General features: G+C 42.6%; 1 protein-coding gene across 1 annotated transcript; it reads right to left on the reverse strand.

The window, feature by feature from the left end:
• Positions 1–19,531: 19,531 nt before the first annotated feature.
• On the reverse strand, positions 19,532–33,560 carry cfap161 (cilia and flagella associated protein 161). Its single transcript, XM_028792465.2, has 7 exons — positions 33,381–33,560; positions 32,894–32,983; positions 31,493–31,731; positions 27,826–27,907; positions 26,764–26,922; positions 22,802–22,875; positions 19,532–19,847 (listed from the first exon to the last, which is right to left on the reverse strand). The coding sequence occupies exons 1-7, from the start codon at positions 33,447–33,449 to the stop codon at positions 19,676–19,678; spliced, it is 885 nt and encodes a 294-aa protein (XP_028648298.1). The 5' UTR covers positions 33,450–33,560; the 3' UTR covers positions 19,532–19,675.
• Positions 33,561–72,089: the final 38,529 nt, after the last annotated feature.

Genomic DNA, 72,089 nt, shown 5'->3' on the forward strand with positions numbered 1-72,089 from the left:
CACAAAAGGCGGCACAAATGTAACTAAAAAAAAAAAAAAGTTATTACAATTATTGCTTTTTTTATTCTCAGTGCTCTCGTATTTTACCGTAAATGAAATGAATAAGACCAAGGAGCCCTAAGAGAAACCCTGTAATTGTCATAAAATTTCCCTTGGGATTAATAAAATATCTATCTATCTATCTATCTATCTATCTATCTATCTATCTATCTATCTATCTATCTATCTATCTATCTATCTATCTATCTATCTATCTATCTATCTATCTATCTATCTATCTATCTATCTATCTATCTATCACAATTTTCAGTCTGAAGGGAGCTTTTCATTAAATGCCTGACTTATTATAGGCAGGGTGGCACTGATGACCCTCAAGGACCTGCCTGATTACATGAGCAAGCCAAATGTGTGTGTGTGTGTGTTCAATTCATTAGCATCTGCAAACTGAGAGCTGCTGTTCCAAGGCCAGGCCAGGCCAGGCCAGCCTGTCATGTGGACCACCTTGACATCAGGGGTGGACTGGCCATTAGGGCATTTGGGCAATGCCTGGTGGGCTGCAAACTCTATTCTGGTCATGGGCCAGCCGTTTCATGAAATAAATGTTATGTTCTGATTACTTTTTGACATTAAAATTAATTTTCTAAACTGCTGAACTACTAAACATTATCTGTCCGGTACTGCGACAGTCCTATATAATATACATAGTATATACATAGCTCCCGACATCTATGCAAAAGAACGAAAGTCCAAATCTTTAGAGTCCTGGTACTTCCTGCCTTGCTATATGGTTATATGACATGGACGCTATCCGGTGACCTGAGACGAAGACTGGACTCCTTTGGTACTGTGTCTCTCCGGAAAATCCTTGGGTACTGTTGGTTTGACTTTGTGTTGCTGATGGAGTCCCGAATGAGGCACATGACCTGCATTGTGAGGGAGCGTCAGTTACAGTACTACGGCCATGTGGCACGTTTCCCCGAGGGTGATCAGGCTCGTAGGATCCTCATTGTTGGGGACCCAAGTGGCTGGACCAGGCCAAGGGGGTGCCCACGTAACACCTGGCTACGGCAGATAGAGGGTCATTTCCGAAGGGTGGGACTGGAACGCGTGTCTGCCTGGGGGGACCCTGAGTTGTTTCGTCGTGTAGTGGGTGCGGCATTGCACTGTACCAGTGCATGCTCCCCAACTTGACTTGACTTGACTTATATATTACAGTATACTGTATTATGTCATCAAGTTGTTTTAGTTGTCAGTACACAACGTTGCAGTGAAAAATTTGGTCAAAACTGCCTTTTTCCGATTTCTGTTTCATTCTGTTCGGTTAGCATGTACATCACAAGGTGCTACTCCGGTTGAACTTCTTAACTGATTGCTTACAAGAGCATTGGGTTTGCCTACAAACTTCTGCCAATGCTGTCTGTGTCGTAAGTGCAGTGCGAAAGATCATTCTCTGCGTTGAAGAGAATCTAAAGCCACCTGAGAAGCACAATGACGCAAGAACATCTTGAGGCGTTCATGTTGATGTCGTTGGAGAAAAGCATCCTAGTCAGACTTGACGCTAACAGTATTGTTGATGATGTGGCTGCTAAAAGCAGCGAACCACGTAAGCTACTGGCCTACTAGGATACTGGCACTTGGACATGACATCGACATGTACTCTATTAACGTGTAAGCCGTGTTACAAAATGTTTATTTTTCGTTAAATTTTATTTCTAAGCATGTCGTCAAATTTTAAGTTGTGTATAAACAACAGTTTGGCAACAGTTTATTTAGATAGAGTTCATATCATAGGCTCATAGCAAGTAGCGAGCCGCGTACCCGTCACAAATTTTAAGAAAATTAAAATGAATAATGGGCCGAGTGGGTGGACCTTGTCGGATGCCCGGGCCATTTTGAGACCCCGTCCAATCCTGCTTGGCATCCACTCCCTAAATCGTGACCGGACATAGAGGCTTGCTGGTGTGGTGAAAGTCAATAACCAGTTTCTTAGTCAGGGTTGTCCAAGTTGACACCTCCCAAGAACTCGCTCCAAGTTCAGTTCACACAGATTCAAATGACTCAATTCACGTTCCTAGTGCCCCATTTCAGTTTCGAACTCGTTCATGTTCAGTTCATTTTGTATTTTTTAAGGAGTGAGAATAAATGATCCACAAGTTTACTTTTTTCAATTTTGCATGCCTTACATTAGGCTATTAGTGTTCTTAAATAAAAAGCAATAATTATGAAGACTTTTGTATTCGTGCCCTGCGGTGGGCTGGCGCCCTGCCCGGAGTTTGTTTCCTGCCTTGCACCCTGTGTTGGCTGGGATTGGCTCCAGCAGATCCCCGTGACTCTGTAGTTAGGATATAGCGGGTTGGATAATGGATGGATGGTATGGGATACGGCCCTGACACAGACAGGCGGACACCGTTGGTTCCAAAACCAGCACACGTTTATTATACATTATCAGTGAAACACAGCACACAACCCACTTTCATCCCCCAAAGTCCAGGCCTCTCTGCAATGCCTTTTCTCTCTGGGTCCACCTCCACTCCTCTCCTCCTGACTCCAGCCATCAAATGGAGGGAAGTGGCCCTTTTAAACCCACCCGGACGTGCTACAGGTGCCTCCCAATGAGGTACTGCCAGCACTCTCTGGTGTAGCAGAAGTGCCAGCTCTGCACCTGGAAGCACTCTGAGTGTCCCTGGTCTTCTTCCCCCCAGCACTTCCGAGTGTGGCGGAAGTGTTGAGGGCCAGGGCTCCTCAAGTATCGGGGTACCCCCTGGCCGTGACCATGGGCCCCTATAGGGTTGAGCTTCCAAGCTCCTTCTTTACCAGCCACCATGGTGGTTGGTCACCCCGACACGTGGTCTGGAGAAGGCGTAATCCCTCCTCTGGTCCTTCCAGGCATCCCGGTTGTATTTAACTACACTTTATTGAGTTATACCCAGCAACAATCACGTATAACCATATATGCTAATATCCTCCCGGTCAAAAAAGAAATTAAATAGATTCAAGTATACATTTAAATTACAATTACAATACAATACAATTTATTTTTGTATAGCCCAAAATCACACAAGAAGTGCCGCAATGGGCTTTAACAGGCCCTGCCGCTTGAGAGCCCCCCAGCCTTGACTCTCTAAGAAGACAAGGAACCCCCCCCCCCAAAAAAAAAACCTTGTAGGGAAAAAATGGAAGAAACCTTGGGAAAAGCAATTCAAAGAGAGACGCCTTTTTTGGCTCATACTTTGTAAGTTTGAGAGCGACACATGCAGCACTCAGGTCATCTGTTAGTCTGTTTCTAGTTTCAGAGTTGATAAAATCCAAAGCTGAAAACAGCTGCTCACAAGCATAAGAGGATCCAAGCAAAGTAAGGAAAGCAATCCCAAGAGCTTTCATTGTCTTAAAATGATTTGGCAGAGAATTCTACACTTTAAGGATTTCATTTCCAGAACTGACTGATAGATAGATAGATAGATAGATAGATAGATAGATAGATAGATAGATAGATAGATAGATAGATAGATAGATAGATAGATAGATAGATAGATAGATAGATAGATAGAAATTTTAGTATAGTAGGCAGGATACTACGAGCCTGATCCCCCTCGGGGAAATGCGCCACATGGCCGTAGTACTGTAACTGACGCTCCCTCACAATGCAGGTCATGTGCCTCATTCGGGACTCCATCAGCAACACAAAGTCAAACCCAAGGATTTTCCGGAGAGACACAGTACCAATGGAGTCCAGTCTTCGTCTCAGGTCACTGGATAGCGTCCATGTCATATAACCATATAGCAAGACAGGAAGCACCAGGACTCTAGTGACTTGGCCTTTCGTCCTTTTGCATAAATGTCGGGAGCTATGTATATACTGTGTATATTATATAGGACTGTCGCAGTACCAGACAGATAATGTTTAGTAGTTCAGCAGTTTAGAAAATTAATTTTAATGTCAAAAACTAACCAGAATATAACATTTATTTCATGAAATGGCCGGCCCATGACCAGAATAAAGTTTGCAGCCCACCAGGCATTGCCCAAATGCCCTAATGGCCAGTCCACCCCGATGTCAAGGTGGTCCACATGACAGGCTGGCCTGGCCTGGCCTGGCCTGGCCTTGGAACAGCAGCTCTCAGTTTGCAGATGCTAATGAATCGAACACACACACACATTTGGCTTGCTCATGTAATCAGGCAGGTCCTTGAGGGTCATCAGTGCCACCCTGCCTATAATAAGTCAAGCATTTAATGAAAAGCTCCCTTCAGACTGAAAATTGTGATAGATAGATAGATAGATAGATAGATAGATAGATAGATAGATAGATAGATAGATAGATAGATAGATAGATAGATAGATAGATAGATAGATAGATAGATAGATAGATAGATAGATAGATAGATAGATAGATAGATAGATAGATAGATACTTTATTAATCCCAAGAGGAAATTCACATACTCCAGCAGCAGCATACTGATAAAAACACTATTAAATTAACGAGTAATAACAATGCTGGTGTAACAGACAGTAACTTTGAATAATGTTAACGTTTACCCCCCCTGGTGGAATTGAAGAGTCACATAGTGTGATGGATGAACGATCTCCTCAGTCTGTCAGTGGAGCAGGACAGTGACAGCAGTCTGTCGCTGAAGCTGCTCCTCTCTCTGGAGATGATCCTGTTCAGTGGATGCAGTGGATTCTCCATGACTGAGAGGAGTCTGCTCAGCACCCATCGCTCTGCCACAGATGTCAAACTGTCCAGCTCCGTGCCTACAATAGAGCCTGCCTTCCTCAACAGTTTGTCCAGGCGTGAGGCGTCCTTCTTCTTTATGCTGCCTCCCCAGCACACCACCACATAGAAGAGGGCGCGCGCCACCACCATCTGATAGAACAACTGCAGCATCTTATTGCAGATGTTGAAGGACACCAGCCTTCTAAGGAAGTATAGTCGGCTCACCCTCCCGCCTTACCGGAGACAGGAGAGGGAGGAAGCGCTCCCATTGGGCTGCTGGGCAGAGGGGCGGGTGATGTGAGAAAGGTCCTCAGGCGCGTGTGGAGAGGGGGAGGGGAGCAGTCCGGCCCCGTGTCCCTCTGGCTTTCAGTAACAAACTCCATGCTGGGGCGACGGCCTGCGTGCCCACAGAGAGGGCTCTTAGTGCCCACTCTGGCACGCGTGCCATAGGTTTGCCACCACCTTAGAAGATGGATGGGCTCATAGATTGTTAATTTTCTAACTATGAGATGGGCTGGCATCTTCCTGGGTTGGTTCCTGCCTTATACCCGCTGTTGCTAGGAACAGTTCTTAATCTATCAGATAAAGTGTGTTTAGTAAGCGTGCTGACAGTTGCACAGGTTGAGGGCATATCTCTACATCACCAAGCTATGCGTGAGTGTGCTTCTTCTAAAGATGGGCATCACGTCTAGAGTTGGTTCCTGCCATATTTTTTATGCTCTCAGGATAGACAACCGATGCAGAGTGTACAGCTGGCTTCCAAAAATGTGCCAGCAAATGCACACATTGATAGCGTCTCTACAATCACCCCATTATGAGTGAGTGTGCCCCATGATAGACTGGCATTCCATATGGAGTTGGCTTCTGTCTTAATGCCAGATGCTGCCAGGGTAGACATCTGATGCTGAGGGTACAGCTGGCTAATAAAGTGTGTGGATGGGTCCCCAGATTGATAACATCTCCAAAATCACGTCATTATCAGTGAGTGGTGTGCCCCGTGGTCTACTGCCACATCATACGGAGTTTGTTCCTAACTCATCTTGCCACCTTAAGTGAAAGAGAACATGGACTTAGAACATGGGTGGTTGGATGCACAGATAAATAACATTTCTAAAAAAAATCCATAAAGACTGAGCACGCCCTGCATTGGAGTGGCATCCCTCACACAGATTAGTTCAACATTCCACATTATTACTGGTATGGATGCTGTCACAGATGCCAGCAACAAGGGGCAGCTGACACAGACAGGGAAGGATGTTGGTGAAACCCAGTCCGCTTAATGCCTCCACAGCTGGTTTCCAACACAGATGTCACTTCTGTCTTCTGGAAGGACGTTCTAGTTCTTCTGCCTTGGCCCGATATAAACCCAGGTGCCAGCATGGAATTGGCATTCGTTTCTGACCCCGATACACTTGAGGACAGAGCAATTCCAAGGCACCAGAAAGCCAAGCTGGAAATTCCCTTGTGGAATATGACCGGCAGCTTCTCCCGGCCAATACCCCCAAGCTGCCAGATGGAGCCCTCCCTGCAATATGGAGGTGCCCCAAATGCCAGCAGGGCATCATGGACATTGGAGTCTTTATTCACAGCCCTGCTGGATACCATGGGGGCCTCCAGAGGACGCTGCAGGGAGGCTCAAGGACTTGTATTTTCCCTATAACCCGGAAGTACTGTACATCCTAGTCACAGGGACAGAGGAATGACGTACTTCCGGGCTGAAGAGAAGGAGTTTCGACCCGACCCAGGAAGTGTTATAAAGTCACATGGACTGAGGGACAGAAACACTTCCGGGTCAAGGACTTTAAAAGGACTATGGGAAATCCCAGCAGAGAGCTGAGATGTTGGAAGGTGTGGAGGATTGTTGATTATTGAGAATTGTATTGATTTATTGAAGTATAGTGGAGGTGGAGGTCCTTGTGCACATTTATTATTATAATAAAGTCAACATTTGGACTTTCATCTGGTGTCTGGCGTCTGATCTGAGGGTTCAAGGGGACGACAGTGCCCCCTATCTGTCACACCCGCTTTATTTTCCGTCTTGGCGTCCCAACACCCTAACGCTTTCTCTGACCTCTTTGGTATGTTGAAGAGATGGTTACACTTCTGCCTGCTCCATAAGCAAATGCACTTTGGTACTGAAGGTTTAACGTCAGGATGACTAAAGCTCTTCAGATGGCGTCCGTCGACTAGAACCTTGGAGCGTTCTTCTGCGCATTGAGTGCCCCGTGACATACGTTGCACCATATCAGATTCGGACAGAAGCCTAACAACAAGACAAACATTTCCTCAGTGCTGGGGCGCCGCACAAAAAGCTCCTTGACGGGCCACCAAACACGACGCTGTAAACACGTAGGCGCGGCGAGGCTGGAGAGAAGCGCAGCTTTGTTCCCCGGAGATTCCCAAAGATTATGCAAAGCATGTGATTTGTTTTTATCATTCTTTCTGAATTTTTCGGCACAGTGAGGAGATTGTTACTATATTTTTTTTTTTCGAGAAGAACGTTTTGACAAACTGAAATTTTGTGCATTTTGAAAATAACTGGCATTTGTTTTTTCCCCCAACCTCTCATGCCGCGTGCTTCTGTTGACTTCTCATGAATCGTTGCAGGATTCCCTCCTGTTGAGCGCAAGCAGAGATGCCCATCCATTTATTCAGCCATTTTCTAAGCCTGCTGTGCCCATCTGCAGTATATAGCAGCACTGGGCAAAAGGTGGGAACTAATCCAGGATGGGATGCCAGGGCATCACACGATACACACATGCTCACATTACATTTTTTTTTTCATAAGCCCACTCTATCCATCATGTCTGGGGTCTAGTCCACAAGAAATGGGTGCAAAGCCACAAGCACCTCTAAATGGGGTGCCAGTCTGTCACAGGGTACACTCACTGTTAATTAGGGTGGTTTCAGAGATGCTATCAATCTGTGCAACTGTTCTGTATATTTTGTAAGCCAGCTGTACCCTCAACCCTGATGGCATAATAAATAAGGCAGGAACCATCTGGAAAAGGAGGTGGGGTGGGGATGCCAGTCTTTCACAGGGCACCCTCACTCATAACAATATATGGAGCTGTCCTCCCATTTTCTAAGTCCACTTCACCCAGCACTTCCAGAACTGTTCCTAGCAGCATCAGGCACAACACAGGGCACAACACTGGGAGATGCCAGTCTATCTCATAATGGCACGATTTAGATATATCATTTATCAAAGCACCTGTCTGCCCATTTTTTAAGCCAGATGTACCCAGCGCATCAGGTGTCTGTTTTCAAAGCATAACTCTAGACAGGATGCTGATTCAAAATGGAGGTGATTTCAAACGGTGATATCAATCTGTGCGCCTGTCTGCCCTTTTTGTAAAGCACCCACCTCCCTGCATCAGACCAAGTGGCATTGAAAGATGAGATGAATACAGTATAGAAGTGTAAAAATATTCTCTAAACGAGTCACCCACTCTTTCTGTGGGTATGTGTGGGTGACACTGTGCCCTATCCAGAGTTCTCTCTTACCTTTTAAGTCTGTTTCTTCTGAGATGTGGATCACCCAGGGTTTAGCACGTTCAGAAAATAAATGAAAAACAAAAAATGAAAAAGGCCGTTAAGGGCTTAATGCCTAACTGTGGACTGGCCTGCCGCAAAATTAATTCAAGAGGGTACAAGAGAGCCAAAGCTTTTTCTGTCAGAGTTTGTGCAAGGAACCCAACCCCACACTGGGTGCCAGGCTACACTCATACATAGAAGGTCTGCAAGTCCATCCCATGGCACACTCCCTCCTAAAGGGGCCATTTAAGAAGTGCTATATTTTCAAAGTCCATTTCATTTAATACATCCACATCTGTGCCCAGCAGCATCGGGCACAAGGCAGGAAGCAACCCTGGAAGACACCAGTTAATTGCAGGGCACGCTAGATGTACCATTTATTTATTAGGCTGTCTGCCCATTTTCTAAAGCAACTATACCCTCTGTATTAGATGCCTACTCTGACTGCATCAAGCAAAAGGCAGAAACCATCAACGGAAAGGATGCCAGTCCAACGCAGGGCATACTCACTCTTCTTTAGAAATGTTAATTATCGGTGCACCCAGCCACCCATGTTCCCCTAAAATGTTCACATAAAATGGCAGAATGGAATGGCAAGATAAGGCAGGAATCAATTCCAAATGGCATGGCAGTCTATCACAAGGCACACTCACTCATAATGATTTGATTTTGGAGATGTTATCAATCTGTCCACCTGTCCACACACTTTGTTAGCCAGCAGTACCCTCTATATTAGATGTCTATTCTAACCCTAACCCTAACCCTAACTCTAACTGGTATGCCTGTCCATTATAGAGATGATATCAATCTGCAGTCTGTGCTGTCTGTTTTTAAGCCAATGATGCCTTCTACATTATATGACCCTGATAGCATAAGGCAAGAGACAACCCTAAATGGGTTGCCAGTCCTTTACTGGGCACACTCACTCATACATAACAGAGCAATTTAGACATTCTGTTAATTAATGGATCTGTCCTCTGATTTTCTAAATCCACTTTATTAAATACATCCAGAGCCAATCCTGACAGCATCAGGTGCAAGGCAGGAATCAGTCCTGGAAGACGTCAGTCCATCTTATAATGGGGTGAATTAGATTATGTTATTTATCTATGAACCTGTCTGCCAATTTTCTAAACCAGTTGCACCCCTTTGCATCAGATGTCTATTCTGATTAGATAAGACAGGAACCATCAGTGGAAGGGGTGCCAGTCCAATGAAGGGCACGCTCACTCTTCTTTAGAAATGTTAATTATCGGTGCCCCCATTGATCCATGTTCCCCTAAAATGTTCACATAAAATGGCAGAATGGAATGGCAAGATAAGGCAGGTACCAACTCCAGCTGGCATGGCAGTCTATCACAGGGCACACTCACTCATAGTGAGGTGATTTTGGAGATGTTATCAATATGTCCACCTGTCCGCATGCTTTGTTAGCCAGCAGTACCCTCTACATCAGATGTCTATTCTGATTGGATCAGGCAGAAGGAAGGACCCAACTCCAGGTGTAATGTCTGTCCATTAATGATTGTCAAGGTTTCTTCTTCAACTCCATTTCTTGGTAGTTTGTTTCAGATTCCCACAACTCTTTGCTTAAAGAAGAGCTCCCTGGCTTCAGTCCTGAATGCTCTTCCCCTTAATTTCCACTGATGTTCTTGAGAATGTGATGTAGTTGAAAGTATTCTGCTGGATCTGCTTCATCATCGCCTTTTGAGAATTTTGAAGACCTGGATGAGGTTCTCATGCAGCCTCCTCTGCTCGAGTGTAAACTGGTTTACTGCTCCGAGTCTATCACTTTAGGACATGTCCTCACATCCCATGATGCACTTGGTTGCTCTCCTCTGCATGGCGTCAAGTGCTGCTATGTCTTTCTTGCAGCGTGATGGCCAGAAATGCACACAGGGCTCCAGGTGATGTCTCACTAGTGCATCAGAAAGTTTGAGCGTTTTTTGAACAGTTTTACTATATATCCTAACATTTCATTTGCCTTTTTAAACATTTCTGTACATGGCTTAGAAGGTGAAAATGTTGTGTCAACATACCCCTAATTCTATTTCAGTGGGTGCTCCCTTTAGGACGGTGTTTCCCACCTTGTATTTATAGTCGATATTTCTGTTGCCCACGTGTAGCACATTGACAGATGTGTAAGTTTGATAAACCGTTCTAAACTGGACCCTGAGTGCCAGTGGCCTCCCGGGTGGGTACAGTGTGTCTCAAACCAGGGTAGACTCTGAATTGGCTCAAGTAAGTGTGAGAGTATTAAGAGAGATTCTGATATCCAGCAAAGTGGCATCCATGTCTTTTTACGTTGTAACTAAAACACACAACTTACTCTCCTCAGCTCATTAGTGAACTTTCAACTTCAGTTTCTTTGATTTTTCTACCCTGGGGTTACTGCAGATCTGTAAAATGAAGGAGGTAACAGAATGTTCTTCCTTACCGACCTCCTCACTTCTAATGGAAGCTTCGTTACGGCTTTAGACATTGTAGTAGCTTTATCGCCATCTGCTGGCTAAAAGTGAGGTTACAATTATTATAAATACTCTTAACAATCAAGGAAAAGAATGTCATTGGATCCACACATCTTTAATTATGTATTTTTATAAAACCAAAATCACTGCTGTTTGATTCATTGTATAGTAGATGTACACTGAAACAGACAAACTTGAACTATTTTTGTGCTTAAGCTTTGTTTAACTCCTTAACTTATTGATATTATTTCATAGAATTTATTTTTAGTATCCACCACGTTATGATGATCAACATTTAGCTGCTATTAAGAGAAATGTTTACGTTTTGAACATTCATCCTGTATGTCTATACATCTATCTATATATATGTATGTGCATATACTGTATATACAGTATATGTGTGTGTGTGTATACAGTAAATGTATGTATATATATGAATACATATGTATATATGTATGTGTATGTTTGAATATATGTATATGTGTGTGTATGTGTACATATATGTATGTGTATATACATAGTATGAATATGTATGTGTGTGTGTGTGTGTATGAGGTGCCATTTAGGACATAAATCATTGCCATCTTTGCATACACTCTATACTAAAACATTTACACTGTTTGTATGTATTTCAGTACTGACTGCATGTACTGTTAGGAATGATTTATGTCCTAAGCGGTACCTCATATATATGTGTATGGAAATGTGTGTATATGTGCGTGTATTAGTGATTGCACCACCTTGTAGACCAGAGTGGCAGTGCTTACCTCATGCAAACCTGGAAGGTAACCCTTGGATGTGCAGCCATGACTTGAGATACACACACACACATATATACTGTATATATATATATATATATATATATATATATATATATATATATATATATATATATAAATTTAATGGATTAAATTCATTTTTTCCCCTCAGAATTCTACACACAACACCCCATAATGACAACATGAAAAAAGTTTACTTGAGGTTTTTGCAAATTTATTAAAAATAAAAAAACTGAGAAATCCCATGTACATAAGTGAGTGTGCCCAATACTTTGTCGATGTACCTTTGGCAGCAATTCCAGCCTCAAGTCTTGTTGAATATGATGCCACAAGCTTGGCACACCTATCCTTGGCCAGTTTCGCCCATTCCTCTTTGCAGCACCTCTCAAGCTCCATCAGGTTGGATGGGAAGCGTCGGTGCACAGCCATTTTAAGATCTCTCCAGAGATGTTCAATCGGATTCAAGTCTGGGCTCTGGCTGGGCCACTCAAGGACATTCACAGAGTTGTCCTGAAGCCACTCCTTTCATATCTTGGCTGTGTGCTTAGGGTCGTTGTCCTGCTGAAAGATGAACCGTCGCCCCAGTCTGAGGTCAAGAGCGCTCTGGAGCAGGTTTTCATCCAGGATGTCTCTGTACATTGCTGCAGTCATCTTTCCCTTTATCCTGACTAGTCTCCCAGTCCCTGCCGCTGAAAAACATCCCCATAGCATGATGCTGCCACCACCACGCTTCACTGTAGGGATGGTATTGGCCTGGTGGTGAGCGGTGCCTGGTTTCCTCAAAACGTGACACCTGGCATTCACACCAAAGAGTTCAATCTTTGTCTCATCAGACCAGAGAATTTTCTTTCTCATGGTCTGAGAGTCCTTCAGGTGCCTTTTGGCAAACTCCAGGCGGGCTGCCATGTGCCTTTTACTAAGGAGTGGCTTCCGTCTGGCCACTCTACCATACAGGCCTGATTGGTGGATTGCTGCAGAGATGGTTGTCCATCTAGAAGGTTCTCCTCTCTCCACAGAGGACCTCTGGAGCTCTGACAGAGTGAACATCGGGTTCTTGGTCACCTCCCTGACTAAGGCCCTTCTTCCCCGATCGCTCAGTTTAGATGGCCAGCCAGCTCTAGGAAGAGTCCTGGTGGTTTCGAACTTCTTCCACTTACGGATGATGGAGGCCACTTTGCTCATTGGAACCTTCAAAGCAGCAGAAATGTTTCTGTAACCTTCCCCAGATCTGTGCCTCGAGACAATCCTGTCTCGGAGGTCTACAGACAATTCCTTTGACTTCATGCTTGGTTTGTGCTCTGACATGAACTGTCAACTGTGGGACCTTCTATAGACAGGTGTGTGCCTTTCCAAATCATGTCCAGTCAACTGAATTTACCACAGGTGGACTCCAATGAAGCTGCAGAAACATCTCAAGGATGATCAGGGGAAACAGGATGCACCTCAGCTCAGTTTTGAGCTTCATGGCAAAGGCTGTGAATACTTATGTACATGTGCTTTCCCGATTTTTTTATTTTTAATAAATTTGCAAAAACCTCAAGTAAACTTTTTTCATGTTGTCATTATGGGGTGTTGTGTGTAGAATTCTGAGGAAAAAAATGAATTTAATCCATTTTGGAATAAGGCTGTGACATAACAAAATGTGGGAAAAGTGATGCGCTGTGAATACTTTCCGGATGCACTGTATATACAGTAGATATACATTTTACTGTGCTGTATGACTAAGAACTGATCTGATGTTCATACCCACCTGGCTTGTGGCTCTGGGGTGATCATGCCTGCGTTACGGTTTATGGCTGTTTGTTGGAACCTCCAAATCCTGCTACCTCCTCCTGCTATGCTTTCTGCTGCTTTGCTATCGCCACTCATTTACGCTACCACACCCGCCTGTCCTACCGGCTCCGCTGTGCTGTGCTGCTTCTCCACTGCTATCAGATAAGTATCATGCTAAAATACTCTCATGACAAACTCCTTCATATTAAACAGTTTGCCCAGACCAAATGGTGTGACTGGAATATCCTAAAAGACAATGGTATTTTGCGGCGCCCGAAATATGTACATCGCGGGTCAGGTCGCCACCGCCGAGCTGCGGATGAAAAGACCACCAGCGGCATTTGTTCAGGAATATTCCGTCCCACTCATGGCCCTGGAAATAGAAGTGTCAGTGTGCCAAATTTACATTATGTGAAAATAAACTCCGATCACGGCTCTGTGCAAAAAAGAAGCCTCTTTAACTAATATCGCATTGTTTAATTTGAGATTTCTTAATGGCAAAGCAATGGTGCTGTCAGAATTCATCATTGACACCAAACTTGACATACTGTGTTTAACAGAGATTTGGCAAAAACCGAATGAATTTACGTCTCTCACGGAGGCGACTCCACCTGGATTCACTTTCCACACAGAGCCTCGCAGCTCAAGACAAGGCGATGGACTTGCAGTAATTGTCAGAGTGGAGTTAAACATCAAAAATATTCCAATTGACTGTCCATTGTCTTTTAAGTGCCTGGCTCTTAAACTAATAACGGAATCAGGTCCCGTCTCACTCATTGTTCTTTATCGTCCTCCAAAATACAATGCATCCTTCTTATCTGATCGGACTGAACTATCAACCCACTTAAGTTCCTTTTCCCAGAGAGTCATTCTTCTTTGTGATTTCAACATCCATCTTGACATCCCCACATCTAAACTGAGAAATGAATTCCTATCCTTACTGGACTGTTTTGACTTGACACAACATGTCGATTTTCCCACCCACTCTGGTGGTCATACAGTATACTGGACCTGATCTGCACATCTGGACTATCTGTTGCCAACATTTATAGCAGTGATTTGGGACTCTCTGACCATGAAGCAGTACTTTTCACTGTCTCATTACCTCTCCCTCCTCTTACCTGTAAACAACAAATTTCTTACAGAAACCTTAAAAATATCTGTCCCTCTGTTCTCTCTGGATCCATTTCTGATCTTTTTCTGTCTTCACCTATTCCAGGGGTCCTCAATTACAGTCCTGGAGGGCCGCAGTGGCTGCAGGTTTTTGTTTTAACCTGGTTGCTTAGTTAGAAAGCAATTCTTGCCAATAATTTTAATTTCATGATGGCTTGTCAGTGCTTTAACTCTGCTATGTCAGGTTATTCTCATATCTTAGATTTTCTTTCCCTTTCTAAGGATATCATCCAAATGATTTGAAGGCTAAAATGGATGAGTAATTCTCAGTCCTTCAGTTTTTTCTCTTCAATTTCCTTCCAAGTATTTAATTTAACCCAATCGTGCATGACAAATACACACACAGGTGTAGGTAACAAGCTAAATGGAGAAATGCTGGTCTCTTTTGTTATTTGCATGTTATTGCTAATTAGGAGCCATTAAAAGCCACGAATACAGCTGTTTAAGACTAAAATAAGCAATAAGGGTTCAAAATCTTAACGAGCGAGACAACTAAAGTGAAATAGAAGTGTTACTTGAGCAATAAGGGCTTCTTATTAAGCAATTGGGTTGGGGCAAAAACCTGCAGCCACCGTGGCCCTTCAGGACTGTGTTTGAGGACCCCTGACCAATTCCGTCAACACTAGATAGTCTTCTTGACTACTATAACTCAGCTCTTCATACAGCATTAGATAAAACGGCTCCTTTAAAACATAAGGAGGTTTCCTTTAAGCGTCCAGCTCCTTGGTATAACTCAGAATTGCGATCTATGAAAGCAGCTAGCCGACACCTTGAGAGAATGTCACGTAAGACTGGCCTCACTGTGCACATCCAGTCTTTCTCTGACCACCAAAGAGCTTAGAGAGAAGCACTAGATGCTGTCAAGAACACCCATTTTGGCAGAATAATAGAAAGTGGCCATGACAATCCAAGAGTTTTGTTATCTGTAGTTAATAAACTACCAGAACTACCTCTTCTACTGAAGTCTGTGAGAAATTCCTCCACTTTTTCCGTAACAAAATTAAAGATCTAAATAATTCAACTAACATAAATACACCATCTGTTTATATCTCTCCCTGTTTTCCCATTCCATCCAGCTCCTTCTCTAAGTTCTCAACAGTCACATCTGCATTTGTTAATGATCTGCTTTGTAAGATGAGGCCGACTACTTGTGTACTGTGTAGCGGGGCTACATAGTTAGTGTTGTCAAATGTCAGTACTGAATGCGTCTTGTTCCATTGTCCCGTTTGCTGTCTGTGTGTATCAGTGAATGATGATGGAAGGAGACTGCAACCTCAAACCTGGAAAGCACCTGTTCACTATTAATCAATTACAGCCGTTACATGACTATTTAAGTAATCAGGAGGGAATAGCTGACAAAAGAGGAAGGAAGGAGGAGGAGGAGACTTTTTCATTTTCACGACCACGAGCCATCTGTACCTGCTGTATTCCACATCGCGCATTTTCATCCAGTTTGTTTATCAATCCTCCGGACTTACTTCAATACCCTCATCAAGAGAGACCCCGGGGTATGGACTTCATCATCCACCACGCGCCGAGGATTCACGGTGAGGCTGCTCCATTTTGTTCCGGGAAAATCAAACGACTCATTTATTGCTAGTTCAGGACAGTTTTTATAACCGGACTCAAGTTCACGATCATTCCGTATATCATTCATTTTTTGTTATTTGTGTTGTGTGTTATATGTTACAGGGGCAAGGGAGGGTTTTCTTGTATTTATATATGGTGGCGTCTCGTTGTTGATGTGGTGGAGGTATATTTATATATGTTTATCTGTCTATTTTTGCATTTGTCTTGTTTGATTTAATACATTTAATCAGTATAATTTTACATACCTGCTTTTGTGTGTTTATATTTACACTTTTCCCCACAATCGACGGTGTAATTTGTTAGAGGTATGGCTTGATAGTTAGATTCATACTCAGTAAATTATCGAGGCCACAGGTCTTGGAGGTGTAGCTGCCGGCTGGGTAAGGGGTCGGCCGTTACAACTGGACCCCATCCCCAGCACACTACTTAAATCCTGCCTTCATGCCATAATCCCGACTGTTACAACAATAATAAACTCATCCCTTGACACTGGCTTTGTGCCGTTCACTTTTAAAATCGCTTCTGTAACCCCAATGTTAAAAAAGTCTGGTCTTGATGCTGACAATCTGAATAACTTTCGGCCTATTTCCCACTTACCTTTTCTGTCAAAAGTTCTCGAGCGTGTTGTAGCCTCCCAACTCACCAATTACTTAACTTCTAATAATTTGATGGAACCCTTTCAGTCTGGTTTCAGGGCCTAGCACAGCTGTGAAACAGTAACCAATGATTTGCTTATGGTAGCAGACTCTGGCCAAACCAGCATATTAATTCTGTTACACCTCAGTGCAGCATTTGACACTCAGGTCAGACATGACATTCTACTGTCCAGAATGGAGAACATGCTGGGTATCTCTGGCACTGCCCTCCAGTGGTTCAAGTCCTATCTGACTGATAGGCAAGAGTTTGTTAGTCTTGGCAACAGCAGATCCAGCTCAGCGCCAGTCACACAAGGAGCTCCTCAGGGCTCTGTCCTCGGCCCTCTTCTCTTCTGTATTTACATGCTTCCCCTTGGCCATATTACTTACTTACTTACTTACTTACTTACTTACTTACTTTCACCTCTGTCACATATCCCGTGTTCGCTCCTTCCTCTCCTTTTCTAATGCTGAGAAGCTTGTCCCTGCTTTTATCACATTTGCCACATTCTCTACTGGCAGGTGCCCCTTCTAATCTTATATCACAGCTCCAGTTTATTCAAAACTCCGCTGTAAGAGTCCTGACACAGACCAGCAGCAGCGAGCACATCACACCCATTCTGCTTCGCCTTCACTGGCTCCCTGTGTCTTACAGGATTGAAAATAAAATTCTACTGATAACCTACAAAGCCTTAAATGACCTCACACCAAACTACATCAGTGACCTTCTCCATCACTATGTGCCTGTTGGCCCAGTAAGGTCCTCTGATTCTGGTAATCTTGTTGTGTCCCACACTAATCTACACTCCATTGGTGACAGCAGGGCCTTCAGCTGTATAGCGCCCAGACTCTAGAATGACCTACCGAAATTAATGAGATCAGCTTTTAAAAAACAACTCAAAACTCATCTGTTCAGGATGGCTTTTAGCTCTACTTGACTTTATTACCTTTCTCTCAGTTTACCTCTCTGTCAAGATGCTCATGTAACCTGTGTGTGTGTGCGAGACCACCAATGATGTTGTCTGTTAGGCTTTTCTCTGAATTTACTATTTTACTCTTACTCTATCTTATTACAATGCCATATACTGTATACCCTGATGTTCTTTCCTAAACTCTCTTTGAAGTGCCTTGAGCATGGGAAAGGTGCTATATTAATAAAATGTATTGTTATATATAAATATATATATATATATATTTATATAGGGCGGCACGGTGGCGCAGTGGTAGAGCTGCTGCCTCGCAGTTAGGAGACCCGGGTTTGCTTCGCGGGTCCTCCCTGCGTGGAGTTTGCATGTTCTCCCCGTGTCTGCGTGGGTTTCCTCCCAAAGTCCAAAGACATGCAGGTTAGGTGGATTGGCAATTCTAAATTTGCCCTAGTGAGTGCTTGGTGTGTTTGTGTGTGTCCTGCAGTGGGTTGGCACCCTGCCCGGGACTGGTTCCTGCCTTGTGCCCTGTGTTGGCTGGGATTGGCTCCAGCAGACCCCCGTGACCCTCAGCAGGTTGGAAAATGGATGGATGGATATATTTATATATAATAATAATACAGTGGAACCTCAGTTTGCGAGCATAATTCATTCCAGCAACGTGCTCACAGTCCAAAGCACTCGTATATCAAAGTGAATTTCCCCATAAGAAATAATGGAAACTCGGATGATTCGTTCCACAACCTAAAATTATTCATATAAAAATGATTAATGCAAAATATAAAGTAACAATACATAAAACAAATTAACCTGCACTTTACCTTTAAAAAGAATCATGGCTGGTGTGAGTGACTTTCTAAACTCTTGTGGGATTCCACCCAACGGGACGACACGCGGAAGAGCGTACCAAAGCAATCGCAGTCTCCCAGCGCTGTAGCAGTTCATCATAAAAGCGAATCCGAAAAGATCGCGGACATGCTATAAGCGCCTGCCATCGATGGGTGATACAAGGAACAAGGAACGTTATAAATGTGTAGGCCACAGTACTACTTGGCCACGACCCTGCCTGACTGCTGTGTCTGTGGCAGATCCCTCTACAATAAATAACCGCGCTGTTGCTGTTTCAAGCTTTATAAAGCTGGTGTTGCTAAAGTACTGAGACTCAGCTTCGTGTTTTGGGGTGCAAGATGGGGACTTGCACGTCACAGCACACAAATACAGAGTCACAATGCTGTAGTAAACACTATACGCTCGTACGGATGTTGACTATCTGAGTGAGGCACGCCGACCCAGACAGACAATAGGAGACGATTACCCACAATCCTGCAGCGAGAGAGAGAGAAGAACCATCAGCTCAGTTGTGATCACATGACACCCAGCAGACAAGCGTATACATACTACTCGTATTGCAAGACCTCGCTCGTTTATCAAGTCAAAATTTATTAAAAATTTTTGCTAGTCTTGCAAAACACTTGTAAACCGAGGTTCCACTGTATGTATATATATATATATATATATATATATATATTAGTCATATGGAGAACATGCCCATCTTCATACTGACTTGGAAATGAACTCCTGGCCCAGGAGCGAAGCAGCAACTGTGCTTTGGACCATTTTGACCTTTGACCATTCCTCAGGCCACACCCCCCATAATTTAATCTTAACGCTCTGGAAAAAGTTAAGCAGTGCCGCACCAGCCACCGATAACAGAACTGACGATCGCACTCGAAAAGTCATAAGGGGCATCCGGATTATTGATAATATGAGAGAGGAAGTGTAACAGAAGACCTCCACCAAAAAACAAAAGCCAACTGACGCCTTTATATCACAGACGGTCAGCTATGGCATCCTCTCCTTCATCTCTCCCCTGGCCTTTCCGGGATTAACATTTGAATCTAAAAGCATCTGGTAAGAAAGACACCAAAACGGAGCGACTCAGGGGCACCTCAATTTACTGTTTGTCCCCTAAATGAAAATTCAGAATGTGACATAATAACGAGACATTTGAAAAGCTTTTCAAGGTGCAGCCAGAGGGTTCACAGTTTATGTGGCGGTCTCCTTGTCACGGCTGCCACTCAGTCATTCCTTGTCCGACATCCTTTCAGGTATTGGATTTGACCTCTCGATCATTGTAGGGCTGCCATTGCCAGGGTCCCTGGTAATGAAAAGCCAGTGATTTGGGTCCCGTTCAGCCTTGTGAGCATCCAAAAAAGTGTGGGCTGTCACTTCATATTCTTGGCCATAAGGTGTCCTGTTAAAAAAATGAAATAATTGGAATTTCAGATCAGCGATCGTTTAACTTATAATCGCATCTTCCCACAGAAAAGGAGTTCTACAAGTATGCTGCTGTAGTAGAGTTGCTGTATATACAGCATATTATTAACATACAAACCTTATAGAACTGTGTACATACAGTATACTGTGTTTATATACAGTGTGTATAGAAAAGAAACCCCCCCCTCGAAATATTCCCTTTTTTTTTTTTGCTTTACAGCCTCAAATGAAAACACACAAACCAATATTTTTTCCAGCTTTACTTACTCAATGCAATCTCTAACATCCGAGTGAAAGATATCACAGCTACAGTTCAGAAGAATTTTAAAAAATCAAAAACAAGCAATCCTGAGATGAATAAAGGACCCCCCCCACCCCCCCAAACTCAATCACCACCATTTCCATTGCAGACCCTGGTTACTGGCTGTGCTCAGTTGTAATGAGTGTGATTAGTGAAGCTGTTCCTGGAGCGTTCATTCCCTTGCTTGGCAGTGCAACTGACAGCCAACAACTGACTGTGGGTGGCAAGTCACTTTCAAAAGATCTCAGGTATGAGTTGTGGACAGACATAAGGCAGGAGATGGAGACACAAACATCTCAAAGGTTTTATCAATGCCAAGGAGTACAGTAAAGTCCATCATAAAGAAGTGTTTGGTACGACTAGGACCCTCCAAACTGGATAGAAGAGCAAGGAGGAAACTGGTAAGAGAGGCTACCAAGAGGCCAATGGCCACTTTGAAGGAGTTACAGGATTTTAATGGCACAGAGTGGTCATTAATGGTGTGCATGTGACAACAATTTCACAAGCGCTCCACAATTGTGGCTTGTTCGGGAGGTTCGCACTTATCAAGAAAGGCCACACTGAGGCTCGTCTGAGCCTTGAAGATTCTGATGCCAAGTGGAAAAAGGTCTTAGGGTCAGATGAGACCAAAATCACACTATTTGGCCTCAATACCAAACGGTACACCAATGCAGCTCACCATCCACAACACACCATACCTACAGTAAAGCATGGAGGAGGCAGCATCCTGTTGTGGGGGGCGTGGGGGTCTCGTTAGGGTAGAAGGAAAAATGGATGGGGCAAAATACCATCAAATTCTTGAGGACAACCTGCTACCATCTGCCAGAAAGTTGAAGATGGGCAGAACGTTCACCTTTCAACACGACAACAACCCGCAGCACACAGCAAAATTGACCACATGGTGGCTGAAGGAGGAAAAAAGTGAATGTCCTGGTGTAGCCGGTCAGAGCCCAGAACTAAATCTGTGGAAAGATCTGAAGATAGCAGACCACCAATATCCACCATCCAATTTGACCGAACTTGAACAGTTAAACTGTAAAGAAGAGTCGGGGGCAAATATTACTAATCTAGGTGTGCAAAGCTGATAGAGAAGAATCCCAACAGACTCAAGGCTGTCATTAAAGAAAAAGGGGCTTCAACAAAATGACATTGACATTGGGGGGTGATCCTTAATTAATCTCAGTGGGTTTTTGATTTTTTATCATTTTTCTGAACTGTAGTTGTGATATCCTTCACTTGGATGTTAGAGATTGCATTGAGTAAGTAAAGCTGGGAAGAAATATTAGTTTGTGTGTTTTCATTTAAGGCTGTAAAGCAATAACAATGGGAATATTTCACAGGGGGGATTCTTTTCTCTGCGATGGGCTGGTGCCCTGCCCGGGGTTCGTTTCCTGCCTTGCGCGCCCTGTGTTGGCTGGGATTGGCTCCAGCAGACTCCCGTAACCCTGTAGTTAGGATTAAGCGGGTTGGATAATGGATGGATGGATTCTTTTCTAGACCCACTGTATAATGATATTTTATGTTAAACATGTTTGTGTACTTCTGAACCCTTTGAAATCACTTCAGATTGTTTAGTCGGGCACCTCCTGACTCAACGGTATGAGAAGACCCCAGAAATGATATACAGTACTGTTCACCTCATCTCAATGTCCACTTATGCAAGACACTGAGCCTTTTTGGGGGTTCTCCTCAATTTTGTGCCCTCTAACTTTCAACTGTAGGCCATTTTTGGATCATATTTTGTGCATGAAATCGCACCCTTATGATAAAGAGGAGGGATCTGAAGCAAAAACGGACTTGAAGTTGGGCAATGCCTAATGGGATACAAGGGGTCAAAGTTTCACAAAACGTCATAAAAATGGGGATCGGCAATACGGGCATGTCATTTTGTGGTGGCTGATCACAGATATCATCAAATTTTAGAGATCTGATTCTGCACCGGTGGTCCTCACCCCCTCAGAGTCACTCCTAGTAGGTTACAATGACAAATGTCAAAACTAAGCATGTGGGGTGTCGTTTTAGACTATTTCAAGGTCAGGGATTACAAATATGAGGTTATTTTTAATTTTGGATCCTTCACTAGGGGTCTATCCATCTTTGGGCCGCCATCAGAAGGTGACAAAATGAACATTTCTGTTACAATCCAGAATATTTGAAATTTTAAATGTTTCATTTGAAGCAGACATTTTAATATTTCAAATATCTGACACAACAATTATGACAGCTTCCGCTAATTCATTATCTTTGTTTCTTTAATTGCATTCATAAATTAGACTGGATTTGCATATTCTTCTAGATGCTTTTGGTGGGTGGCTCATTCACAAATATGCGAAGAAAAAAAAAATGTTTTTCTGTTAATGACTTCCAAGTTCTCTGATTCTTCAGGTAAAGAAGACACAAGTTTTAAGGTCAAGTAATCGTGGCAGGCTGATTAGTACAAGGGAGTAAGAATTTCACAGGACTCTTTATGTGTGACAACGATGACTGTATAACTCTAACACTTAACAACACACAACTCTAAAATGGTGGAAAATGTTTATACACACTGTATATAGATTTTAAATCAAGAAGGTTAAAAAGATGGACCTTATTATGCTACACTACAACCAAGCGGTGGGCACTGAACTTACCACATGGTGTGCTGTCCAAGGGCGGCGAGGCACTGGTTTGTTTTACAGTGGACGACGAGCGTCCTTAAATTGGCCTGTTAGAATTTAAAATGACAGAAAACATTAAATCACCTAAGTTCATGAAACAATAATCAAATCAAATTTTATATATGTCACAAACTGTACATAATGACACACAGTGCAAACTGCAGTGAAATGCATAGTTGTAAAAGCTCGAGAAAAATATAAATATTATTAAAACAAAAACACATATAAGAACTCCTGACTAATATAATTTAATCCCGGATAATAAGAGAGCAGCGGCTGTCAGTAATAAGCGTGGATGTGGCAGTAAGAAAGCAGGGGCCTTAACATCTGAATGGAACGGAGCTGATGTTGTGTCCACATGGAACACATGCTAATAGAAGCTGGTTCATTCTGATCTTCTCCTGGTTGGTAAGAAATTTAAAAAGGGTCATGTCAAGCAGTGATAGCCATTAGAAACATTGCTAATGTCTCGGCTATCAATGGAATCATTAATATGATCATACATAGATAAAATATTCACAGCCTTTCTACCTCTGAGGTCACTTCCGTTGTCCGCCCTCCTTGACCCCACATAACGTGCAATCTGGCAATCTTTGAGTTAGTTCACTATTAGACTCCCATCTGAAAAGACGTCTGCTCTATCTTTGCAAAAAGATTTCTTTCCTTTTTGTTTATTTTGATTATATATGGTGTGAACAGTAGGGAGAAGCACAGAGCCCCAAAACCCCAGATACACACGACCCAATTCAACTCCAGGTGCAAATGTACAGATTGTCATTCCAACAGATGGCATTTGCACTAATACAATGCATTTGTCTCTGTTATATGCCATTTGGTATGAGAATCGTAAAAGCACTGCTAATGTTTCTGATGCACCATCTGTTAGAATGACAAATGAAATGCATTTTTCTCTGTTGTATGCCATTTTATATGGGATTCATAAAGCAGCGCTAATGTTTCTATTGTGCCATCTCTTGGAATGACAAATGCAAATGACAAATTTTACAGTATATGCTAGTTGGTATGGGATTTGTAAAAGCAGCACTCATGTTTATGATGCACCATCTGTTGAAATGACAAATAGAATACATTTGTCTCTGCTATATGCCATTTGGTATAGGATTTGTAAAAGTAGTGTTAATACTTTTCATGCGCCCTCTGTTGGAATCATAAATTATATTCCATTTGGTATAAGAGTCATAAAAGCAGTGTTTGTGATGCGCCATCTGTTGAAATGACAAATACAATGCATTTACCTCTGTTATATGCCATTTGGTATAGTATTTGAAAAAGCAGTGTAAATGTTGCTTGTACAAAAGTCTGAGCACGCTGTCTGTTGCGTCATCACGCTCACAGGTTATGCGTGAGCATGCGCACTATTATTTCTGTATCTGATACACGGAAAACGCTGTACTGTATGCACCCGCATTTATTCAATTGTTTGTTGACTTTGTGTGAGTCTGTCTGATGTAAGTTACGCTTTGCTGTTTATTTTATTAGAAATAATTTTCTAAAAGTAATGATAAAGCTCGTAACGTTGTTTCACCAATAAGTTCAGACAATCCATCCATCCATCCATCCATTTTCCAACCCGCTGAATCCGAACACAGGGTCACGGGGGTCTGCTGGAGCCAATCCCAGCCAACACAGGGCACAAGGCAGGAAACAATCCTGGGCAGGGTGCCAACCCACCGCAGGATACACACAAACACACCCACACACCAAGCACACACTAGGGCCAATTTAGAATTGCCAATCCACCTAACCTGCATGTCTTTGGACTGTGGGAAGAAACCGGAGCGCCCGGAGGAAACCCACGCAGACACGGGGAGAACATGCAAACTCCACGCAGGGAGGACCCGGGAATCGAACCCAGGTCCCCAGATCTCCCAACTGCGAGGCAGCAGCGCTACCCACTGCGCCACCGTGCTGCCCCCAGACAATCCTTTATGTTAAAGTGTGTTCAGTTTAACATTCAAAACTGCATAAGTACATTCATAAATGTTGCTTCTTTAGTAATATATAAGTTCTTGAAGAAATCAGACTTGGTAATAGTTGCGTAAATAGTGATTTGTTTGAGTCTGTACAGCGCTAACGTATTTGGTACATTTTATTTAGTGCCTTTTGTCAACGACAGCACGTCATAGCGCTCTGTTAATTTATGCTGCCATCTACTGGCCCTTTTGGGAATTACCTGTTTTAGCATTCTCTGAGCCTTTAATTTGCGAGTTATTTTATGTTATTGTATTTGTTCTGTTTCAGAAACCACACATAAATATTTGTCTGCAAATAAACATTTAGTTCTACAAAGCCATTGCAACTATTCCTTCCTTTGAAACGTTCAGCAGTTGGTTAAGATCTTTCTACCTTAATTCTGGTCTGTCTCATCCTTCTTATCGAGGATTAGGATTTGGTGCCACAGACACTCACCAGTTTGACGCACGCACTGTTTAACATTGCTGATGTGCCATCTTGTAGCGGGACTACATAGTTAGTGTTGTCAGATGTTAGTACGGAGTGCGTCTTGTTTCCATTGTCCCGTTTGCTGTGTGTGTGTGTGTGTATCAGGAAATGCCGTCCCCCTTTGATGGAAGAAGACCACAGCCTCAAACCTGGAAAACACCTGTTCACTATTAATCAATTACAGCCGTCGCAGGACTATTTAAGTATTCAGAGAGGAGAGAAGGAGACTATTTCATTTTCACGACCACGAGCCATCGGTACCTGCTGTATTCTACATCGCGCATTTTCATCCAGTTTGTTTTTCAATCTGCCGGACTTACTTCAATACCCTCGTCAAGAGAGACCCCCAGGGTCAGACTTCATCATCCACCACGCGCCGAGGATTCACGGTGAGGCTGCTCCATTTTGTTCCGGGAAAATCAAACGACTCATTTATTGCTAGTTCAGTCAACCATATTCAGGACAGTTTTTATAACCGGACTCAAGTTCACGATCATTCATTTTTTGTTATTCGTGTTGTGTGTTATGTTACAGGGGCAAGGGAGGGTTTTGTTGGTGTCTCGTTGTTGATGTGGTGGAGGGATAATGTATATTTATATGTTTCTTTCTATTTTTGCATTTGTCTTGTTGTTTGATTTAATACATTTAATCAGTATAATTTTTACATGCCAGCTTTTGTGTGTTTATATTTACACTGTCGATTGTGGGGAAAAGTGTAATTTGTTAGAGTTATGGTTTGATAGTTAGATTCATACTCAGTAAATTATCCAGGCCACAGGTCTTGGAGGTGTAGCTGCCGGCTGGGTAAGGGGTCGGCCGTTACAATCTGTTGGAATGACAAATTATATGCCATTTGGTATATGAGTCATAAAAGCAGTGTTTGTGACACGCCATCTGATAGGATGACCCATGTAACGCATTTTATTACTAAAAATGTTTTGTGATGCACCATCTTTTGCAATGACTGAGACATAGTAATCAGGTGGACATAAAGACAGACACACATACATGTATCCTTTTATTAAATAAGGTGGATTTGTTTGTACCATGCTTTAATAAGGATGGATTAGAATTAAGCTTTTTTAGATTAGTGAGACAATGTTTGCAGTTTGAAGCAGCTCTCGCTGTAACCTAACCATTCACATCTTTAGGATGTTCAAAGACCCAAATAGGAAAATCCTAACTGATTATCAGGATTATCAAATCTGGCAGAGTGAAGACCCACCCATGGGACGATAACGTAGCACACTGAATGTGTGAGGGAGCAGATTTAGCCACTGTGCCACCCAACTGATAAAAAAATCAATGAAATACACTTAGCAAACCAACAGACACTTAATTCTGAACAGAGCTTCTCTATAGGGAACATCAAATTCAACAAATGCACAATGTCGCCCTCTGGATAAAAGAGCTGTAACAGCAGCCTCTCATTCCCCACAGTTGTCATCACTTTTTACAAGTAAAGGCCTTACCGGAATGGGACACCCTTCATATTCAAGCCGCATCTGTGGATCATAGAAGATGACCTTCCAGCACGTCAAGTAAGAAGGTTGGTCAACCAGGCTGACTTCTTGAAGTCGGGATTTCTTAGCACACTTTTGGAATGATTGATTGTCACTTGTTAAATACAGCTGATGATGGAAAAAATATAAAATAAAACGTATAAATATACAGTACAGAGTTGTGTAAAAAATATATAATGTGAAATGACTTATGTGCTAGTGAGTGGCAGATGTAGGGACGGTGTGACATGGGCAGGTGGCACCAACAAAGTCAGAATGGTGATTACAGCCTGAGCCAGTCAATCCATTAGGGGCTCCGTTTATGAAAGGTGGAGACACTAAGGGGCTCAAGCGCTCCGTGAGGTCCACGTTATGTAAACCGAGGGGTGCCAATTATGCAACTGAAGGGGCTCATGCTCCAGGTGAAGGTGGCAGGTCGGTGAAGTCTAATACTACCTAGGGCTCCAAATGGGCTTCAACTGGCACTGATGCTAGCATTGCACACAATAAAGGCTGGCATACAATTGGCACGGAAATGAATAAGCAAAAAAATGGTCATAGTTTATAACACACTTGTGTTGTGAAATAGTGACAGTCGGCAAAATTTGAGGGTTTTTGCTGGGTTCGTCGGTGACCTTCTCTTCCAAATATCTTCCAGAAACTTCTCTGTGCCACCAGCGTAGACCAACTTTTTTTATCCTCTGAATCCCATGATGCTGTGCGAGGCCAGCATGACCCCACAGAGCTGTAGCAGTCGATGTTGGATGGGACAGGCCCCCCCCCCTCGCCCCAAAGTAGTAGTGGGTGGTATGTTGGACCAACTGTTATACTGGATGAAGTTCTTCTCCCAGTTTGGATTTAATAAGAACTACTTTACAGGTGAATGCAGGAAAAAGTAGGAAAGATGTAGGAAAAAGCTTCATCCCCCAACGCCAATCCTTCAACCCTCTGAGTTAAAGTTTCTAATCTCTATTATCGTATGAAAGTTAGCAATCAGAACGACTCCAAAAATGGACAAGGACATGAACTTACCCCTCCGGCAAATCCCTCAGTGGTTCTAATCGCAAAACTCTGGCCAAAGGTGAGAGGGTCTCCTGGTCTGCTGCTGTCTACGCTGTTAAATAAAGATGACCAAGCTTCAATGACTTACACAATTTTGAAAATATATTTTCTATCTGAAGAGGTCAAAAAATCTTATTTAGGCTGGAAAGCAGAAGCACCAGGAAACTATTATGAAATAAATGTGTGGTGTCTCCTGGTAGGATACTTCATATTGGACTGTTAGAAGGCAAGAATGGTGATTTTATATTTAAACTAGCAGGGATGGAAAAAAGTGGAGTTGCAGGTCACCGTATAAATTCCCCACGAGGAAAAATGTTGGTCCTGGTCAAGAATTTCACCAACTAAACCCATCATGGCAAAAAAAAAAAATCCTCCTTGGGGCCTTCTATAGACCAGTGTGTGCCTTTCCTAATCGGTGACATCAAGTGAATTAACTGCAGGAGGAGTACATTAGAATATCAGAACAATCTGGACAAGAACAAAGCTCAACAGTCCTATCCACTTGAATCTTCAAAAATGACATGAAGTAGAGGTTGGAAGGTCCCTAAAGTCCTGCTGTCCACCACACGACTTGGTCACTTATGTTCCACGTGTCTCTGGTTCTCTATGAAAAGAAAAACTTTCTAACATTTGTGCAAAATTTACCCTTAACAAGTTTCCAACTGTGCCCCTGTGTTCTTGATGAACTCATTTTGAAGTCCCAGTCTCGATCCACTGGACTAATTCCCTTCATAATTTTAAACACTTCAGTCAGGTCTCCTCTTAATCTTCTTTTGCTTAAACTGTAAAGGCTCAGCTCTTTAAGTCTTCCCTCATAACTCTTCCCCTGTAGCCCTGAATCGCCAAGTGGCTCTTCTCTGGACTTTCTCTTGTGCTGTTATGTCCTTTTTGTTATATGAACACCAAAACTGGACCCAGGACTCCGGATGAGGCCTCACCAGTGTGTTATAAAGCCTGAGCAGAACCTCCTGCGACTTGTACTCCACACATCAAGGCATTATATAAGCAGACATTCTGTTAGCCTTCTTAATAGCTTCTGAACACTGCCTGGAAGTCAGTAACTTAGATTCCACTGTGACTCCTAAATCCTTCTCATAAGCTGTACTCTCGATTTTTTGACCACCCATTGTGTATTCAAATCTAAGATTTTTACTTCCAATGTGTAATTCTTTACATTTACTGACATTAAATGGTTAACAGGCTCAACTCCTTCAGTCTTCCCTCCATAACTCCTCCCCTGTAGCCCTGAATCAGATTCGTTGCTCTTCTCTGGACTTTTTCTTGTGCTGCTATGTCCTTTTTGTAGCCTGGAGACCAAAACTGCACCCAGGACTCCAGATGAGGCCTCACCAGTGTGTTATAAAGCTTCAGCAGAACCTACTGTGACTTGTACTCCACACGTCAAGGCGCTATATAACCTGACATTCTGTTAGCCTTCTTAATGGCTTCTGAACACTGTTGGGAAGTCGATAGCTTAGAGTCCACTACGACTCCTAAATCCTTCTCATAAGGTGGACTCTCGTTTTTCCGACCACTCATTGTGTATTCAAACCTCACATTTTTAATCCCTACGTGTAATTCTTTACATTTACTGACATTAAATATCATCTGCCACAAATCTGCCCAAGCCTGTCTGCTGTCCAAGCCCCTCTGTGATGATTTAACGGATTCTCAATTAACTGTTAACCCTCCTAGGTTTGTATCATCTGCAAACTTAAACAGCTTAAGTTACTTATATTCCTATCCAAATCATTTATAGATGTTAAAAAAAAATGCAGTGACCCCTGCTGGACACCACTGTTCACATCGGGCAACTCTGATTGGGTTCCTTGCACCGTCACCCTCTGGTTCCTGTGTCTGAGCCAATTCTGCACCAATCTAAAAACATCACCCTGAACACTCACTTCTTTTATTTTTGATGCTCAACCTCCTCTCACTGATGATCAATAATCATCATCATCATTATTATTATTATTTCAATAATAATGATCATCATCATTAATAATAATCTATCCATTATCCAACCCACTATATCCTAACTACAGGGCCGTGGGGGTCTACTGGAGCCAATCCCAGCTAACACAGGGCGTGCAAGGCAGGAACAAACCCTGGGCAGGACGGCAGCCCACCGCAGGGCACACACACACACATTAGGGACAATTTAGTGTCACCAATGCACCTAACTTGCATGTCTTTGGACTGTGAGAGGAAACCCATGCAGACATGGGGAGAACATGCAAACTCCATGCAGGGAGGACATGGGAAGCGAACCCAGGTCTCCTTACTGCGAGGCAGCAGTGCTACCACTGCGCCAACGTGCCACCCAATAATAATAATAATCCATCCATTATCCAACCCACTGAATCCGAACACAGGGTCACGGGGGGTCTGCTGGAGCCATTCCCAGCCAACACAGGGCACAAGGCAGGGTGCCAACCCACCGCAGGACACACACAAACACACCAAGCACACACTAAGGCCAATTTAGAATCGCCAGTCCACCTAACCTGCATGTCTGTGGACTGTGGGTGGAAACCCATGCAGACACGGGGAGAACATGCAAACTCCACGCAGGGAGGACCCGGGAAGCGAACCCAGGTCCCCAGGTCTCCCAACTGCGAGGCAGCAGCGCTACCCACTGTGCCACCGTGCCGCCAATAATAATATTAATTATTATTATCATTTAAATTATTTTATTTTTATTAAGAAGAATAAGAAGAACCTCAGCAAATTTCTAGTGTATAATAAAACACTATGGTCTGTGTGTCCAGCCCCTTCGAGCAATCTGATTGACCAAATCTCACCAAGGCCAAGCTGACCAGTTTAGCTTTGGTGATGAATAGAAAGAGAAAATGCGAGTGTGAGATGCACGAGGAGGAGAAGAGGCACATGCTGAGAGAGTCGCCTTCAAAAACGGGAAGCATGAAGCCGGACAGGAGGCGAGAAAGGCGCCCTAAAAATTATGACAGAGAGCGTGAGAAGGAGCGTTGGACAAGACACAAGAGTTAGTAGAGGCGTAAACCTCATGCTGACAGAGTCACCTTCAAAGACTGAAAGTATAAAACAGGAGAGGAGGCGAGAAAGGCGTCTCGAGAATAATGAGGAGCGGGCTCTATGGGCACAGGCTTGAGAGAAGGAGCGACAGTGAAGAGACGTTCAGATACAAGGGGATACGGAGGAAAGGTGTTGAAGGTACAAGCTGGGCAAGAGATCGCAAATATTTTTTAATTATTCTGTTAACCGTCTTCAACACATACCGTGGCTGGTATATAATACAATACTAAGGTGTGTGTGTGTGTGTGTGTGTCCTGTCCCTTACAGCAATATGATTGGTCAGTTTGGCTCTAATGACGTGATCAAAGGAGGAAGTGTGAGTGTGAGATACACAATCTTATATTGCATGACCTCTTTTATAGCTATCTCTAAGTGTCTAAATATTTTTTTCCTGATTTAATAGTCATATATAACATGTGGTGACCCACCTGCATGGAGACCCAGAGAGGGGGTCCCAGACCTCACCTACAATAGGATCAGCTTAAATGACAATAGCGAGTTGGTGAACCGAGTTGCTTATGCAGTTTTCCCCATAAGCTCCAATAAGAGCTGCAGATCGTCACCAAAGGTCGAGTCACCTTACCTGACAATGACAAAAGCATTCCTCACGCTTGGAAAGAGGCTTGGGCTCGCCGTCACTTCACAAGGAGCCTGAACTGAAGCCAGCTTGCCGATTTTGGTCTCATCGACATTGATACTCAAGGTGGCGGGTTCCCGGGGCGGATCGCTGCTGTTCACACTTTCCTTCTCTCTTCCCAGATTTAGAAGCATTACCACGTCTCCAAAGTGAATAAATCCATCAGCTGTCACCGATAGATCAATCTGAAAGGAAATAGAAGGGAGAGACCACCGTGGGCTACACATTTGGGGGGGGGGGGAACCTGAAGAAATAAGAAGTGCCCCAAGTCAGTAAGTAAGACTCAATCAAGGAGCTTGCTGAAACGAATTTGGAGAAATCTGGAAACGGACTTGCGGGACGTCTTGAAATGCACTGTGGAGATCTAAAAAGGATCTTTAGAAAACGTAAAACAAGGTAATGTCTTCTTAAAGATATCTGGGGACGCATCTGAGGTACTGCAAATCATTGTAGATATCTGCAAATGATATTTAGATAACTTCAGGTCTTGGAGACGTATTTGAGATAAGTTTTAAGACCCCTGAAATGGAGGACTAAAAGTGTGTATTTTAGACATCTGAATCGTAAGTCAATATAAAGATATTTGGCAATGGAGCCACGTCAAAATGCATTTCAGATACTGTAAATTAAAATAATACTAACATCTGGAATGCATCAAAAACATTTCCAAATATCCCGAAAAGCTTCCGGTCCGTTTTTTCGATATCGGACAGTCATTTGGAGATCTCTTAATTAAGGACGTTATGTCCACATTGAAGTTATTTTGAGAGACCTTGAACGACATTTCAGGTATCTCAAAATGCCTACAGACTTAATTATTAGATATCTAAATATGTACCGGAGAGGGAAACTTTTGAAGACATCTGCAGATTGAGAGATCTTGAAATGTATTAAATGCAGCATATTTTCGGAAATCGGAAAGCTACATTAAATACATTTTATCCAACCATCCATTATCCAACCCGCTATAGCCTAACTACAGGGTCACGGGGTCTGCTGGAGCCAATCCCAGCCAGCACAGGGCGCAAGGCAGGAAACAAACCCCGGGAAGGGTGCCAGCCCACAGCAGTAAATACATTTTTTGATATCTCAAATTGATTTCAAGATACTACTTTGAGATTTCTCAAATGCATTACAGATCACCTCCATTTTTGTTAAACATGGCTCCCCTATATGGCCTCGTTCTGAAGAGCCACTCTGGCACCTTTAGTGTATGGAAACCCCACACTGACTTCGATTTGGACCCAGGACTCCGATACTAATTGCTACCCTACATTACTTAATACCTCCTCTAAAACGATCTGAAAATTGCAAAGATTAAAAGTAAAATACAGTGCATACAATTACCGGTTTATAAATATTTTCTTTCAGAAAACCAGCTTTTTGGGTGATAAGTTCTCCCTTTTCCTTCTTTCCCAAAAAATCCTTAATGGCATCCTAAATGAGAGAGAGGAAATCAATTCACAGACATCTCAAAGATTGAAAAGCATTTTAAAAGATTAACTCTACCAAATAATAAGTTTATCAGCAATTAGAAATTTTATTTGAATCATGAAACATGTATACTTGTCGGCGAGCGCGGCTATGTAAAAATCAGTGCAATTATAAGCATAAGTTTGTTAGAACTTTTAAAGCGAGCAGGGCCACAAGCTCGACAATCATATTCTCTTGGTTATGGTGTATTAATATTCTGTTTTGAGTAAATTAATAGCAGCCATTGTAGCCATGCAGGAAACGGTCATCTACTGCACCGCGACTCTAAATCAGACTACGAGAACGGGTTACAAGAAAAAACGCCTGCAAGACATCGCCAGATAAATCGTGACTGGTTTACCTCTTCGAGACACAAGTCTTCGTTCCAGTTTCCAATCCGCACATTTGGGTTGTAAGAGCCGAAACTCATTGTTGTTGGTTTTATGAAGAGTGAACAGCGCGGCAAACCCGCTTTATGTTGAGGATTGCGGACTTTGGGAAAGAGGCCTGCTTCCGCGAGAGCGCTTCTGTTTACGCGTCTCCATGGTTACCTCCGCCGAGTCACGCGGCCCTGAGCATCTTCCCTGTTGTGCATGCGCATTTCCTTCCACATCCTGAAGACAGGCGTGTTAGGTACTCAGGTCGGTGTGAATCCGTGTGTTCATTGCACTGGCGCAACCCTGTCGTCAGGTAGGTCCTGGTGTACCGGATAAAACGACCAGAAAATACATGAAAGAACGAAGAACAGCTGCTTGCTCTTCTAGGCTCCAGATTCTCCACGAATCTGTGCTGCATAATCGGGTTTAGATCATGAATGGTTGGATATATTTCTTTCTTTTTTTTCCCCGAAATATTCCTTCCTAATCGGTGAATCCAAATTGGTCTCAGAGTCCGTACCTACGTGGGCGAGTGTGAGAGACTGGCACTCTCTGTTCATTGCTGGCTCAAATCTAAAGAGATTCTGAACGGGATTTAAACGGGCTGAGAATGTTGTTATAAAAATCAATCCATGCAAGCTGTATGATTCTCGGCCTTCAAATCTCAAAGGAACAAGACTTACATACTAACCTGCAACTTTTACTTTTCAAATTTAAATGGAATACGAAAAACAAATCTTTTGACTCACTTTAACTTTGCAGAACCGCCGCGTCTTTCCACTGCTGCGCATATTAAAGCACCAATCTAACAATGACAAGACGTTTCCAATAGAGGGCGACAATACTACATGAACGACGAACGATTCAAGGGGTCGTGGTGAAGAATTTGAAGTATCTGGAAAAAAGAAATCTTTACGTGTTGTGGAGATGCTGCAATGACAGTCCACGAAAATGGGTTTAAATAACAGTTTTGACCCGTCTGTGTCGAAGTTATATGTTTAAAATGGAATATATGCTCTTTCCAAAGCTGCCTGCTAGGTAAATAGGCACATTCGAAGTTAATTAGCACACCGAAGTGGTACAGTGGTAAGTCCGTCTGTCGCGATCACGCCGTGCTTTTAAGAACTGAATTTGTCTTAAATCCCTCTTTCATTGTGCAAATGAATTGTGCATTGTGCTACCTTTGATCAATGGGAAATTCCAGCCCTCACATGGGGGAAGGACAACATCACGCCCGGGCACAGACAGATGATAAATGCCATATTTGTTTGTCATTTTATATATATATATATATATATATATATATATATATAATATGAGAGAGAGAGAGATGTGACCTTGATGAACAAGCATCCCACCCATTATTACATGCTGCTGCACACCTGATACTGCCAGGGTAGACTGAAGTCCCTGCCACCAGATTAGATAACGGACACATGGACAGTAGGACTGGTGTGAGTGGCACAGCACTTAGCCCTGCAGCTTCATGTGACTGGCTTCATCCTACAAGCTTTCCCTTTGATAATTTCTCCAGGAATTAAATTCTATTGGAATGAATGACGAGTTTAAATTAGATTGGGATTTTTGATTCACTGGGAATTGTAATGGATTTGCATTGCTCGGCCTGCCTTACACTCCAAGTTGTATGGACAGACAACACTAGGACTGTACTGAATGGATCTGAAGTGTTAACTTTCAATATCTGATACCATTTTGTAGTCTTTTTTTTTTTTAACAACATAACACTTTTCTATTTCCCCTTGGGAGTTAATAAAGGGTGGCACAGTGGGTAGCGCTGCTGCCTCGCAGTTAGGAGACCTGTATTCACTTCCCGGGTCCTCCCTGCGTGGATTTTGCATGTTCTCCCCGTGTCTGTGTGGGTTTCCTCCCACAGTCCAAAGACATGCAGGTTAGGTGGACTGGCAATCCTAAATTGGCCCTAGTGTGTGCTTGGTGTGTGCTTGGTGTGTGTGTGTGTGTATGTGTGCGCGCCCTGTGGTGGGCTGGCGCCCTGCCCTGGGTTTGTTTCCTGCCTTGCGCCCTGTGTTGGCTGGGATTGGCTCCAGCAGACCCCCATGACCCTGTAGCTAGGATATAGCGGGTTGGATAATGGATGGATGGATGGATTAATAAAGTATCTATCAGAAAAAGATTAATTTCATTTAATTGGCTGATTACCCAAACATTTTATTAATAGGACTCCTTTAATTTACAATATATTATAATGCAATAATGCATAGCAGGTCACTGAAGTTTTTCAAACTAATTTAAGTGGGCTGATTATGTTTCTGGACCTTCAGTACAACTGACTGGGGAAGGCCCATTCATACAATGGTAAAGTGACACTGCATCTCCTCGAAGAAGTCAATAATGTATGAAGCCACAACTGCGAGAAATTAGATATGGCAGGGAAGGAAGACGCGTAGGTGGAGGCAGAGAACCCGGTCAGTGGGAAAGTGCAGTGAAGGAATTTACAGAAGACGTGCTCTGGAAATTCTAGTTGGTCTAACATAATATGGAAAGAGTTTGTTTTGTTATACTCTACTGTTTAGTGCTCAATATTTTAGGAGTTTGCATGTTCTCCCCATGTCTGTGTGGATGGATTTCATGCAGGTGATCCAGTTTCCTCTCACAGTCCTAAGACCTGCAGGTGAGGAGGACTGACAATGCTAAACTAGACCCTGATGTGTGTGTGTGTGTGTGTGTGTGTGTGTGTGTGTGTGTGTGTGCTCACCATGTGATGGACTGGTCAGAGACTGTTTCTGTCTTGCACTCTATGCTTGCTGATATGGGATGACTGATTTGAAACAAGTTTAACAGGACAAGGTTACAAAATTTACCATTTCAACGAAGAGCTGTTTAGTGAAAGGTGCTATATGATAGATAGCTAGATTAGCATAGTTGGCAGGATTAGATAGATAGATATATGGATTGATGATGATGATGATAATAATAAAAATAAGAAGAAGAAGAAGAAGAATTCATTACATTCATATAGCGCTTTTCTCACCACTCAAAGTGCTACCACAAAGGGAGGTCCTGGGACGTGAACCTATGATCTCCTTACAGATAGACAGATCCATAAGCTTTTAAAACCCGACTGTAGACTCACTACTTCAGTTTAGCACACCCTGACTAGAGCTGCTGATTAACTGTACAGACTGCATCTCTGTTGTTAGTCATTAGCACTAAAACATAAGTAACATCCATCCATTTTCTAACCCGCTGAATCCGAACACAGGGGTCTGCTGGAGCCAATCCCAGCCAACACAGGGCACAAGGCAGGAAACAATCCTGGGCAGGGTGCCAACCCACCGCAGGACACACACACACACACACCCACACACCAAGCACACACTAAGGCCAATTTAGAATCGCCAATCCACCTAACCTGCATGTCTTTGGACTGTGGGAGGAAACCCACGCAGACACAGGGAGAACATGCAAACTCCACGCAGGGAGGACCTGGGAAGCGAACCCAGGTCTCCTAACTGAGAGGCAGCAGCGCTACTACTGCGCCACCGTGCCGCCCATAACTAACATGATAGTTAGAATTTGTTACTAACCCTCACCTGTTCTGTTTCTCTTCTCGATACTCAAATGTGGCACTTGGTGCCGCTGCCCACCTGCCAAGTTGTTTTGCCTGCATAAGGTAAAGTCATCCGTGATGGAGGATCGCAGAAATCGTGAGGTACAGGAGTCCTTTCATTGGATTGGCTGGCCCAGCGCTATCCCAGCTGTGGAATGGCCAAATGGGGGAGGCAGCTTGATGGCTGAGGTCTCTAGGACTCTAAACAAATCCAAATCATATTATGGGATATTATCTACTGTTAAATACTGGTTTTTATTTGTAATATTTTTATTTTTATACTGTACTGAGGATTTGTTCTGTTTTGTGTATTGTATTGTATTGACCCCCTTCTTTTTGACACCCACTGCACACCCAACCTACTTGGAAAGGGGTCTCTCTTTGAACTGCCTTTCCCGAGGTTTCCTCCATTTTTTTTTTTTTCATTTTTTTTGGGTTTTTTTCCTTGTCGTCTTAGAGAGTCAAGGCTGGGGGGCTGTCAAAAGGCAGGGCCTGTTAAAGCCCATTGCTGCACTTCTTGTGTGATTTTGGGCTCTACAAAAATAAATTGTATTGTATTGTATAAGAAAGGGACTATATTATAGATGGGAAGATATGAAGGGTACTATAGGTAGTGTCCCGCATTCCCAACTAAGGTATATGGTACCACCCCGGGACTAGAGGGAGCGCAGTTGCTATCAGTCTTGTTTCCTTTTTCTGTCACAGTCTCAAGAATCCACCCTTTGAGGGCAACAAAGCCAAGGAAGCCCCGCCCCCATCTGGTCTGCTTCATATAAAAGGGAGATGCTTCTGGAAGGTAGTGTTTCATTTCAGACCTGACCATGACAGTGAGCAATAGAAAGAGGGAGAGGGGAAGAAAAGAGTGAAAGTGTGACCCAGAAAGACCACTGGTTCAAGGGAATTGTCCCAAAAAAAGAGCGTCTATGAGAATGTCTTTTTGTTAATTTTTTTTATATTTTCCTTGTTGGAATTAATTTGACCATGCTTTATCATTCACCCTGCTATGACAGATACAGTAGATAGATAGATAGACAGACATTAATTTTAGTATAGTAGGCAGGATAAAATAGATCATGTAGTAGGCAAGATTTAAAATGCAGGTAAATTAACAAAAATGGCATTTTATGATAGATAGACAGACATTAATTTTAGTATAGTAGGCAGGATAAAATAGATAGTGTAGTAGGCAAGATTTTAAAATGCAAGTAAATTAACAAAAATGGCATTTTATGATAGACATTAATTTTAGTATAGTAGGCAGGATAAAATAGTGTAGTAGGCAAGATTTAAAATGCAGATAAATTAACAAACATGGCATTTTATGATAGACATTAATTTTAGTATAGTAGGCAGGATAAAATAGATCGTGTGGTAGGCAAGATTTAAAATGCAGGTAAATTAACAAAAATGGCATTTTATGATAGACATTAATTTTAGTATAGTAGGCAGGATAAAATAGACATTAATTTTAGTATAGTGGGCAAGATAAAATAGTGTAGTAGGCAAGATTTAAAATGCAGATAAATTAACAAAAATGGCATTTTATGATAGACATTAATTTTAGTATAGTAGGCAGGATAAAATAGACATTAATTTTAGTATAGTGGGCAAGATAAAATAGTGTAGTAGGCAAGATTTAAAATGCAGATAAATTAACAAACATGGCATTTTATGATAGACTTTAATTTTAGTATAGTAGGCAGGATAAAATAGATAGTGTAGTAGGCAAGATTTTAAAATGCAAGTAAATTAGCAAAAATGGCATTTTATGATAGACAGACATTAATTTTAGTATAGTAGGCAGGATAAAATAGTGTAGTAGGCAAGATTTAAAATGCAGATAAATTAACAAACATGGCATTTTATGATAGATAGACATTAATTTTAGTATAGTAGGCAGGATAAAATAGATAGTGTAGTAGGCAAGATTTTAAAATGCAAGTAAATTAACAAAAATGGCATTTTATGATAGACATTAATTTTAGTATAGTAGGCAGGATAAAATAGTGTAGTAGGCAAGATTTAAAATGCAGATAAATTAACAAACATGGCATTTTATGATAGACATTAATTTTAGTATAGTAGGCAGGATAAAATAGATCGTGTGGTAGGCAAGATTTAAAATGCAGGTAAATTAACAAAAATGGCATTTTATGATAGACATTAATTTTAGTATAGTAGGCAGGATAAAATAGACATTAATTTTAGTATAGTGGGCAAGATAAAATAGTGTAGTAGGCAAGATTTAAAATGCAGATAAATGAACAAAAATGGCATTTTATGATAGACATTAATTTTAGTATAGTAGGCAGGATAAAATAGACATTAATTTTAGTATAGTGGGCAAGATAAAATAGTGTAGTAGGCAAGATTTAAAATGCAGATAAATTAACAAACATGGCATTTTATGATAGACTTTAATTTTAGTATAGTAGGCAGGATAAAATAGATAGTGTAGTAGGCAAGATTTTAAAATGCAAGTAAATTAGCAAAAATGGCATTTTATGATAGACAGACATTAATTTTAGTATAGTAGGCAGGATAAAATAGTGTAGTAGGCAAGATTTAAAATGCAGATAAATTAACAAACATGGCATTTTATGATAGATAGACATTAATTTTAGTATAGTAGGCAGTATAAAATAGATACATTAATTTTAGTATAGTAGGCAGGATACAATAGATAGATATAGTGTAGTAGGCAAGATTTAAAATGCAGGTAAATTAACAAAAATGGCATTTTATGATAGATAAATAGACATGGCCCAAATACTTATGGGGATGAGAGACTGCAGGTTTTGATTTTTAATAAATTTGTCAGCTTTTCTGGAAGCATGCTTTCACTTTGCTATAATGGGTTATCAAGTGTAGCTTGGTGGGCAGGAATGTCAAATGTATCCACTTAAAATGAAGTCTACAGCACAGTTAAGAGTGCAGTAAGTGATGGAGTCTGAAGACTTTCTGAATCTGCCGGATACTTGAGCAGTGCTGCCCTCTTGATATTCCTGTTGGCCTTGGCTTCTCGTCCTTCTTTCTACCTTCTATCCTTAACTGGTTTGAGAGCATGTTGGGCAGCGACTGGTGTTTGTCGTGACTAAATTAAACCCAAAGTGAGGACCAACTAAGGAGAGGTGCCAGTCCATTGCAGGGCACACTCACGCACACTTTCACTGAGCCAATGCATAATAAAGAGGTATCAAGGGGGAGCTTCTCTCTCCCTCCAGAAGTACCCCGACATGATGGTTTATTATTCTAGTACTTCAAGGATTTTTGATTGGAACGTTTTTTGCCGAAAGTGGCAGCTGTTGTTTCCATGGAGATGTTGACAGAGAACTGATGACTCACAAAGTCGAGTACTTCATCCTCCTAATCAGTTATTTTATAATGGCAAGGGGAAGGAGTACAGAGCAGGAAGTTAACAGCTTGGCCGGCCATTGTGGTGGTGCGGGCAAAGGAAAATAGGAAAACATTTTGAATGAGTTTGTAGCCGCGCCATTGTTCCTTTTAAACTGTGCAGGAAAAGGACAGACTAACAATGGTAGTAGAACTGGAAATTGCCATGGACCCCATGATGCAATATTACCCCAATGCTTGTGTCATGGTTTGATAGCATTGTAGTTTTCAGGACTCAAAAATATTATTTCATTTCACATTTGCAATTCATTATAATAAATGATTCCATCTTTTTCTAACTTCTGTCATATCCTTATAAGGTAAAAATGCCTGAAACGGTTACACCTAATAAAGATTTTGCTGAAGTCAGTCCAATTAAATGTTTTGATTTATGGAAAATTATATCAAACATCTCAATGGAATACTGAGTCAGGGATTACGCAATTATGGTGCACAGCAGCCACCTTCAGAGCAGGGTGAACTCTTGTGAGATGAGCCCTCATGTGTTCAGCATCGTGGTTTACCCCTGGTGTTGTTCATTGTTTATTTATTGATTTTTCTTTGTAAATGTGTGCTTTTTATTTAATTATATTGTTTTTGTATTATTTTGTAACTGGTAATTATTTATATAGTCATATTCTTTTTTTATATAGTGAACCCAAGGGGGCAGGGCCCCCTGATTCTGCAGCTATGGTTGCCTCTGGCATCTATAAGGACCTTATTTTGATTGCCATTCTTTCTTTATTTTTTTACACTTTTCCTAGGGTTTTTTTGCACTTTTTGGTGGATATTCTAAAATTTTCTGAGGCTGAGGAATTTGATTAAGACATTTATTTTGTCCTGTTTTGGTTCCTGATTAAGCTGTGATTATTTTGACATCTTATTGCACCATTTTCAATATTGACAGGCGGCACTGTTTTGTGACTTTCTCATTGGCAGTTGCTGAGACAGCTTCCCAGACGTCCCTGGGGTACCTCCTCTTGTGACACTACCGGAAAGACCCCTTAGAAAGGCCATTTTTGTCCCGTTCAGATATCCATGTTTTGGATGAAGCTAAAAGACTTAACGTGTGCTTCTCTGGATTTTCGTTCTCGGTTTTTGGACTTTTGATTTTCAGACCTCTCATTGTGTATTCAAACCTCACATTTTTACTTCCTACATGTAATACTTTACATTTTCTGAAATTAAACAACTAACAGGCTCAACTCCTTCAACCTTTTCTCATAACTCATCCCCTGTAGCCCTGAATCAGCCTTGTCGCTCTTCTCTGGACTTTCTCTTGTGCTGTTGTGTCCTTATTGTTATATGAACACCAAAACTGCCACCAGTACTCCAGATGAGGCCTCACCAGTGTGTTATAAAGCGTCAGCAGACCCTCCTTGGCCTTGTACTCCACATATCAAGGCGCTATATAACCTGACATTCTGTTAGCCTTCTTAATGGCTTCTGAACACTGTTGGGAAATTAACAGAGTACAGTCCACTATGATTCCTTTGATTTTCAGATCTCCCATTGTGTATTCAAACCTCACCTTTTTACTTCCTAAATGTAATCCTATACATTTACTAACATTAAATGATGAACAAGCTCAAGTCTTTCAACCTTTCTTCATAACTCAGCCCCTGTAGCCCTGAATCAGCCTTGTTGCTGGACTTTCTCTTGTGCTGTTATGTCCTTTTTGTTATATGAACACCAAAGCTGCACCCAGGACTCCAGTTGAGGCCTCACCAGTGTGTTATAAAGCGTCAGCAGACCCTCCTTGGCCTTGTACTCCACACATCAAGGCGCTATATAACCTGACATTCTGTTAACCTTCTTATTGGCTTCTGAACACTGCCTGACAGTTGATAGTGACGAGTCCCACCATGACTCCGAAATCCTTCGATTACCAGACCTCCCATTGTGTATTCAAACCTCACATTTTTACTTCTTACATATAATACTTTACATTTACTAACATTAAACAAGTTCAGCTCCTTCAACCTTTCCTCATAACCCATCCCCTGTAGCCCTGAATCAGCCTCGCTGCTCTTCTCTGGACTTTCTCTTGTGCTGTTATGTCCTTTTTGTAGCCTGGAGACCAAAGCTGCACCCAGGACTCCAGTTGAGGCCTCACCAGTGTGTTATAAAGCGTCAGCAGACCCTCCTTGGCCTTGTACTCCACACATCAAGGCGCTATATAACCTGACATTCTGTTAGCCTTCTTAATGGCTTCTGAACACTGTCTGGCAGTTGATAGTGTCGAGTCCCACTAAGACTCCTAAACCCTTCGATTTCCAGCCCTCCCATTGTGTATTCTAACCTGACATTATTACTTCTTACATGTAATACTTTACATTTACTAACATTAAACAAGTTCAGCTCTTTTAATCTTTCTTCGTAACTCATCCCCATGTAGCCCTGAATCAGCCTAGTTGATCTTCTCTGGACTTTTTCTTGTTATTTACTTTTGGTTTCCTGGAGATCAAAACTGCACCCAGGACTCCAGATGAGTCCTCACCAGTGTGTTATAAAGCTTCAGCACAACCTCCTTGGCCTTGTACTCCACACATCAAGGTGTACAAGTAACAGATTTGTTAGCACTTTTTAGACACTTTGTCTCTGAGTAATCCTTCATTTTGTAATAATGGACCTCTGGATTTGATAAGCCATGCTGGAGGGGCGCGTAACACAAAAGGTCCCGGAATGCCACCTCATTTTTAATCATCTCAATGGTGTTTCAGCTTTGAAATGCTTCACATATTTTGTTTTAAGTTTATTCATTCCAGATGGAACAGAGAAAGGTTTCTGCTTCATTTCAGCTGCTTTTTAATCATTTGAAAAATGTTCATTTTCAAGGTGAGAGCTCTGGCTGCACATGGATGGCGGTTTAACTATTAAAAGCTCTTTTCTATAAATATGGAGATGGAGAAAGGGGATCGGCTAAGAAAAGAGTGGGGGTAAGATGAAACTACAATTTGGGTTCCTTTTTTAGGTGGAGATCCATCCATTGTTGAACCTATCTAATTACAATTTAGGTCCAGAGGACGTCAGAGCCAACAGCAATGGCTTTCGGTGCAAAGCAGTAATCATCCCTGGATGTGATGCCAGTCTGTTGCAGAGCATACCCCCATATCTGTCCACAGGGCTGGCTCTAGGCATCAGCCTAATAGGCACTGGCCTGGGGGGCATCAAAACGTCATCTCATATGCCATTACAAGGGGGAAATGTGTGTTGATTTCTTATGGGATCCTGACGGCACTGATCTCCAAAGGAAAGCTTGCCGAATTCATATCTGATTGTGAAGGCACCAGTCTTCAAGGAGGAACCCCCGTTTGTCGATTTAATATATAAGAGTGCTGTCGATCATCTAGAGGAATAAAGCCCATCGATTTTATATGCAATTACGAAGGGCATCTTGAAGGAGATAAAGCTCGATGGTTTCATATGTGATTGCGAATGTTCCAATCCTCGGAGGGACAAAGCTCGTTGGCATCAAGGCGATCTTAAAAGAGACAAAGCCCGTCCATTTTATATGCAATCGCAAAGGCGATCTTAAAGGAGACAAAGCTTGTCGATTTTAAATACCATTAAGAATGTCCCAGTCCTCAAGAGGGACAAAGCTCATCGGGTATCAAGGCGATCTTCAAAGAGACAAAGCCCGTCCATTTTATATGCAGTCGCAAAGGGGGTTTTGAAAGGCGACAAAGCATACGCGATCACGATTGTTTCTAATCCTGAAGAGGGACAAAACTCATTGATTTCATATACTTTGAAAAGGAGATTTAAAGGGGATAAAGCTCCACGATTTCATAAGGATCTGCAAATGTTCCTGTACTCCGAGGGACAAAGCCTGTTGATATCACATGCAATCGCAAAGGCGATCTTAAAGGAGACAAAGCTTATCAGTTTTGTATGCCATTAAAAATGTTCCAGTCCTCGAGAGGGACAAAAGCTACTCGATATCATACGCAATCTTGAAGGAGATCGTAAAGGAGACAAAGCCCATCCATTGTATATGCAATAGCAAAGGGGATTTTGAAAGGCGACAAAGTATATGCGATCGCGAGTGTTTCCAATCCTCAAGAGGGACAAATGCCATCTCGAAGGGGATCTTAAAGGGAATAAAACTCGACGATTTCATACGTAATTGCGAATGTCCCAGTCCTCGGAGGGACAAAGCTCCTCGATATCACATGCAATTGCAAAGGCGATCTTATAGGAGACAAAGTTTGTCGATTTTAAATGCCATTATGAATGTCCCAGTCCTCAAGAAGGACAAAAACTCCTCGATTTCATAAGCCATCGCGAAGGAGGTCTTAAAGGGGGTAAAGCTGGACAATTTAACATGTAATTGCGAATATTTCAGTCCTCAAGAGGGACTAAAGCTCGTCGATGACATACACAATCGGGAGTGTTGCCAGTCCTCAGGAGGGACGAAAGAACTTCATATGCGATTGCGAAGTGGATCTTAGAGTAGACAAAGCTCGATAATTTTATATGCGATCGTGACTGTTCCAGTCTCTAGAGGGACAAAGCTCGTCGATATCACATGCAATGGTGAAGGGAATCTTAAAGGAGACAAAGCTTGTCGATTTTAAATGCCATTAAGAATGTCCCAGTCCTCAAGAGGGACAAAAAACTCCTCGATTTCATATGCCATCGCAAAGGGGGTCTTAAAGGGAATAAAACTCGACGATTTCATACGTAATTGCAAATGTCCCAGTCCTCGGAGGGACAAAGCTCATCGATATCAAATGCAATTGCAAAGGCGATCTTATAGGAGACAAAGTTTGTCGATTTTAAATGCCATTTAAGAATGTTCCAGTCCTCAAGAGCGACAAAAACTCCTCGATTTCATAAGCCATCGCGAAGGGGGTCTTAAAGGGGGTAAAGCTGGATAATTTTACATGTAATTGCGAATATTCCAGTCCTCAAGAGGGACTAAAGCTCGTCGATGGCATATGCAATCGGGAGTGTTGCCAATCCTCAAGAGGGACGAAAGAACTACAGTATTCGATTTCATATGCGATTGCGAAGTGGATCTTAGAGGGGACAAAGCTCAACGATTTTATATGTGATCGTGAATGTTCCAGTCTCTAGAGGGTCAAAGCTCGTCGATATCACATGCAATGGTGAAGGGGATCTTAAAAGAGACAAAGTTCATCCATTTCATATGCCATCGCGAAGGGGATCTTAAAGGGGACAATGCTCAACGATTGCATACCTAACTGCGAATGTTCTAGTACTCAGAGGGACAAAGCTCATCGATATCACATGCCATCGCGAAGGGGATCTTAGAGGAGACAAAGCTCGACAATTTTATATGCAATAGCAAAGAGGATTTTGAAGGGCGACAAAGAATATGCGATCGCGATTGTTTCCAATCCTCAAGAAGGACAAAACTAATCAATTTCATGCGCCATCGCGAAGGGGGTCTTAAAGGTGGTGAAGCTGGACAATTTAATATGTAATTGCGAATATTCCAGACCTTAAAGGGATAAAGCTTGTCGATATCACATGCAAAGGTGATCTTAACGGGGACACAGCTGTCAATTTCATAAATGTATCTCAAAGGATAGCCAAGCTCGTCGATATCATATGCGATGGCGAGGTTGACAAAACTCATTGATTTCATATGCGATTGCGAAGGGGTTCTTAAAGGGGACAAAGCTCGTCACGAATGTTCCAGTCCTCAAGATGGTCAAAGCTTGTCGATATTATATGCGATCGCGAGTGTTGCCGATCCTCGAGAGGTATAAAACTCGTCGATTTCATATGCAATCATGAGGGTGGCGCAACAGGCTGACAAAGCTCGTCGATATCATATGCGATCGTGACTATTGTCGATCCTCAAGAGGGTCAAAACTCGTTGATTTCATATGCAATCGTGAAGGTGATCTTAAATATGTGATCACAAGTGTTGGCCATCTTAAAGTGGGACAAAGCTCGTGGTGTTCATATGCGGAGGCTCACTTTTGAATGTTTCTTTCTGGATGCTTGCAACCAACACCTGCCTACAGGGGTACAATGTACCCTTCAACCGGCCCTGTCTGTCTAATTAACAGCCACCAGTTAACATAACTTCTAAAAATAAAAGTCTACTAGGAAATAGGGAAAATTTGTAATGAGCACACTGGGAATTGAACCCCCTGCAGCTGAGAGTCTGTAGCTTTAACCGCTCCACCACCCTTAGGCAGAACGCTACCAGTAAGACAGAGGTGCCCATGTGTTAAGTATGAAATAATCTTCATAAACAGGGTCCTCACTCCACTCTTTCTATGCAGAAGTGATCTATGACTGAGCCGACCCCCCCCCCCCCCCCCCCCTTCTTAAGAATCTCTATAATGTGGAGGTTGACTATGCCCCCGGGGGGTCTCCATTACTCTGAGCATGCTCCGAGCAGACAGGATGCCTGGCAGACTGCAGCTTAGTTGTGTGTCTTTGGAGGAAATGAGCCACACCTCGGCTAAACTCACAGAAAACATCCTCCGTAAACAAGCAACTGAGTGCGGCTTGTTGAGCCTCAGCCTGGTGAGCCGCCGCTCGGCACCCGTCCAGCGCTCCTGGGCATTCTCAAATGCACTTCTGTCTGCCCGTGAGGAGCTCAGCTGTTTGTACGCACAAATATGGCATGATGTACCCCCTCCCTACCCCAAACCCCCCAAATTCCCCACCTTTCAAAAGAGCAGCTTCACACAAAAACACCAAGGTCATTTTGGCATATACTTAATAATTAGACCCCATTTTTAAATAAGACCCTCACCCCTCCACAGAGGACGTCATGTAGCTGTGTATCCATCACGAAGCAGAAGGATTTCTCTGTTCACATGCAGCGGGGAGAGGGGGGGTGGGTTTAGAATCCTTCACTTTCCGCCCACTTTATAGTGCTGCAGATTTGGTTTTAAATGGTTAAACTTGCCCACCCTCAATAACCTGTAGTGACAAAGTGAGAACACGTTTTCGGAACGGTTTTCAAATTTATTAAAATTTGTGAATTTCCCATTGGGATTAATAGATTATCTATCTATCTATCTATCTGATAGATACTTCATCTATCTATCTATCTATCTATCTATCTATCTATCTATCTATCTATCTATCTATCGCCAGCTTACTCACTCACTCATGTCTGTCCGAAGCCGAATGCGCAGTTGCCTTCTGCGCACGTCCGAAGCCGAATGAGCAGTCTCCTTCTGCGCAGCTGGTCGAAAAACCTTACGAGACCGACATCGCGGCAGGCGGCGGATTTACGGCCGCGAAAATTCAAAGAGAAAGGCGACTTTGATTAAAGCTCTAGAGGCCTGAAAAGCGATTTCGACTACAGCTCGAGGCCTAATTACGCATTCATTCAATACACGTATATCAGGTTTGTGGTGCTTATACTTATTACTATTCCATATTGTACTGGAACATTCATCATTCAATATTATACTATAGGCCTGGAAAATTCATCAACTAACAGTACAAGCCTGTACAGTAATGAGTAAAGCGGAACACAATCATTACAAAACAACTTCTTCGTTACTTATCATTTGTTCTTCATACACTGCTGACACAAACTCGTGCCCGTTTAATCTTACGTTTTCGAAACGGGCTCTTTGTCTAGTCTATCATAGTGCCTCTATCTATCAATCTATCTATCTTTAAAAGTCCAAAACCAAACACTTCTTTGTAAAGAGTTTCCCACAGCAAAAACCCTTTGTTCACTGGTGAGCTTGTGTCCGAGCTTGGGTGCTGGGAATTTGGGGAGCTGCAGCGCCCCCTGGGGACCACAACAGCAAAGACAGACGCAGAGGTACAATGGTAAGTCCGTCTGTTTCGTTCACCTCATGCATTTAGGAACCTCTGTTCCCCGGCATATGTTAGCCCCTTACGTCCGCCTTTCTTTGTGTGTCTTCTTGCCTTTGTTCATTGGACATTCCAGCCCTTTTGTGGATGCCGGAACCTTCTACCTGGCCATGGACTGACACCGTACATTGGATTCTGGACGTTCTGTTTTCTGTATACAAAGAGAGAGCTGATTTTTCACACAAAGATCTTTTGAAGCTCAAAGTGCTTCAAAATTAAAAGAATGAATTGCAATTACAAGGGAACATAATGGTCCTCCCTGCGTGGAGTTTGCATGTTCTCCCCGTGTCTGCGTGGGTTTCCTCCCACAGTCCAAAGACATGCAGGTTAGGTGGACTGGCGATTCTAAATTGTCCTGAGTGTGTGCTTGGTGTGTGGGTGTGTGTGCCCTGCGGTGGGCTGGTGCCCTGTCCGGGGTTTGTTTCCTGCCTTGCACCCTTTGTTGGCTGGGATTGGCTCCTGTACTTAGGATATAGCGGGTTGGATAATGGATGGATGGATGAATACGAACATAATGGTAAACAAGGGAATGTAGTGCTGTGCAAGGGAATGCCTTGTGCTAAAATGATTTCACTTCATGTTTTCAAGAGAATAATTAGAAAGAAATATTGTTCTTGATCAGAAATTGATTTGAACGTATCATGAAAGAGGAGGAGAAGAGAGGCTGGGAGTATGCACTGATACAGCACGTTGCTGTTGGAAAGAAATTATTTTGCTATGACTGGTTTGCATCAGTGGCGCAGTGGTAGCCTCGCAGTTAGGAGACCTGGGAGACAATATGCCAGCTGCCCCTAATGGAAAGGCACCACTGCTCGCTTACCCTGCCTGCATACTTATCAAGATCCTCACAGGTGGCGCAGTGGTAGAGCTGCTGCTTTGCAGTAAGGAGATTGTGGGTTCGCTTTCCAAGTCCTCCCTGTGTGGAGAGCGCTTTGAGTAGTGAGTATTCTACCAGGTGGCGCATCACAAACATCACACTTTTGTTAGACAACTGCAAGTCCAAAAATCCCACTTTGTCCAGTTTCCTCAGGACCCCTACCCCTTATTCCTGTGAGTCTGGGCCCATTGAATATGATTCTCACACCTGATAAAGCACAGTGTGTCTGCTTGTACAGATGTTCTTCCTCTTCCTTTCTTTATAAAGCTGTTTGGTGATCATGTGATTGGGACAGGTAGTCCCGCCTCCTCCCTCCTTTGACCTCACGGGGGGGCGGATCCTGCTGCAGTTGGTTTCCTGGACCTTCCTGGGTGTGTCCTCCTGCTGTGTGCTTTCTGTCTTCACCTGAGAAGCAGAGACAACACACTTTGAAGCTGGCGCAAACGGCGACAATGTGTAACTATTGCTATTTCTCTGAAACTGATAATTAGTGTTTAAATAATACCTACTTTGACATTATTATTTATTTTTCATAAAAAAATTAATATTTGCTTTAAATTTAAATGAAGGTATATTATTCACAAGCTGATGACTAGAATATTACAATTTGTTACAGAGCACAGTCATACTTGTCCAGTTCCAGCATGTCATATAATTCAGTTTATTGATGAAATAAATTAGTTTTGACATTAATAACCATATACTAACTCTTAAGTCTCCTTGTTCTGGCCTTGTTATGTATCATGACATGTTAGCCTCTGAACTGGAACTGAGCGTTTAATGAGGCCTGTGAAACAACGACTGCTTCTTAACTACGGTGAGGTGTTTTGGTAGACAGAAACATATAGAAGTTAGCGTAATGTCACCGATTATTAAATTGTTATTAAATGTACAAAACACAGAGGACAACAAGGGAACCATTTACACAGTCTTTTAAGATTTACAAGAAGAAGGCTGGTTCATAAAAAAGTCATGTGTTTTATTAGAAAATAACCCTTTCAGTCCTAATTTGGGTTGTCACACTTTATGATCATTGACCAATAAGATCGGGCATTTTGGAGAAATGCAGATAACGTCTAAAACTGAAAAGATTAGAACGAGGAGAAGAAAAATCTGAATGGTTACATTAATTGTGTTCTAATCTCAACTGTTGATAAATTAAAGCAAAAGAAAAGTGCACTTCATTCCAAAGAGAGTCCTATTTATTAGGGTGGAATGTGTTTTTTAACAAATGTCGTAATAAAATGCATTGCATTTGTCATTAAAGCAGATGGCAGATCACAAACATTGGCAATACTAAAATTCATTACTAGAAATGTTTGTGATGTGCCATCTGGAGGAATGGCAAATGCAATGCATATGTTTCTGTTATATGACATTTGGTATGGGATTCCTAGAAGCAGTGTTAATGTGTGTTGTGCGCCATCTGTTGGAATGATAGAGACATAGCAACTGGCTGGACACACAGACAGACTCGCAGCCACTTATCCTTTTATGAGGGTGGAATGTATTTTTAATGCATGTAGTACTAAAATGCATTGCATTTGTCATTAAAGCAGATGGCAGATCACAAACATTTGTAATAATAAAATATATTACTAGAAATATTTGTGATGCACCATCTGGTGGAATGGCAAATGCAATGCATGTGTTTCTGTTATATGACATTTGGTATGGGATTTCTAAAAGCAGTTTTAATGTTTACTGTGCACCATCTGTTGGAATGATAGAGACATAGCAACTGGATGGACACACAGACAGACATGCAGCCACTTATCCTTTTATGAGGGAGGAATGCATTTTTAATGCATGTAGTAGTAAAATGCACTGCATTTGTCTTTCCAACAAATGGTGTATCACTAGCCTGTGTAATAGTAAAATGCATTACTACAGATGTTTATGAGGTGTCATCTGTTGGAATGAAAAAAATGCAGCACATGTGTCTCTGTTATATACCGTTTGGTATAGGATTTGTAAAAGCAGTGTTAATTTTTGCTGTGCACCATCTGTTGGAATGACAAATACTGTGCACTTTATTACTACAAGTAATACACAATAACCCTTTTTAGAGTGGTGTCTCCCAACAGAACCCAATACACAGTGTTGAAGAATTCGGCAGCTCAGAAGCACCGAGTGAATATGTTGACACAGATAGTTGTTGGACTAAGGAGCCATTTCTTTCCACACTTAATTAGATAAAGATAAGAGTATTTATATTATGAGTGCTCTTTTGTTGGTGTACCCAACCTGGAAGTGGAAGATCTGTTAAAAACAAACTGGTTTGCATGTCAAGGGAAGTGTAATGTCAAATCATTCTTTTTTTGAGTTGTAATTGCCATAAATAAAAGAACAATAATGAACATGGGTGGGGTAAACCCAAGACGACAGGGTGGAGATGTTCTGCTGCTCAGGATTACAGCTAAGAATATAGTGGGAGACCTCGGCCTGGAGAAATTAATCACTGGAAATGAATTGTAGGCTTTGACAGATTCATGCAAAGGAAAAAAAAAAAGGACAGAAGTGGAAAACTGCAGCAGGAACATTCTGAGAACATCTAAGCAGAGGAAACTCTCAATAAAAAAACAAGTACAATGAACCTGGATGAGTTTCAGATTTCTGTTAGTGCTTGTAATTAAGTGGAACAACGGTTAACGGGGTCAACAGATGACTTCAATATCCTCATTTCCCTCGACCGAGGCACATTAAGGTACCTGCAGATGTGACAAGAAGTCCAAATGCACAGGGACTGGGGGGCAACCCACCCGAGAGGTGTGCCTTTGTGACCGCAAGCGTTCTGCATTGTGGCAGTGGGTGCAATGGCTGCGGTGCACATCCCTTTAATATAAATGCACTCCGTTTGTTGTGTATGGGCTTCTTGTAATGACTGTAAAAACGGGCCATCAGTCAGAATGAGAATCAGGAGAAAGAAGCGAGTCAAAGGGCTAAGCCGGGGTCAAAATAGAGGGGAACGTCAAAGCCTAATTCATAAACCAAAGAGGACAGAGCTGTGTTCCGAAATCACCAAATCAAACCAGTAAGTTTGGCCCAGTCAGACACTAGTGAAAATCTTAGGGTGTTTTTTATATTGGCGTGTCAAAGACATCATAAGCAATGTGGCCCTGGTGCCTCATGGGAAATCCCCATGGAAACGGACATCACAACCCATCACATAGTGGCATGATCTCCAAGACAAAAAATGGAGTTGAGAAAAAAATATGCAATTTCTAAACTGAAGCTCTAAATAAAATTTGATTCCTTGGCTGTTAAAATCCCCCAAAACGATGCCAAGATTAACATTCCAGTTTCACGGAACCCCCCCCCCAAAACAAAATTAAAGAAATAAAAAGAAGCTCCATACATAACAGGCAATTCTAACATCGTGCCACGCACGAGCGCATGGGAGGCAGTCAGAGGGCTTAACTGAGGGTAAGATGTGGACTCAGGGGTTCATGAAGAACACGAATGTCTTTCCTTCCTCTTCTACGGATCGCCAGAAGGGAAAATCAGTTGAAACTCAACCAGCTTCCACATCCCCCTCCTGGCCACGCCCTCCTACTGACCTCACGGACCCGCCTCTTCCTGCCCACCGCCTATAAAAGACCAACCACTTCACCCTTCCCATTAGTCCCATTTTGGACTCAGGCCTAGGTGACTATTTTGTTGTGTGAATATATGGAGTGGACCCCCAAATCTTTGTCTGCTTTTGCCTCCCTTATTACAATCCCTATAAATTAGCATTGGAATTGTGACAAGCTAAAGCAGGTGTCACGTATGTGTGTGCGTGCGCATTGGGGAGAACTAAAGGGCCTGAGTGACTGCAATTCTACTGCCACTCCAGCAGGTGGCGTTGTGTTCTAATGCCTCTCACTCTTCCTTCCGCTGGAGACCGGTTGATTGACAGCTAGGATGCCTCTGACATCACTTCCTGTGTCTGTCCACCTGGTCCCACCTCGTCCTGTCAGAAACTTCACCATCTTGTCTTGAAGTTGCGTCTGTAGAGATAACTATATTTGTGTGCTTTTCTTTTGAGTCTCGCTGCCTCCAGATATACAGGGTGGCCATCTTGGGGCAGAGTGGTGGCCCTGAGGTAGGGATAGATAGATAGATAGGTTGCCGGTTCAAATCCCGTAAATGCCAGAAGTGACTCCACTCTGTTGGGCGCCTCAGCAATTGCTCCGTCCTTTGACATTAATCTGCATCCAGCCCTGCACTTAGGCCATCCAACCTGCAGGGAAAACATGGGGGTTGGTGGCAGGGTTGGCACTCCGGGCACCATAAAAAACCTCCCACTGTTCCATTCCATCTGAACTAGTGTGGCGCCGAGGTGTCGCCTGTCGCATGGCCGCACTCGGGTCCTAATCTGGGATCCTGATTTGGTTTGTCATGTGGTGGGCGCAGCAATGTGCTGTATCAGTGCCTGCCCCTAACCTCTCTGTCTCTCTCGTGCTGGCACCCTAACTCCTTATCGTTGTCGTCTCTTTCTGTTATACAAGTTAGATGTGTTTATATTGTGAATTGGAGTTTTAAAAAATGATGTTACTGGAAATGGTGTAAGGCACGGGTGTCGAACTCCAGTCCTGGTGGGCCGCAGTGACTACAGGTTTTCATTCTTCATTAGTGAGCTGTTTTTGCTGCTAATTCAATTCTTTTGCCTCCGTTTTAATTGACGTGACTCAGACCCCTTAGTTCAGGGGTGTCCAACTCTGGCCCTGGTGGGCTGCAGTGACTACAGGTTTTCATTCTAACCATCTTCTTCATTAGTGAGCTGTTTTTGCTGCTAATTCACTTCTTTTGCCTCAGTTTTAATTGATGTGACTCCGGCTCCTTACTTGTTTCTTATTCCTTAAGTAGCAGCCAAATAATAATGAGACACAAAATGAGTCGCCACGTGTGCCCATCACACAATATCTGAAAATAAAGAAAGGTGATGGTCTCGGTCATGTTGGTCTGCTCACGTTACCCAAACATCTTGATGGTGTTCTTAAAAAACAGAAAAATCATTAGTTTTGGAAATGTCTGCTGTGGCAGAATGAGAGCAGCAATGGAATTAAATAACAAGTTTAATTAACGGCAAGAATTGGCTTCTGATTAAGAGATTGGTTGGAGTTTGAAATCCCAGTTTAGCTGGTCATCGTTCGGCTCGTTTCACATCTGATTTCTGTTTGGCTGCCATTTAATGAAGAAAGGAATCAATTTAGAGTACTGAATTCTTCAAAACAGGGCTAATTAAAATGAAGGGAAAAGGAGTTACTTAGCAGTGAAAACTGATCACTGATTAGGAAAAGGGTTAGAATGAAAACCTGCAGCCACTGCGGCCCTCCAGGCCCGGAGTTCGACACCCCTGGTGTAAGGCCTGCTAAAAGTCCTGAAACATAGGTTAGAACCTTCACAGGCCTGCCCAGTTAATGCCTCACCCCAGAGTTGGAAACCAAAACTGCTACCTGCAGGCTGTGGCCTACACAGGCCTACAATAAAAACCTGCAGCCACTGCGGCCCTCCAGGCCCGGAGTTCGACACCCCTGGTGTAAGGCCTGCTAAAAGTCCTGAAACATAGGTTAAAACCTTCACAGGCCTGCCCAGTTAATGCCTCACCCCAGAGTTGGAAACCAAAACTGCTACCTGCAGGCTGTGGCCTACACAGGCCTACAATAAAAACCTGCAGCCACTGCGACCCTCCAGGCCTGGAGTTCGACACCCCTGGTGTAAGGCCTGTTAAAAGTCCTGAAACGCAGGCTAGAACCTTCACAGGCCTGCCCAGGTAATGCCTTACCCCAGACTGGGAGTCCGACCTTCAAAACTGCTACCTGCAGGCTGCGGCCTACATAGGCCTAAAAAAGAGGAGCAGGCTTTCGAAAATGAAATATACTTAAACAGTTCAAAATGAAAGAGGAGAATGAAGAAATATTCTTTGACCTTGCATGGCACCGGCTACAATTCGGGTTCACATTGTTATCTCCTGCTCCTTTTGCCATTCACAATAAAACCATCGACTCCGTCCCGTCACAGCTGATTGCTGGTGAGTCGCCCTAAAAAGGGACTGTTTGATGCCAGAGACGTCATGCCACTCAGTTCGGCAGCAGGTGGCACGTGATCTGAGCTACTTTGTCCCTTTTCCCATTCATACGGGCCATGCGGCACCAACTCACTCGCTCCATAGATCCAGGATCATATGCCGGCCTGTGGAGTTCCATTCTGCCAGTGTTCAGATGTGCGTGTGGCATGTAGAACTTTAACTGTCTCCACCATCACTTTTTTACACATTCTGTTCGGTTGCAGCCATGTGCTAGAACTTCATTTGTCCCAAGAAGGAAACTTAGCATTTTAGAGAAACTCAAAAACTTTGAACACAATCCACGACAACAACCTCCCTCAAATAAACATCAGAATGACAAAAACAAAGACACGTTCACTTTTTTATTCAAATCCTCTCCATTCATTGGTTAAAAGTCCTGTGTAACACTTTAAAAGTTCACCAAAGCGCAAAGACAAACCGAATCACTCAGTGTAGCACCCACGTTAGAGGGTCCTCTGTGTCCCCTGTGACTTTCTCACCCGCGTGTGCTGATCGGCCCGCTGCACCGATCTCTGAACGGCCTGCATGTCCTCCTGTCTCTTTGTCATTCATTCATCTTCTTGCCATCTTCAGGAAGTTCAGTGCACTTTTCTGAGTCCCCCACCTGGACGTTACAGGAATCCTTGTGTTTTTATCTGCACATCAGCTGCATATTTCAGGCATGACTGACCCTCGATGGGAATTCTCAAGGAAGTGGGATTGTGGGAGGAAATGAGACCTAATGATTTCATGGGGAATTGCAGTCATGGACACACATTCAGAAAACAGTAACCCGCTTTCAGAGGGGCCACTCCTCTGTAGCCAGGCTTGTTTCTTTACAGTTTGCCGGCGGACTAACAACCTAAAAAAAAAAGGGGGGAAAAAATAAATAACATTCATGTCCTATGTAGTCTTATTATTTATTATCCATCCATCCATTTTCCAACCCGCTGAATCCGAACACAGGGTCACGGGGGTCTGCTGGAGCCAATCCCAGCCAACACTGGGCACAAGGCAGGAACCAACCCACCGCAGGACACACACAAACACACCCACACACCAAGCACACACTAGGGCCAATTTAGAATCGCCAATCCACCTAACCTGCATGTCTTTGGACTGTGGGAGGAAACCCACGCAGACACGGGGAGAACATGCAAACTCCACGCAAGGAGGACCCGGGAAGCGAACCCAGGTCCCCAGGTCTCCCAACTGCGAAGCAGCAGTGCTACCCACTGTGCCACCGTGCCGCCCTATTATTTATTATTCTATTTTAAAATCTTATCTGTTGGGTGAATTGATTCTAAATTAGTCGTGTGGAGTGAGTGTGTCCTGCAATGAGTTGGATCCTGCTGCCCGGGTAGGACGCAGCTCCCCAGTGCTCAATCAGATTTGGTGATGGATGAGTCCGATTTACAAAGGATATATTGTTGACCTACAAAAGGAGGCCATTCAGTCCATCGTTTGCCTCTGGATCAGGGGTGTCCAGCGCCAGTCCTGTTGGGCCACAGTGGCTGCAGGTTTTCATTCTAACCATCTTCTTAATTAGTGAGCTGTTTTGCTGCCAATTAACTTATTTTGCCTTCGTTTTAATTGACGTGACTCAGACACCTTAGTTCAGGGGTGTCCAACCCCGGTCCTAGGGGGCCGGCAGATCCATAGAATATGTAAACTGGATATTCCGACTCTTTTTTAATTCCTACTGCACCCTCTGTTCCTGTGTTAAAAGCTTTCAGACAAAGCAGTCCTTGCTTGATGAAATCTTTTTGAAAACTCAAAGCGTCGGATGCCAAGCAGAAGAACAGCAGAGCTGTTGTAAACTGAAGCTCCTCCTGTTGAGTAGGTGTTGAAAAAACAGGAATGGGAGAATGGATGTTGTTTTTTTTTTTTTTGTTTTGGAACTGCCAATGGATGTCCTGATAGCCACAGAAATCACAAGCTTTTGCAGAGCCTACAAAAGGTCACGTCTCCTGGGAACGACTGAAGTATCTTGTGTCCTTATTTTTTTGTTTTCCCATTTACTTCGGAAAAGAGTTTTTCAAAGAGAGGAGAATAAACAGTGCAGTTTATAACAAAAAACAATAGTTGGGAATATGAAGATTGAGGATCAGAATGTACATTTTATTTTGTGGAGGCTCATTCGGCATTTGGATTTTGTTGCATAGTGGGGTGTACTGCGTCTTGACTGGGGAAGGTGGCTGTAACACAGCCCCCTGAGCTGCAAGTGGTGGGGCTGCAGAAGGGGAGGGCTGCATAAACAGCACTTAGAGAGCACTTAGGACATGTCTCCCGGCTTATACAGCCCATCAGTTTGGATGTGTGAGGCTCAGATTTGGACCCTGGGCTTGGATCAGCTTATGAAGAGCTGGGGGAAAAGTGTGACATTATCTATCTATCTATCTATCTATCTATCTATCTATCTATCTATCTATCTATCTATCTATCTATCTATCTATCTATCTATATCATATAGTGCCTTTCATATCTATCTATCTATCTATCTATCTATCTATCTATCTATCTATCTATCATATAGTGCCTTTCATATCTATCTATCTATCTATCTATCTATCTATCTATCTATCTATATCATATAGTGCCTTTCATATCTATCTATCTATCTATCTATCTATCTATCTATCTATCTATCTATCTATCTATCTATATCATATAGTGCCTTTCATATCTATCTATCTATCTATCTATCTATCTATCTATCTATCTATCTATCTATCTATCTATCTATCTATCTATCTATCTATCTATCTATCATATAGTGCCTTTCATATCTATCTATCTATCTATCTATCTATCTATCTATCTCTATCTATCTATCTATCTATCTATCTATCTATCTATCTATCTATCTATCTATCATATAGTGCCTTTCATATCTATCTATCTATCTATCTATCTATCTATCTATCTATCTATCTATCTATCTATCTATCTATCTATCTATCTATCTATCATATAGTGCCTTTCATATCTATCTATCTATCTATCTATCTATCTATCTATCTATCTATCTATCTATCTATCTATCTATCTATCTATATCATATAGTGCCTTTCATATCTATCTATCTATCTATCTATCTATCTATCTATCTATCTATCTATCTATCTATCTATCTATCTATCTATATCATATAGTGCCTTTCATATCTATCTATCTATCTATCTATCTATCTATCTATCTATCTATCTATCTATCTATCTATCTATCTATCTATCTATCTATCTATCTATCTATCTATCTATCTATCTATCTATCTATCTATCTATCTGAGGGGATCACCGTCAACTCCTGGCTTGTAAGGAGCAAAATGACAAGAAATCTTTATAAAGGAGAATTCATTAACTGAAAAGGATGCAATACAACCAAACATTTAAAATGGCAAAATAAACCAGGGCTTACCTAAAACGCAATCCAAGGCAGACAAGTTGTAAATCGAAGTCTCCATCCATCTTGACAGAACTTGACAGGATCTGCTGGAAAAAAATGGCAGAAACTCCCTAAATCCAAGGAGTGTGAAGCTTCTCATGTCAGGCCCAAGAAGGCTGAACTGGCTGCCAAAGAAGCTTCAACAAAGTACTAGGGGGAGTTATATGTAAATGACATACAACAGAGACCTGTGCATTGCATTTGTCATTCCAACAGATGGCACATCAGAAGCATTAACACTGCTTTTACAAATCCCATACCAAATGGCATTTAACACAGACACATGCATTGCATGATGCACTGCAAATGTTTACACTGAGGTTGTTAATTATTTAGATTTTAACCCGTCTAAGACGGGCAGCACAGCTAGTTAAAGGATAAGTGTCTCTGTGTCCATCTGGATGTTATGTCTCAATCATTCCAACAGATGGCACGTCACAAATATTACTAAAATCTATCTGTCTGTCTGTCTGTCTAAGGGAGGGGATCACCGTCAACTCCTGGCTTGTAAGGAGCAAAATGACAAGAAATCTTTATAAAGGAGAATTCATTAACTGAAAAGGATGCAATACAACCAAACATTTAAAATGGCAAAATAAACCAGGGCTTACCTAAAACGCAATCCAAGGCAGACAAGTTGTAAATCGAAGTCTCCATCCATCTTGACAGAACTTGACAGGATCTGCTGGAAAAAAATGGCAGAAACTCCCTAAATCCAAGGAGTGTGAAGCTTCTCATGTCAGGCCCAAGAAGGCTGAAGGCTGAATTGGCTGCCAAAGAAGCTTCAACAAAGTACTAGGGGGAGTACTGTATAGGGGTCTGAATACTTGCTGTTAATGCGATATTTCAGTTTTTCATTTGTAGTAAGTTTGGTAAAATTTTCCAAATCTTGTTATCGCTTTGTCAGTCTGCAGTATTGTGTGTTGCTTAATGAGGGAAAAAAATGAATTTAAATGGTTTTAACACAAGGCTGTGATAACAGAATGTGTAAAAAGTGAAGGGGTCCAAATTCTTTCTGAATCCTCATGGATGTCAGGGACCACTTGATATTAACTAGAGATTTTCCAGTAATTACAATTCAACTTTAACACAAGGCGTCATTTCCAGAACAAACAACGTGTGTCTTGTGAAGCTGCCAGTCTTGTCCAAGTCGCTGCTGTGACCCTCGGCCTGCCTCTCAAACTCTTTGTCGCCCTTTGGCTGTGCCCTTGGCTCTGCTACATGTTGGCATGTCGCTCGCTCTTTTGTAAGCATGAGGAATGTCTATTATTAGCACATAAATGTTTTATCAGTCTTTGGAGTATCATCTGCTGACGGCACATCGGGGGTCGCGCGTTGTCTGACAGCCGTGGAGCACATGAGAGAACACGAGCCCATCTTAGAGCGACGAACCTTGAAGACCACAGATAAGAACAAGTAGTTTCACATCAAGGGTATACTTTACGCTACATTTGGCATTTGTTGCATTTTTTTTTTTTAATATAAAGCGTTTTTTTCAAATTTGAAACCAATGCTCTTGTCCTTCGCTGGCATTTTCACGGACAAAATGTTCATTTTCAGGATGATTTATGATTTTGGGTTCTGATTTTTCCCTTAATATGCACCATGCACAGCAGATGATCCTGCTGTCTTACATTTCAAGGGACTTGGGTTCACTACCCTGGCATGGGCGCCGTCTATGTGGGCATTTGCTTTTTACACCCATGTGTGGATGATCATTCACTGGTTACACAGACTCTCTCGTACATTTCAAAATTATAAACATGTTAATGTTGCTACAGTAAATTACATTTACTCACTCGTTGTGGCGTTGGAGAGTGGAGACATGGCGCATGTCGATCAGACTTAACAAGTAAGAATTTCACTGCACTTCGTACGTATGACAGACGTAACTAACGATGAGTGAAACAAAACTGAATTCACCACAAAACCCGATGTCATGTTTGACAAAAAAAAAAAAAAAAAGTTTTTTTTGCTTTCAGATATTGCGAATAGGAGTCCCATGACACGCAAGTCCCAAAATGTTGCAAATTTACTTTTAATAATGGCCACTAGAGGGGGATATACTGCCAAACCCGGCTAGATAAACGGGCAAACACAGATACTTCATAAAAAATATAAATATAAATATTCTTCATTAAAACGCTCGGTTACACAGAGAATCTCCATAGATCACAGTGGCAAAATAGGTGTTGCCTATAAAAACACTGCAATCCAAGGTAAGTTGGGACCCAATACAGAATCCCAAAGCACAGAAGGTCAAAACTCCAGCGATCTCACAAAACACAAGCACAGAAAAGAACTCCCAGAGTGCTTTGAACATGAACCCCCAGGAACTGTGAGAGACCCTCCGGATTTATAGGGTGGAGGGCAGTGCCAGACTGTGATTGGCAGGTAGCCCCTGCTCCCTGAGGGACCACCCACAGAACACATGGGACACAGTGGAGACATTGAAACTTACACATGAGCAACGACGAATAAACACAAATAAACTACAAACATGAACAAAGATGACATTAAACACGAATTTGTAGCTAAGCTCTGACACCAAAAGCATTTGTCATTCACACAAAAATAAAGATGTTTAGTTCTACTTGTAAGTATTTATGTGTGTTATCTTTCAACAAGGGTCTGGGGCTCAAATGCCGTTTAATGTGTTTTTTGTTTATTTTTTGATTCTTTTATTAATGATAGACAGATTTTAGTATAGTAGGCAGGATACAATAGATAGATAGATGGATAGATAGAGTAGTTGGCAAGATTAAAAATTTAGATTAACAACAAAAGCATTGTATAAGATAGATAGATTTTAGTATAGTAGGCAGGATACAATAGATAGGTAGATTTTAGTATAGTAGGCAGGATACGATAGATAGAGTAGTTGGCAAGATTAAAAATTTAGATAAATTAACAACAAAAGCATTGTATAGGATAGATAGATTTTAGTATAGTAGGCAGGATACAATAGATAGATAGATGGATAGATAGAGTAGTTGGCAAGATTAAAAATTTAGATAAATTAACAACAAAAGCATTGTATAAGATAGATAGATTTTAGTATAGTAGGCAGGATACAATAGATAGGTAGATTTTAGTATAGTAGGCAGGATACAATAGATAGATAGATGGATAGATAGAGTAGTTGGCAAGATTAAAAATTTAGATAAATTAACAACAAAAGCATTGTATAGGATAGATTTTAGTATAGTAGGCAGGATACAGTAGATAGATAGATTTTAGTAATGTTTGTGATGTGCCATCTGTTGGAATGATTGACACATAACATCCAGATGGACACAGAGACACTTATCCTTTAACTAGCTGTGCTGCCCGTCTTAGACAGGTTAAAATCTAAGTAATTAACAACTATCTCGGTGTAAACATTTGCAGTGCATCATGCAATGCATGTGTCTGTGTTAAATGTCATTGTGTATGGGATTTGTAAAAGCAGTGTTAATGTTTCTGATGTGCCATCTGTTGGAATGACAAATGCAATGCACATGTTTCTGTTATATGTCATTTGGTATCAGATTCATGAAAGCAGTGTTAATGTTTGTAATGTGCTGTCTGTTGGAAAAATTAAATTAAATTGTTACGTGACTGGTCCAATCTGTCATTGATGTGGATCTCCTAACTACTTGTCACAGTGCACCACCTCTGTATCTACATAAATACACATTCTAACAGATGGTGCACTCCAAACGTTAACGCTGAGGTCTACGTTGATTATTTAGATTTCACCCATCTCTGACGGGTAGCAGAGCCACCACCACCCAATCAAAGCGCCGTGATGTCCCTACATTGATGGCTTAATGACCAGAAGTCCACATAACCGTCATCATCAAGTTCTTCCATTTGAACCCTGAATACCATGAGGACTGATTGAGGTCATTGATGTTAGGTAGAATGCCTAGAGGGGCTGGGTGGTCTCGTGGCCTCGGAACCCCTGCAGATTTTTTTTTTTTCTCCAGCTGCCTGGAGTTGTTTTTTTTTTTTTGTATTTTATGTCCTCAGTGGCCATCAGACCTTACTTTTACTCTATGTTAATTAGTATTGCCTAAATGTATTTTTTTTTATATGTTTTGTCTTTTTTCTCTTTCTTCATCCTGTAAAAAACTTTGAGTTCTGCCATTTGTATGAAAATTTGCTATAGAAATAAATGTTGATGTTGTATAATAAAAGGAACAGGTGTCTGTGTGTCTTTTTATAAGTGTGTCCATCTGCTTGACATGCCTCTGTCTTTCCAACAGATGGCGCGTCACAAATATTTGTTGTACTGTAATAAGGCGCATTGCAATTGTCATTCCACTAGCTAGTGTAGTATTAAAAGGTAAAAACTTCGAAGTGGATGAATACTTTCTATAGGCCATGTATGGAGGGTAGATATTTTTCCGAATAGTCTTTATTCATTTTAGAGTGTTGGGTGGTCTGTGCTGCTCTAAGTTTGAACCTCACTGCCAGGTCTCTCCATAGCTGTGTGGTGTTACTCTTATTTTCCTCCCCAGAAACATGCAAGTTAGGAACCTGGCAGAGTGCTGAGTGGGTGTGTGTGCCACCCTAGCCAAGGCTGGTTTCCACCTAATAACCCGATGCTACTGAGATGCAATGAGGACCCCCCCCCCCCCCCCCCTGCACTCCTGATTTGGATTAAACAGGTGGTGGGAAATTTTTAATGTTGGATTAGTCATCCTAACATGTCGTCGCTAAATGCTCGTGTTCTTCTCATGAACAAAATCCTGGACAAAGTGGTAGCAGGGGGGAAAATCCATATATCTTCCTTCAAGAAAAAAACATTACATCACTCAGGGGATGAGAACAAAATAGCTCCAAGGGACTGGGATAGGCAAACCTTTCCTCCTTTATCAGGAAATGGGCGCAACCTTGCTTAGAATTATTACTCAGACATTTTGTGCTCTGAAGGAAACGTCTCCTGATAGCACAAGCTATTGGCTTCCTGTTGTGAACGAACAGCTTTTGGCAGCACCAGAAATGGACGGGAAGGGTTAGATGACTAAGGGTCGCGACTAATCCACGGTTTAACAGAGTATATTAAAAAAAGAAGTAAAAAAAGAGGTTTCTGCTCTTATGATATTCAAATTCTGAATACAAAGCAAGCAGAAGATCCTGAAAAAGAAGGCCTCACCTTCCAGGCCAGAGACAGAAAGACGGGTGCAAGACAAAAGCGAATCGAGGATCACATTTTAGGATGACACACACTGAGAGAAAATCTGCACGGCTCATAAGCTGAGCAGCTGATCACACCGACTCCATCATGGGAAAGGGTCCCAACGCAGGAATGGATGACGGTCACAACTGATGAGCCACTTGAAATACTCTGTCTCATTAGAACACTCTAGACGAGAACAGGCCATTAGCCCAACAAAGCTCACCAGTCCTACCCACTTATTTCGTCCAAAAAACATCAAGTCGAGTTTTGAAAGTCCCCAAAGTCTTACTGTCCACCACTTCTTGGTCGCTTATTCCAAGTGTCTATCGTTCTTTGTGTAAAGAAACACTTCCTAATGTTTGTGCGAAATTTACCCTTCACAAGTTTCCAACTGTGTCCTCGTGTTCTTGATGAACTCATTTTAAAGTCCTAGCCTCAATCCACTGGACTAATTCTCTTCATAATTGTAAACACTTTAATCAGGTCACCTCTTAATCTTCTTTTGTTTAAACTGTAAAGGCTCAGCTCTTTTAAGCTTTCATCATAACTCATCCCCTGTAGCCCTGAATCAGCCTTGTTGCTGGACTTTCTCTTGTGCTGCTATGTCCTTTTTGTAATATGAACACCAAAACTGCACCCAGGACTCCAGATGAGGCCTCACCGGTGTGTTATAAAGGTTGAGCAGAACCTCCTGTGACTTATACTCCACACATCAAGGCGCTATATGACCTGACATTCTGTTAGCCTTCTTAATGGCTTCTGAACATTGTCGGGAAGTCGATAGCTTAGAGTCCACTACAACTCCTAAATCCTTCTCATAAGGTGGACTCTCGATTTTCTGACCGCCCATTGTGTATTCAAACCTCACATTTTTACTCCCTACATGTAATATTCTACATTTACTGACATTAAATTTTATCTGCCACCATTCTGCCCAAGCCTGTATGCTGTCCAAGTCTTTCTGTAATGATATAATGGATTGCAAATTATCTGCTAATCCACCTATCTTGGTATCTTCTGAGAACTTAACCAGCTTGTTCTTTATATTCCTATCTAAATCATTTCTATATATTAAAAATATCAGTGGCCCCAGCACTGCCCCTTGCTGGTCACCACTCTTAACATCAGCCAGTTCTGATGAGGTTCCTCACACCATCACCCTCCGGTGTCTGTGCCAATTCTGCACCCATCTAAAAACATCACCCTGAACTCCCACTTCTTTTAGTTTGATGCCCACCCTCTCACATGGCACCTTATCAAATACTTTCTGAAAGTCCACAAGACTAATATCATGAGCACCACTCTGGCCGTATCCTATAGTTGCCTCCTCATAGAATTCCAGCATATTAGTAAAACACGACCTCCCTCTTCTGACCCCACACTGACTCTTCATGATAACTCCTCTCCTTGCCAGGTGTTGCTCAATCTTATCCTTAATAATTCCTTCCATTAATTTTCCTGTGATGCACGTTAAGCCTACTGGCCTATAATTGCTTGGATCTGCCCTGTCACCCTTTTTATATCATGGGATGATATTTGTCATTTTCCAGTCCTTCAGAATCTCTCCAGTGTGCAGTGACTTCCTAAAAGGGTTTCTATCTGGACTCGCCAGCCTCCTTAAGAACTCGAGGGTCAATATTATCTGGTCCTGGTGATTTGTTTGATTTCAGCCTATTTAATCTGAGCAGCACTTCTCCCTCTACAATTTCCAAATCCCTCAGTACCTCCTTAGTAGTCCCTGTTACTACTCTGAGGTTATCCACTTGCTCACTTGTAAACACCTCAGAAAAATGTGAGTTTAGGGAATCCGCTATTTCACGGTCTGTATCTTTTAATTCCCTTTTACAATTTATGATGCACTTGACCTCCTCCTTGACTATTCTTTTACTATTAAAACACTTAAAGAATCTCTTAGGGTCGTCTTTCGCCTTACCTGCTCTATTCCTCTCCAACTGTCTTTTAGCCTCCCTGACATCCTTCTTGATGGTTGCCCTCATGTTCTCATACGCTCTACGATTCACTTTGCAGTCATTAGTCTTATATGCCTTATAAAGCAGCTTTTTCCAGTTTTTTAAATCTTTATTAATTCACCATGGAGTTTCCTATTAATTCCACCTGCAACACGTTGTCAATTTCATATGCATTATTAAACGCATTATCACTAGATTAGACTGGATTAGATAAAGTTCTGATGGGGTAAATTCAGATGTATGCAGCAGCAGAAACATAAAGAACAAGGATAGAGACTGATGGGCCAATCACTCAATCAATCAATCAACAAATAAAAATAAACTTAATGGGAGGAAGCATTGAGTTGCCTGATAGCCGTGGGCAGAAAAGACCCCCCAGAGGCACTTCTTAGCACGCCATGCTGGAATAAGCCAGTGGCTAAAAGCACTCCAAGAGAGAGCGCCTCCTGATGGCATCCAGCTTCCAGTGTGTCCAGGGTTTGTCCTATGATGGCGCAGGCTCTTCCTGATAAGTTTATTCCCCCAGGAGACCACAGCATAGAACACCACACTGGCTACTATGGATTGGTAGAACATTTCCAGCAGTTTGCAGCGCATATCAGAAGACCTGAGAGTCCCCTTAGGCAGTCCTGTCTGTTCAGGCCCTTCTAGTCCAGCGCCCGCTGTGTTGTTGGACCAGTTTGTTGTTTATGTGAACACCCCTACTACTTGTAGCACTGCACCACTGAATGGTGACTGGGCTCAGAGGCTCCTTGGCACACCGGAAGTCCACCACCAGCTCTTTTTTGGCTCAGGGGCTCCATGGCATACTAGATGTCCACCACCATCTCTTTTGTGGCTCAGGTGCTCCTTGGCACACCAGATGTCCACCACCAGCTCTTTTGTGACTCAGGTGCTCCTTGGCACACCAGACGTCCACCACCAGCTCTTTTGTGGCTCAGGGGCTCCTTGCCACACGGGAAGTCCACCACCAGCTCTTTTTTGGCTCAGGGGCTCCATGGCATGCTAGAAGTCCACAACCAGGTCTTTTGTATCTCATGGGCTCCTTGGCACATCGGAAGTCCACCACCAGCTCTTTTTTGGCTCAGGGGCTCCATGGCATGCTAGAAGTCCACAACCAGGTCTTTTGTATCTCATGGGCTCCTTGGCACATCGGAAGTCCACCACCAGCTCTTTTGTGTCTCAGAGGCTCCTTGGCACACCAGACGTCCACCACCAGCTCTTTTGTGGCTCAGAAGCTCCTTGGCACACCGAAAGTCCACCACCAGCTCTTTTTTGGCTCAGGGGCTCCATGGCATGCTATTAGTTCACCACCATCTCTTTTGTGGCTCAGAGGCTCCTTGGCACATTGAAAGTCCACCACCAGCTCTTTTCTTTTTGCTGATGTTGAGTTGCCGGTTGTTGTCCCTGCACCACAACACAAAGTCCTCCACATCTTTCCTATACTGCGACTCTTTTCCATTGTTAATGCAGCCCATGATGGATGAGTCATCTGAAAATGTCTGTAAATGGCAAGCGCTGGTATTGTGCTGGAAGTCCGTTGTGTGGCGGGTGAACAGGAAGGGGCACAGGACAGTTCAACCTGAGGTGCTCCAGTATTACACACCACCATTTCTGACACCCAGTCAGCTTTGTCCAAGTAGAGTCAGATCTGTAGAGCATGGAGATGAGAACACCCCTCCACACCGATATGTGCCTGATAGACAAACTGCAGACGATGGAGAAGTTCTGAAAACCAAGGGGCCGCAGCTATTTTAGGACCAACCTCTCAAAGGTCTTCATGATGTATGAAGTAAGAGCAGCAAGTCCTTGGCATCACTGGAATGCCCTTTCTTTGGCACTGGGACCACACAGGATGTTTTCCACAGCTGGGGAACCTTCTGGAATATGAATACGCTAAACCTCACTCCAGCTGCTGGATGGTAAGGTCAAACGCCATTTTGTAGGCAGCCCGCCCTTAGCACAGCACAAGCTTGCCAAAAAAAAATGACGGAAGGACTCTTTACGATTTCATTCATCACGGGCCGTGACAGCTGCTGTCAAGATTTAAAATAAATATAGCAGACACACTGTAGTTGAAAGTCTTTTTTCTCTTAACCTGCCTATGGCAGCCCATGGGGTTGGATGGTTACAAGAAGTTAGAAGGAGAAGATGTTCTGACCTTAGGACCTCTTCAGAATGATCTGAAAAAATTAAAAGTTGCAAAAGGCAGTTGGAAGTAAAAACACAAACAGCCATCCCGAGTTTAGGAAAATGAATTCATTTTATTATAATCAGGCCAAGATGGTGGCACATCGGTTATCTCTACTGCCTGACCGCTTCAGAGTCCATGGGCTTCCGTCTGTCTGTTTACTGAGGAGAGACTCTCGTCTGGCCACTCCTGACATCAAGTACTGCAGTGATGGCTCCGTCTGAATGCTCAAAGGGGATCCCCCTGTGACTGGACGTTCTGTGACGCGTCCAACTGGCCACTCTGTCATTATGTTAAGGTCGGTGAAGTATTCTCGTGATGGTTTTCCCTCTGGACGTTTCTTCTATCTAAACACCGGTTCCCCAGAGATCAGCCAGAGTGACCACGGGGTTGTTGGTCACCTTTCTTACCAGGAGCCCTCCTTGCACAGTTGCCCAGTTTGGCATAAAGAGTTGCAATTGTTCTGAACGTCTTCCCTTTTAAGAATTTATGGCGGCCACTGCGCTCTTGGGAACTTTCACGGTGGGAGGAATTTGTTTTGTAACCTTCCCCAGATTGCCGTCTCGACACAATCCTGGCTTTAAGTTCTGCGAAACACTCCTTTGACCTCGTGACTTGGTTTGACCACATCTGTGGCACCTTCTACAGACAGGTGTGGGCCGCTCCTGATCTCCTGTCTAATCGATTCAACTGACCTCAAGTGGACTCCAAACATCTCAACGATAATCAGTAGAACAAGGGGCGCCAGAGCCAAAGCAAAGGGTCTGAGTGACTGTGTCATCGGGATATGTCAGGTTTTTTTTTATTTTAAATACATTTGAAAGCAATTCTGAAATATGGATTGTGATTTATTATTCTGGGGTATTGAACCTTATTTGATGAGGGAAAAATTAAACAATTTTAGCACAAAGCAGCAACATAACAAAATGTGAAAAAGTGAAGGGGTATGTATACTTTCTGAATCCACTATAAATACATATATATATAAATTTTTTTTTTTTATATATATTTTTATATATATATATATAATATGTATATATAATATGTATATATATAATATGTATTTATAGTGGATTCAGAAAGTTGGTCACCTTTCTTACCAGGAGCCCTCCTTGCACAGTTGCCCAGTTTGGCAGGAAGAGTTGCAATTGTTCTGAACGTATTCCCTTTTAAGAATTTATGGCGGCCACTGCACTCTTGGGAACTTTCACAGTGGGAGAAATTTGTTTTGTAACCTATATATATACAGTGCATCCGGAAAGTATTCCCAGCGCATCACTTTCTCCACATTTTGTTACGTTACAGCCTTACTCCAAAATGGATTAAATTCATTTTTTTCCTCAGAATTCTACACACAACACCCCATAATGACAACGTGAAAAAATTTTACTTGAGGTTTATGCAAATTTATTAAAAATAAAAAAACTGAAAAAAAGCACATGTACATAAGTATTCACAACCTTTGCCATGAAGCTCCAGATTGAGCTCAGGTGCCTCCTGTTTCCCCTGATCATCCTTGAGATGTTTTTGCAGCTTCATTGGAGTCCACCTGTGGTAAATTCAGTTGACTGGACATGATTTGGAAAGGCACACACCTGTCTATAGAAGGTCCCACAGTTGACAGTTCATGTCAGAGCACAAACCAAGCATGAAGTCAAAGTGTAGACCTCCGAGACAGGATTGTCTCGAGGCACAAATCTGGGGAAGGTTACAGAAAAATTTCTGCTGCTTTGAAGGTCCCAATGAGCACAGTGGCCTCCATCATCCGTAAGTGGAAGAAGTTCGAAACCACCAGGACTCTACCTAGAGCTGGCCGGCCATCTAAACTGAGCAATCGGGGGCGAAGGGCCTTAGTCAGGGAGGTGACCAAGAACCCGATGGTCACTCTGTCAGAGCTCCAGAGGTCCTCTGTGGGGAGAGGAGAACCTTCCCAAAGGACAACCATCTCTGCAGCAATCCACCAATCAGGCCTGTATGGTAGAGTGGCCAGACGGGAGCCACTCCTTAGTAAAAGGCACATGGCAGCCCACCTGGAGTTTGCCAAAAGGCACCTGAAGGACTCTCAGACCATGAGAAAGAAAATTCTCTGGTCTGATGAGACAAAGCTTGAACTCTTTGGTGTGAATGCCAAGCGTCACGTTTGGAGGAAACCTGGCACCGCTCATCACCAGGCCAATACCATCCCTACAGTGAAGCATGGTGGTGGCAGCATCATGCTGTGGGGAACTGGGAGACTAGTCAGGATAAAGGGAAAGATGACTGCAGCAATGTACAGAGACATCCTGGTTGAAAACCTGCTCCAGAGCGCTCTTGACCTCAGACTGGGACGACGGTTCATCTTTCAGCAGGACAACGTCCCTAAGCACACAGCCAAGATATCAAAGGAGTGGCTTCAGGACAACTCTGTGAATGTCCTTGAGTGGCCCAGCCAGAGCCCAGACTTGAATCTGATTGAACATCTCTGGAGAGATCTTAAAATGGCTGTGCACCGACGCTTCCCATCCAACCTGATGGAGCTTGAGAGGTGCTGCAAAGAGGAATGGGCGAAACTGGCCAAGGATAGGTGTGCCAAGCTTGTGGCATCATATTCAACAAGACTTGAGGCTGGAATTGCTGCCAAAGGGGCATCGACAAAGTATTGAGCAAAGGCTGTGAATACTTATGGACATGTGCTTTCTCAATTTTTTTATTTTTAATAAATTTGCAAAAACCTCAAGTAAACTTTTTTCACATTGTCATTATGGGGTGTTGTGTGTAGAATTCTGAGGAAAAAAATGAATTTAATCCATTTTGGAATAAGGCTGTAACATAAAATGTGGAAAAAGTGATACGCTGTGAATACTTTCCGGATGCACTGTATATATTAGTATATAAAAGCCATGGAGGACAGACAGGCACCCCAGCAGAGATACAGGACGCTTTCTTGTCCAACCAGAAGGCTATAATGAAAGGACTGTAGGAGTGGAGACACAACCCAGTCCAGAACGTCTTGCAGTCTTCATCCCAGCTGGGAATGAGGCATAATGGAAAAATTGGTTGAAGGCGGATACTGGGAGCAGTTCATTTCCCCACACAGAAGGGGGCAGTGTTCTTCTAGGCTGAACTCAGTTAGGACACCCGATGGGTTGCATGAGAATTGGGAGTGTAGAAGTGCGACCCTGTCAGGGTCTTTGGGTGCCACCAGAGGGCGCTGCCAGGGGAGAATAACAGTGGTTTCCACATGAATAATACTCAGAGAATTACACCTGTTTAGTCTCGAGCAGAGGAGATTGTGCGGGGACCAAATTCAGGTCTTCGAAATTCTCAAAGGCATTGATAAAGCAGTTCCAGTACAATTCTATCGAATAAACAATGAATCGCGTATTCCTGGACAGCAGTGGAAATTAAGGGGAAGTGCATTTAGGAGTGAAGCCAGGAGGCATTTCTTTACACCAAGACTTGTGGTACTCTGGAACATACAGTAAATAACAAGACATTGAGTTGAAGAAGAAACCCTGACAATCCTTAAAAAGGATCTGGATGAGATGTTGGGACAGCTTAGCTCTTAATGGACATGCTGCTCAGACTCTACAGTGCAGTAGTGAGACCATGTCTGGAGGATCGTGAGCAATTCTGGTGAACGTCCTCCAAGGACTACTGTGGCAGTAGTTGAAGCAGAAACCTTGACATCCTTTAAGAAGGATCTGGAGGAGATGTTGGGACAGCATAGCTATTAGCTAAACCAACAGGTTTGATGGACTGAATGGTCTCCTCTTGTCTGTCAATTTTCTTACGCTCTTAACAAAGCAGCGCGCAGACTCTTGTTCTTTCAATGTGTCGCGGTGTTTCTCACTTTTGATTTCGGTGATTGTTTCATTGCATGACCCCAGGGTCCCCTTTACATATTGGAGAGAGTTCACCTTGATCATATTGGCATGCAGATACTCCATTGTTGTATCAGTTGGGGGGGGTTGGGGGGTTCCCCCTTGATCATTTTGGTGCATGTCATTGCATCGATTTGGGGGTTCACCTTCATTATATTGGTTCTCAGATACTCTATTGTTGTATCAGTTCGGGAGAGGGGGGTTCCCCCTTGATCATTTTGGTGTGCGAATACTCGATCAATGCGTCGATTGGAGGGGGTGCACCTTGATTATATTGGTATGCGGATACTCCATCGTTGTAACGATTAGGGGGG

Source organism: Erpetoichthys calabaricus, chromosome 17, assembly GCF_900747795.2.
Source record: "Erpetoichthys calabaricus chromosome 17, fErpCal1.3, whole genome shotgun sequence".
Taxonomy (NCBI): Eukaryota; Metazoa; Chordata; class Cladistia; order Polypteriformes; family Polypteridae; genus Erpetoichthys; species Erpetoichthys calabaricus.

Excerpts from the sequence above, each read along its gene's own strand:
- cfap161 (XM_028792465.2), bottom strand. The coding sequence starts at position 33,449 with ATGAGTTTCGGCTCTTACAACCCAAATGTGCGGATTGGAAACTGGAAC. Across the intron at positions 31,732-32,893 it reads AAGAAAATATTTATAAACCG|ATTGATCTATCGGTGACAGC; the intron begins GTAATTGTATGC and ends ATTTCCTTTCAG. Across the intron at positions 27,908-31,492 it reads AATGCTTTTGTCATTGTCAG|CGTAGACAGCAGCAGACCAG; the intron begins GTAAGGTGACTC and ends TTTATTTAACAG.